Source organism: Sceloporus occidentalis, unplaced genomic scaffold, assembly GCF_023333645.1.
Source record: "Sceloporus occidentalis isolate IW3139 unplaced genomic scaffold, rSceOcc1.0.p SCAF_8, whole genome shotgun sequence".
Lineage (NCBI taxonomy): Eukaryota > Metazoa > Chordata > Lepidosauria > Squamata > Phrynosomatidae > Sceloporus > Sceloporus occidentalis.
Genome location: NW_028316988.1, coordinates 19,103,957 through 19,176,045, shown reverse-complemented (window position 1 = coordinate 19,176,045; position 72,089 = coordinate 19,103,957). Strand labels below are relative to the sequence as shown.

General features: G+C 43.8%; 1 protein-coding gene across 4 annotated transcripts; it reads right to left on the bottom strand.

Annotated features, from left to right (window-relative positions):
• Positions 1-14,220: 14,220 nt before the first annotated feature.
• Positions 14,221-71,395, bottom strand: LOC149308108 (noelin). 4 transcript variants are annotated; one of them, XM_089535097.1, is made up of 6 exons: positions 46,118-46,822; positions 34,106-34,255; positions 27,599-27,754; positions 24,571-24,790; positions 18,365-18,471; positions 14,221-15,842 (listed from the first exon to the last, which is right to left on the bottom strand). In XM_089535097.1, the coding sequence occupies exons 1-6, from the start codon at positions 46,265-46,267 to the stop codon at positions 15,168-15,170; spliced, it is 1,458 nt and encodes a 485-aa protein (XP_089391223.1). In that variant the 5' UTR covers positions 46,268-46,822; the 3' UTR covers positions 14,221-15,167. The 4 variants fall into 4 exon arrangements, with proteins under 4 accessions (XP_089391223.1, XP_089391225.1, XP_089391226.1 ...); XM_089535099.1 differs by lacking the exon at positions 46,118-46,822 and adding an exon at positions 44,096-44,394; XM_089535100.1 differs by lacking the exon at positions 46,118-46,822 and adding an exon at positions 43,559-43,583.
• Between the last annotated feature and the right edge of the window lie 694 nt (positions 71,396-72,089).

Below are 72,089 nucleotides of genomic sequence, written 5' to 3'. Positions count from 1 at the left end.
GCCGGATTCATAGTGAAAATGTCTGGAGTGGAGAAAGACTCGAGGTGTTAATGCAAATCCAATTAAGCCACGCCGAAATAGACAATGAATCTATTTTCCAATTAAGCGATAACACTGAGGGATGGGCATAAATTTGCAGAGTTGGGCAGCTCAGGAAAATGAGCTATAGGAGCTTGAGGCAAGTCGGATAGCGAGGAAGAAGGTTCGGGGATAAAGTTCAGCCATCTTCCAACGCTTTCCGGTTTAGCACAAAGGCAGTCCCTTAATGAGAAATGGTAGGAAATCCAAAAAGGCAAGTTAATTGGAATGTCATTTCACTGCTGTATAGCCAACCTGAGTAGTAGACAGCAAGGGCCCTGTTCTCTATGAACCTATCATACCACTTTCCAAAGTTACTCCAGTTGGTTGTCATCAAGTCATCTTCTGGCAGCGAGTTCCACAGTTTAACTTTGAAGCATTTCCTTTCATATACCTTGAATCTCCCGACCTCAAGCTGTGGTAGATAACCCCATTACTTTGTAGCATTATGAAAGTGAGTGTGGCCCACTGGTACCAGGCAGATGCCTTTTGTAAGTATCATGCCCAATGTTAACAGCCGCCTGGTGCCATTATAAGGATCCATTTCGGGTTCATAGGTCCTTCTGTGTAGTTTCACTTTAATCTGAGAACAGATAGGGAAAGTAAACTTTCTTTTCCCCAGGTTGCTTGTCCTGTTCTCATAGCTCTTAGGGTCACATGTGTGCATTCCAATTTCCTTTGCTTGGTTATGCCCTTGTTGTTGCTTGTTGTTGTGTGCCTTTGAGTTGTTTCTGATTTACGGAGATCCTAAGGTTTATGGGATTTTCTTGGCAGGATTTGCACGCAGGGGGTTTGCCATGGCCTTCCCCTGAGGTTGAGAGTGTGTGACTTGCAATTGTAAAATCAATGGATCACATGCGCACGGGAAACCCTTAAAGTGCTTTCCTACCTACTTGAGACAAACAAGTAATGAACTGGAAACCAAAGCTAAGCTCACTCACAAATAGAGACTCGCAGCAAGCGAGCCTGCCAATTTCTTGGCTGCCACACATTACATCTTTCATAATCAGAGGAGACATTGGACAATTTCCAGCAGTTTTTAATCATATTTCTCACCTTATCCTGGGAACTGGAGCTTAAGTAACATGTAAGGGAATGAAAGCACTTCAGTTTCCCAGTGGGATTTGATGGTTATGCAGCAGGGAAAGGATTTGGGGAGTGGGGGGGGGGGGGGGATGAAGAAATGGTAATGGGACCTTGAGACAGTTCACACACACACACACACACACACACACACACACACACACACACACTCACACTCACACATAGCTCTGTCAATCTGGCTATAAAATAGGATGGAACCTGTGAAATGCTGATTTACAAGAATATGTTAAATAAAGCACTCTTTTTATATGGAGGTGAAAGTTGTTCCTTGTTGGATAAACAGTGTTAACTAAAACACAGCTGCAGCAAAGAGACTGTGAGCAATGCTTTAAGGGAGAAAATTTGGAGGTCCTATCGGTATCTCTTGATTTTGCCTAAGTTGGTTGTATGGGTCCTTATCTGACTTGCTGCTCTCTCGCATAAAACTGAAGATGGTCTTCAGCTTCTACAGGTCCCTTCCTTCCTTCCTTCCTTCCTTCCTTCCTTCCTTCCTTCCTTCCTTCCTTCCTTCCTTCCTTTAAAATATTTATGTGCTATCCAAAAGACCTAAAACTCCACCAGAACGTCATACAACAGCTTAAGTAACACAACCATGTCCATGAAACTGCATTCACAGAGTCAGTGTCAAGTGAACTCCTAGCTTTGAACAGAGATCCAAAGGTGTCATATCTAAATATCTTAGTGTTCAGAAGTTATATATGGTTCTCTCTCTGGTCCAGAACCATTTTAGTTCTTTTTAAAAACAAGTTCCTTTTTAATGAAAAAAGGCCTCTCCTGGGTTTAAATTGGCTCAGCCCTTGCCTGAATATAGCTGAAATGTTCCATACATTCCGTAAAGATCACTTTGGGGTCATTTTGGAACAAAATAAACAATTCTGGAGCATTTTTAACCCCTGGGTGCATGAAGCCCATGGATTCCACTTTGGCAACCTCTGTTCTAGAACGGGGAATAAGGAATATTTGAATAAGAGCTTAAATATGTTCTGTCAATATATATATTAAATAGCATGCCATTGTTTCTGTCGTCCCAAGAAGTCAATTTCTCTGCTGCCCACTTCTCTGCTACGTCTCTAAATGACTTCCATGTGCTATTTTGTCACAAACATGATGTTTCCGGTGACCATTTTGGAGATCCTGAAATCTATAGCATTGAAAATAGCCCTGGAGGACAAGGCTGGGCCATCGCAATTTCACATTTCCCCACCGTGAAGACACTACAGATAATATGAATCCTTTTCAATAGTTTATGAACCCTGCTGTGAAGTGGCAATCCCACGGCAGTTTAATTTCTGCCTTTCTGCTGTTGGAAATGGACTGAGGTGGCACATTCACCCAGAGTGCTTTTTCCGTCACGATAAAACCAGATGAAAGCCTTGGCTGAACTTTATGATATAACAACCATTTTGCAGCATGGTTTTTCTTCTTCTTAAATTCCCCTCCCCAAACTTTTCCATCCCAAAGGTTTTTCACGCTCAGCATGTATTCTTTCCAGCTCTGTTCCTTCCAAGCATGCAACTACAATAAACAGCAGCAACAAAGTGCATAGAAATCAGTTCAGCTGATGCAAAAAAATGAATATATTTTAAAAAGAAGGTGTAAGAAGTCAGTGACCTTTTTGTGAGAGAAAGGATCACTGGTGGCACCTCTTCTGTCTCAGGCCTCATCTACAGACTGCAGTGCAGACATGGTTGAGCAGGAGTTTGAACCCTGGTCTCTAGAGCTGCCTTATGTGTGCAGAAAAATGAATTGAATAGTTTTGTAATGTCCATATTCACCTAGGGGCTGCTGTAATGTTACAACATACAGGCACCTCTTGTGCAATAGTGGAGTGACTGATGCGCCATAATCCAATGCTCTATGGGTTCTCCAATGCACATCCAGGACTGGGTGAAGAAGTGTTGGAGTATGACAGAAACACCTGATGTGCATCAGAGGTGCTCAATATGAATCAGAAGTGCACATCAGAACTGCTCAATGCACATTGGAGCATTTTTGCCAATGCCCAGATGCGCATCTCCACAATTCACCAACAGCTTTTTGTTTCATTTCTGCAAAGTAGCTAAGGAAGGACTTGTAAAGTTACAAACTGTGGGCTGCGAAGTAGGATCTCACCCATGGATTATAATAATTTTTTTTGCATAAAACCCACCACACAACACCCACCCACCCCCCAAAAAACAACCTACCTGTTTCTTTACCCAAATATTCCTCTGGACAGAAAAAATCAGGACATGGAAGAAACTTGTGCAGAACTATTACAGCTCTATTATCCTTCCCAACAGGGTCCCTCAACTGTCAGAAAACCCATGTTCATATTATGAATTTTCTCCTACCACAAAAAAAGTATCCCATTGAAAGCCATGTCCTCATTCTCATGCCACCATCATCTGGTGGTTTCCCAGCTTTCATATGGCTGTTTTCCCTATTTAAAAAGGTTGAAATGCCTCCCCTTATTTACCACCAGGAAGAACTTTCCACTAAAATAGGCTGGTATTTTTGGCTCCATTTCATTTGCCCTCAACTCCACCTGTCCTAGAATTCACTCCTAAGATTTTCTCTTTTGGCCCTTGGAACGAAAGGGGTTCCCATTTTGCTTACAGAGGTTGTACAGGAAGGAAAACTGAGTGAGATTTTCCTTTCTCCGCCACCTGCAGCTACACACTTCGCTCTTATCCATCCCTGGACCTCCCTGGCTTCTGGTGGCCTAATTCTACTTTCTGTGAAAATCCTTGTTAGCGGGGATTGTCAAGGGAAAGCCTTTCTGACTGTTTAGCTGTGAACTGTTAGACGTGAGGGTCATGACATGTCCAAGGCACAGCCAGCCGAAAGGCAAGAAACTTAATGAGGAGAAAAGGAGGTTCAGCTAAGAATCTTGACTCTGAAGTCCAAACAAGACATGCAGCAAGACAGGAACTAGAAGCCTTCACTTTCCTCGACTAGAGTACCACCCCAATTAATCCCTAGCTTTTTTTGGACAGAGATATGGCCCTGTCATTCTTCCCTTATCAACTCAGGAACTGGGAGGCTTCACTTAAAGCAAGGATGGGCAAAATGAAGCACAAGGTGGTTTTGATGGCCCTCAACATCTCCAGAGTGACTTTCTTTAAACCCCTAAAGAGGGTGCATTGCTGCTGTTGGAAGCCTCCAGATTCAATAATTTACCTTTTTAAGAGGTTGGTCAAGACTTCCCTGTGCTATTTAACATTTTTAAATACCCATTTTTGAGTACCAGAGGTGGACTTCTAGCCACTTGGGTTTTATTTTAGCAATCCATGGGGCCCCTCAGAGGATCCTGCCCCCAAATCTGCCTTACTTGCTCACCTGTGGCCTTCACCCAAGGTGGCCTATGTGGCACATCAGGTCTCCAAACCTGTTATTTGTAGCCTTAGGATTTGTACAGGTCCTCTAAGACTCTCCTAGTTATGGGGTTGGTGAGAGAAAAGGCCCTTTGCTGATCCCAAGAGCTTCGGGCAGATACACATTTGTACAAAAACACCATCTGAAGGCTTCCCATTCATTTAAAAAGAGTGGACTCAAAAGATGGAAATGGATCTCTAGGCTTAGATCAATGGTTCCCAAACTTTGGTCCTCAGGATATTTTGAACTTCAGCTCCCAGAATTCCTGATTGTTGACCATGCTGGCTGAGTTCTCTGGAAGTTGAAGTCCACAACACCTGGAGGACCACGGTTTGGGAGTCATTGATTTAGATCCTGCACCAGTACATGGATCATTTGGTTGCATCTCTGATACTAGGGCCAATAACTCACCTTGTAAGCAGCACAACCTTCCCAACACAGCGGCTCCCATGTTGCTGTGAAGTGAAGGGATGAGTGAAGGCATGTCCAGCTCTTTTTCTGGAGCTGGACTCACAACAGCCATCTTCAAAGACCTGGGGAGATGCTTGGAGACCCTTGCAGATGATTGTCTTTATTTGCCCCCTTTCCTTTAATGCCTAAACTTTATTCCTAAAAGCTCAACTGGAGTTTTAAACTACTGCAATGCTAGAAATGTGGGGGGACTGAAAGACTATTCCATTCTTAGTGAAGAAACAATGCCCTCAATTTGCTCTTCCCATAGCTGTACCCCTGAACCAGGACTTGGCAACTATTGGGGAGGAGAGAGCTGCAAGACTGGAATTTTGCATGAAGTATGATCTTTGACAATGTCAGTTCTCAATAATTATTCTGAACAGTTCACTTTAGGCTTGTTTAAGTCCTGCATTCACTGAAATACCATGACTTCCCAGCCTGGCTCCAGCCTTGAAAGACGGCAGCTGGATTTTGACTCTAATCCATATTGCAAATGAATAATCCATCCCCAATCAGTACATGTGTCCATGTATTTCTGTCCAAAACGTCAGATTAAAGACTTGGAGAATGTAATCCTCCAGGCAGGGTGGGGCCGGTTTGTATCGATGCCAGGCGCTTCATCGGTTTCCGTGCACTTAATAAACTAATAAATGTATACCAAAGACTTCTGCAATTGTTTCAAAACCATTCCTCAGCACTTTGGATCTGCAGGGAGTGATGCATCTTATTTTTCATCAGAGAATGTTTTTAATCTTCTGGGTTCCATTGAAACTACTCATCATTTTCTTTTTTAAAAAATGTATTAAAGTTGGTGACACTGCTAAAAAAGGGCTCCATATGTTTGCCAATGTTCAAAGCCCCTTGTAAAAGCGTCCAGCTATTCGCTGAACTTGTCGTGAAACATTACCCTCCACAGTTCTCCTCGTTTGGCCTTTGCTCAACTTGAATCATGTCGCCATGTGGCCAAATCTGAGTGGTGACCATAGAGCCACAGAACTGAGTTACTGAAACTTTATGGCCTCATGATGCCAGGCACATCAGTGACATTGTCCGCTACATCATCCCTGATTTAACAGATTATCACCCAGATGACTCCTCCAGAAGGGAGTGTGATGCAGCTAAACCAGAAAGGAAGAGCAGCAGAAAGTATCAAAGGAAACTGAACTTGTTCCTTGATAAGGAGTGGAAGAATGAGTCCTGGAAATATTGCTGTCTGTGCAAAAATAGCGCTTGTGAACGTTGTGCCAAACAAGTCCCAAACGGTACCTTTTCCAAGACTTTCTGAACAACTCTGTGAAATGGGGAGTAAAAAAGGGTTATGCTTGTCGAGCTCTGGTTGCGTAAACATGACTTGAGCACAATCACTGGGCGAAAGACAAAACGTTACAGAATATGGCAACCCATTCTTGAGGTCTTTTATACAGTTGTTTTTCAGGTTATTTTAAACTTATTTCTAACTTAAGACAACCCTAAAGTAGGGGTTTCTTGGCAAGATTTATTTACGGGGGGATTAGCATGGCCTTCCCCTGAAAGAGTGTGTCTAGCCCAAGGACACCCAGTGGTTTCATGTCTAAGCGGAAAATCGAACCCTGATCTCCAGAATTATACACTCAAACCAGGCTACACCTTGCTGGCTCAAATCTGATATAGGGTGGCATGTCAATAAATAAATGAAGCTGTTGGGGGCCAGGGCAAAGGGGTATTGGATTAATTTCTTTACATGTGTGTGATTTTGTATTCATGATTTATATGAGAGAGAGAGAGAGAGCGCCAATATATTTTATGCACCCTAAGCACTTAGGACGGATAAGATTTAAATCTCTCAAAATGAATAACTCATGTTAGTTGAATGCCAAAACATACTGATAAGGTATCCGTCTGGCATTTGAAATAATCCCCTTCATCTCGATCAATTACTATCCCATTTGTGAAAGCGTCACCCAACATATTCCAGTGACACACCAGCATTCAGAAGACATCCAAACACAGCTTAATGCAATACACACACCTTGTCGCCACTCTCCTTTAAGAGGATGGGAATTACTTGAACATCCATTCCTAACAGGAGACAGTCACACACTTGCATCCTAGTCTCTGAACCTGTAATAAAACGTCCGATTGTGTTCAGTTGGGCTGTTGTTGCTATTATTGCCATCAAGTAGTCTTTGACTTATGACAAGGAATAACCTTTCTCCCAGTACAGGACGCTAGGCAAGCAACGTGTAATGAACAATGCAAAATACGCAACTTCAATGCTTAATGCACAACTTCAACGTCCAATCTGCAATATATATCTGCAATATGCAATCTTGCTTTATGCACCTCTCTGCTTCCACCACTGTCAACAGAATATGTCAGTTGCACTATGGCAAATAATGCACCCCACATGCATGAGCATGTTACTAACAGGAATCCAGCCAATGAATGTTCATAGTAAGGAGAAACTGTGCTGTGGGGAAGACAGGCGCTTCCAGAAACTGGGCTACTCCTATGCAATCTGTAGTTAAATAAAAATTGAGGAAAATCCCACAGTTTCTAAATATAGACATTTTGGACAATTGCAAGAAAATGAAAAATATCGTGCCGCTTGTATCCATTTATCTTTGCCAGAGTACACCATGGGGATTTAGTAATTAAACTATACACACTCAGTTGCTATGGAGCCCATACCAGTCCCTGCATCCATCATCCAAGGAGGAGCAGAAAAATGGGTCACACATTTGACTCTATCTTTTTCTCCATTCCTTTTTTTTAAAACATAAGACTTATGAACTTACATGCCCCAATGGCCCCCCATTTACCGGAAACCGACCTGTTTTTCTGGCATCATTTATTTATTTATTTAGCACCATCGCTGAACATGGTGGTTTACAAGCAAAAGCCCAACCAAAAAACCCTAGATCCCTGCCTTCAGGTTTGCAATCTAATTAAGACACCAAACAAACATGGGAATGGTAGTGTGAGAGGAGATTAAGTCCAGCAGATACTACTTCTCTCCCTCTGAGGTTGGAATAGTAGCAGTTGGGATGGAGGGAGGGCTCTTCATCTGCTTCTGGGTCTGGGTGTGATGGAGCTGTGCTACCTTCTTCCTCTGAGGCCAGGGCAGTGGCAGTTGGGATGGATGGAGGGTGTTTCATGTGCTCCTGGACCAGGCATGGTGGAGCTGTACCTGCATCTTCTTCTCTTTCTCCAAGGCCAGGACAGTGGTATTTGGGATGAAGGGAGGGCCTTTCATCTGCTCCTGGACCAGGCATGATGGAACTGTACTTTCATCTTCTTCTCTCTCTCCAAGGCCAGGACAGTGGCATTTGGGACGAAGGGAGGGCCTTTCATCTGCTCCTGGATCAGGCATGGTGGAGCTGTACCTGGGTCTTCTCTTTCTCCAAGGCCAGGACAGTGGCATTTCGGATGAATGGAGAGCCTTCCACTGCTTCTGTGCCAGGCATGATGGACCTGTACCTTCATTTCTTGTCTTTCTCCAAGGCCAGGACAGTGGCATTTCGGATGAAGGGAGGGCCTTTTATCCGCTCCTGGGACAGGCATGGTGGAGCTCTTCCTGCCTCTTGTTCTCCCTCTGAGGCCAGAGCAATGGCAGCTGGGATGGAGGGAGGGCCTGTCATCTGCTTCTGAGTCTAGGCATGGTGGAGCTGTGCCTGCTTCTTCTTTTCTCCCTGTGAGGCCAGAGCAGATGAATGGAGGGCCTACAAAGGAGAGAAGAACAGCCAAGCACAGCACCATCATATCTCGGCCTCAGTGGCTAGTGGGAGACCCTCCTCTCTATATTACTTCTTCTGAGGGATAGAAGACCAGCAAGCCAGCTCCTTCATGCCTGGACCTCAGCAGGTGGTGAGAGGCTCTACCTCTGAATTAAAAAATGCCATTGCTCTGGCCTTTGAGGAAGAAGGGCAGCAACCAGCATTAGGTTAACTTAATCTGCTCTTCCATGGCCATCTCATTTTCCTTGTGTGCCTTTTCTTAGTTAGATTGCAAGCCTGAAGGCAGGGTATTTTCAAATTAATGATCTGTGACCTGCTTTGTAACCCCTTTGGGCTGGAAGGCAAGGCATAAATATTCTAAATAAATAAAAGAAATATGCTCATGCACATTCCTTTGTGTTGAATGCAAAGATGCACAACTCCTTTCCCCTTGATATGCTCAGATTTTGAACCTAGAATCATAGAATCATACAAAGTTGGAAGAGAACACAAGAGCCATCCAGTCCTGGATGGAGAGGCATGATTTTATGACTCTCAAGGGGTGCGCCCCTTTCTTTCCCACTTTTGGTCCGCTTGGATTGGACATTTAGCTGATTTGAAATCCACACATTGCCCGTGATCAGAAAAAAAAAGACTCTCCATTGGAAAGTAATTAAAGTGTGAGTCCATGGTGTTGCTATGGAAATTCTGACCAGCATCTGTTTGCCCTGTCAGCAACCAGCTGGTGGAGAAAATGGGTCACTTTTTTCTTTCCAGCTAGCTTTCCAAGTCTAAAGTGTGACCAGCCAATATGAAGTGTGACATTGTTATTGATGGTGCTGGTGGTTCAGGTCCTGGAAGAAAGGTCTGGACAGAGAAAATCCTTTATGAAGATCTGTGATGCATTATCTTGCAGGACTAGGATATGCCAAGATGTTGTTATCGGTCAGTGGGAACACAAAGAACACAGCAAACGGAAGAATTCTAAGCACCAGTTTTCAGTGTCTCGCTCTCCAAAATGCTAGGAATTTGGGGATTGTAGGAACATTTTATGGGGGGAGGGGAGAGAACTTTTATTTGTGGAGCCTGGAAAATATAGATAACATGATTATTTCACACTAGTGGTAGTGGTGGCTCTCATGGCTGTGGAGTGATGAATCCATTTTGGTGTTCACTAGAGTGTAAAGAAGCTATCCAGCCTGTGAACCCTGATGCGCAAATAAGTTAAGCACCCAAATAAGTTCAGCACCTCTTAAAGTCTGGACTAAAATCCAGCATCATTTTATTAGCCCTCAGATGCGGGAGCCATCATCCATCACTCCTTCATACGTCAGTCTTTTTCATTCTTTCGACTGTAATCTCCATCCCGAAGAATTCCCTTAGACGTCATGGCCATGGGTTTTTGAACATCTCTAACACCCCTTAAATTTTTCATAACAAACACAGGGTCCAGAAATCTGGCCAGATGCTGCACCCAGCGCACCGTGTAGTCGATGAATTGTGCCTGCACAGTATGAATACATGGACTCTTTGATGAGATGTTGGTGTGTTATCATAAGGTTGTTTTCCATCTCTGGTTTTGTTTTCTGAACTAGGTGCATTTCGCCTAACTCTTTGGTAGCGGCATTGCATGACAATAGCATGTCTTGGGGCCCATGCTTGCAAAGGGTCACATAGAGCTCCCAGACTTCTGGTTGCCCACCCCATCATAGTATGTTTAGAAAATGTGTCAATCTGGCCCCAGACATGGGAGCAGCCTTGACATCTCAGCCGTAGCAGTAAAAACAAGGTCGTAATCACCTTATTGATTCTGTCTCCAGTTGAAGGCATCTAATCCTCTGTGTATGTGTGTGTGTGTATTTGTGTTCCGGGGAGGGCTGCAGCACCAAGCTAGCAATTCAGTCTTTAGCTGCTTGGGGATTCACAATAGCGCACTGGAAGCTTATGTTGTTACAACATGTCAATCAGAAAACGCCTCCGTTAAGTAGACGAAGGAGCTTCGCTTGTCATTACTGCTGCATGGGGTCCCTCCTCCCTTTCCTGATTATCCTAAAAGAGAGCAATTTCCTTCCAATTCCTCATGCAACAGGACAAACATATGGTCCCAGAATCCAAATCCTGCTTTGCACAGGAAGGATTTCTTTCTCTGCTGAGCGGTGAGATCCATTTCAAGCAGATGGAGGGGGAGGGAGCACAGAGAGGGCATGCAAGATGGCTCCCGAAAAGCATAGTTTTGGGGTAAGGGACAGTGTTAGAATTCAGGTACAAAGATAACAATAATCCAGAGAGGAGTTCTAGTTATCCTCACATAACTCACTCAAGGAGACTGATCAGATAAAAAAGAAATTGTTCACAGAATGACCAAGGGGCTCTACAGAGCATCCCTTTACCCTTTATTGTCCGGTTCGGGACTGTGGCAACCTCACGCCACAGCCTCAATCCAGTCTGTGGAGGGCGCAAAAAGTGGCTCCATTTTGTACCTTCCAAAGGGTGCCATAGCTGCAGTGGCACAATTGTATGGCACTCCTTTGGTGCTGCGTCATCTGGACGCAGCACCAGAGGTGCTCTATGATACCATGCCATCTTGAGCAGCTCATGACATCATGGCACCCTGGGGGCAGAGTCAGGGCATGTGTTGTCAGGACGCTGTGCCCAACTCTGCCCACAGGCCAGCGTTTTGGGCTGGTCTGTATAGGGCCCAAGTTCCTATACTGAGGAGTTGGGAGTGTAATTTAATTGATTTATGGTGACTCTAAGGTGAACCTATCATGGGGATTTTCTTGGCAAGTTTCTGTAGAGGGGGCTTGCCATCACCATCCTCAGGCTGAGAGAGTATGACTTGCCCAAGGACACCCAGTGGATTTCCATGGCTGAGTAGGGATTCAAATTCTGATCTCCAGAGTCATAATCAAATGCTCAAACCACCACACTGGATCTCATACATGCGTAAATCATACTATGTACCATTGTGCAACAGAATATACTGCTGATAGTTGCAGAAGTGGAGTTACACAGACAGCATGTTCATCTGGGCCTCGTCTTTCCAAATTGTGCATTATGGGTTGTGGTTGCACATTTGCATTGTGGTTATGTGTCCTACCCTCTGCATTATGGTTGTGCATGCTATCCTTTGTGTTGTGGTTGTGCATATACTTTGCATAACAGCTGTGTACCTTAGACTATGCATTGTGGTTCTGTAGCCTGCAGAATCATAGTATCATAGAATCATAGAATCGTAGAGTTGGAAGATACCACAAGGGCCATCTAGTCCAACTCCCTGCCATGCAGGAACTCTCAATCAAAGCATCCCTGACAGATGGCCAATGTATTTTGCATTCTGGTTATGCACCCTATATTTTACATCGTGGTTATGCATCCTGTACTTTACATTGTGGGTGTATGTATGTTGCATTGTGCCTCATGCAATGGCAACATTGACCTGTGTTGCACAAACTTAATATTTTGCATGAGGGTTGTGTAGTGCTGCTGTGACATGTGTCCACATGCAAGTATTTATATTATGTTAAACAGGATGCTGGAATGAGGCCAAGGTTTTATATAGCAGTTGTACAATGCCACCTTGTCAGTCAACTGCAGTGTTGGACAACCATGTACACATGATGTGTAGTGCGCATGCATATCAATGCATAATGCATGAACTCACTTGTTACCATGTGCATAACTCCACAAGCATAATGGCTGTCTGAGCAGACTTGTACGTGTAGAAGCCAGTTTTAAGGGCTTCTGAAACAAGGCTGCATCTACACTGCTGAATTAATTCAATTTAAAACTGCTTTAACTGCCAAGGCTCAATGCTATGAAATTCTGGGATTTGTCATAACTCAACCGATATATGTCAGTACTGATGATATTTATATTGGGAGGATGGGAGGGAAAGTATTTACATGCTATGCATCAGAAATAAAAGCTAAGCTGGATAGAAAGGTCAAGATGCTTCACAGGAATTTACTGTGTGTTTATGAGTGTAATTTTTGTGTTATGTGCCTTCAAACTTTATTGTTGTTGTTGTTATTATATTTGCATCTGTTTTTTCACCCAGATGGGGACTCAAAGTATCTTGCAATTTAAAAGAACCTTACATTTAAAAACATACACGTGAATATTAAAATAGAATTAAACTATTCACGGTATTAAAATAATTCATCCCTCAATTGAAGAGACTAAAGTGTTTTTTTTAAAGACAGAAAGCTATTGAAACATTTCAGTTTTCTTAGCAAGGTTTATTTGGAAGAGGTTTGCCATTGCCTTCTTCTGAGGCTGAGAGAGTGTGACTTGCTCAGTTTCTTCCTCCCTCCCCTTTTTGCTGATCTGTTATACTGCTTACCAGACAGTAACAGTGAATTCTACAAGCTAACAACCATTGATCACCTAGGGTACTTCTCACTGGACTTCTCGCATAGCTGAACATGGTTCTCCATCAGACCACCTCGAAAGATTTATGGGAAGTCAACTGACAGATGCAAGTGGATTGAAATGCTTCCAAGTCGGAGGAACAGCTGGTGCGCTGGATGGGGATTGCTGTGTGCACTCTCATTATTATAATGCCATAACGATGCCTGGTAATTAAGGGCTGCCAGATTTTCTACTGGAAAACAGACCTTTGTTCTTCAGCAAAAAAAAAAAGGATTGGGGTTGGGGCATTTTGGACACCGACCAAGTCATCGCAAATTTCAACATGGCTCGAACTGGACTTCTTAAAATCCTAAGAGTTGAGAAGGGCCACACCACATCTTCCTGGGCTTCAAATAGCCTTTCGTTCTGTTATCTCAGACCCTACACTGGAGATAAGACTAGAAGAAGTTTGCAATTGTAGACCAAATTTGGCTCAAGGTCCAGGGGTCCCCCATCCCTGCATTACTCCCTACTAGTGCAAACGGATTGGAAAACACAACTATAACACTCCTGAAGGGTGTCCATCCAACCTCTGTTTAAAGACCTCCAAAAATGGAGTCCATACTTATCTGGGGAAGTCTACTCTACTGTCAATTAGTTCCTATAGTAATACATAGGTGGAATCTTTTTCTTGTAATTCAGATCCCTTGGTTCACATTTTAGTCTCTGGAGGAGAGGAAAAACAAGCATGCACATCTTCTGTCAGGAAGTTCTTCCTAATGTTTGGGCGGAAGCTCTTTTCCTGGAGCTTGAATCCATTGAATCCAGGGCAGCAGAAAACAAGGTTGCTCTATTCTCAATATGTCATCCTTTCAGATATTTTAAGATGGCTTTCATGTCACCGCTTAGACTTCTCTTCTCCAAACTAAACATATCCATCTCCCTAAGTCATGCCACACAAAGCTTGGTTTCCACACCTTTGATCATTTTGGCTGTCCTTCTTGGGACACATTCCAGCCTTGAAACCTTGTGGGTCACCTTAGACAAGTTACACTTTCTCAGCCTTGGAGGAAGGCACTCCTCGGAAGAAATCTTGTCAAGAAAAACCCTAAATCTGAGTCCGCTTGAAAGGTACATAACATGTAGAAGGTGAACGCTACATCAGTGTTTAAAGATATGAAACCTTCATTTATTAACCCAAATGACATCATTTCCATTTACAACATTCATTGCATAAACTTGGACATACAAAGTTTTTTTGTTTTTTCCACCTCTGATTAATAACAGACATACAATGTACAAGATATTGGCTGGATACATGTTTAAACAAATATTTGGGTACAACGACTTGTCCATAATACATACCTTTTTTTTCATTTATTTTTTCATTTTTGTATTTTATAGCTACTAAAGACACAGATCCATTAGCTACTTTAGGTCTCGGAACAATTAATCTAAAGGTGACATAAAACACAGAGAAAAGAGACGGGGAAGGGACTAGTAGCTAGCTGCAATGGAATACAATCTTCATCCATAACCCCTTCTTTTATTTTGGAAAACCAGACATGGCCCGTCAACTTCGTATTCCCAATACAGCCCACACATCCATCATTGCTGGCTGTGATGTAGGAAATGTCCATGCAACACACCAAAAAAGAGTGGCTGGGGTGGGTGAGAGAGAATTGTGTGTCCCTACCCATCCCAATGATAAATTCTCCAACAGTCATTGCCTTAACGTTGTACTTTATAACTACAGCTTTGCTATTGGAACATAAGGGGAGGAAAAACAAAATACCCCGCTCCCAACCCCTGAAAAAAAAACCCACAACAACAACCGAAAAGTGGTCTGTCAAGTGCAGTTCCAGCTGCAAATGAGTGCTCTGTTTTATTGGATTATTTCCCCCCCTGTTTTCAGTAATGCAAGTTGGAAATTTTGCTGGAGAGATGAGCGCCCACCTCGCTGGTTTGTCAGTCCTGATTCTCACTCGGTTATTTTGGCAGCTGCTCTGTTTCTGTATTTTCAAATCTATTTCCGCGTGACGTATCTGGGAATCCTTTCCGTTGTCTGCTGGGTTTCTCGCTTCGTCAAACAACATTCAGTTCTGTCGCCAGACCCCCCAAAACAGACTACAACTCGTCAGATCTGACAACATGGAAGAGGGTGACGTTGTAAAGTATTTGATGACCATTGTTCCACGCGTAGAGGGCTCTGTCTTTCGGGTTGTAGTCCAACATAGAAATGTGGGAGTATTTGTTTAAGAAGGGAATATCTATATATTCATAAGTGGAGGTGTTGGTCTGAAAAGCATAGGTCACCTTAGTCCCTCCAGAATAACCATTGGTGACGTATAAAGTGCCACAGATGATGAAGCCTTCCCCGGCGCTGCGTTTTGGGTAACTGGTGTTCCAAGTCTGGATGCTCTGCAAGGTATTGGGGTCCAACTTGCTGATAACAATGTTCCCCGCATTTTGGTTGGTGGCATAGACAGCCCACAAGCCATTCTCATCCACCATGAGGTCAATGTCCGAATGGCCACCCCAGGCGTAATGATAGACGTTGTTGTAGCCAGCATAATCCAAGCTGCGGGTTTTGAGGATGGTCTCAGTTTTCAAGTCAAACTTGATGATTATGTGGCTTTGGTATTTGTTGAAATAAATCGAGCCATTGTAGACCACTTGACCGGTTCCGGACCATGGGTGGGGGAGGCGGTGGGAGGTGAAGTTGTCCGTGTTCATAAAATCGGACATGGATTTGTACTCCCGGACAAAGCGGTTGTTGTGATAGCTGTCCATATACCAGACCTATAGGGAAGAAACAAAAGATATGCAAAAATCAGAAAACAAGCCATTCCCTGTGGTTTGTTCAGCAAATTGTGGTTTGTCAACATGGCAAAGCAAGGTTGAGCTTTGCAGCCTCTCATTAACAGCACCACTTTGCTTTCCCTAAACCACTTCAAATGAAGTGGGTTTCTACAGAATCAGTTCACACACCCAGCAGTCGGTTATCTATTCTAGAGTATGGTAATCCAAAGCAAAGCAATCTAGTGATGGTTCTAAAAGAGGATTAGACAAATTCACAGAGTCTGTTATTTATTTACAGATGACCTCCGGCTCTATTCAAGATCGTCCTTCTGGTCATCTGAAGAATGCATATAGACTCTGTTTAAATCAGGGTGGGCAACCTGTGGCCCTCCAGAGGTTGTTGGGCTGCAGTTCCCAGCATCCTTTATCTTTGGCTTTGCTGGTTCAGGCTAATGGGAGTTGCAGTCCAACAACATCTGGAGGGCCAGACGTTCCCATCTCTGGTTTCAAATGTGAGAGGAAAGAACACATAATGGTCAAAGTCATTCTTCTGTATTTGTACCGCTAGGTATGTCCCAGGCTGGGGCTTTGGTACCCTTAATATCTCCCTGCTCTCTCTTTGTCCTGCCACCAACAGAACTATGGAAAATAGATATAAATACAATATAAATTAAAAATGATAAGCTCCCCTCTTTCTTACCAAGCTGTTCGGCTGATTTTGGCGGCAAAAGTCTAGGCTGTGTTTCTGCTTGGGACTTAGGCTTTCATAAATGGCTTTATGGGTGCACAAAACTGAACTGAGTAGTTTTGCAATGTCTATATTCACCCAGTGGCTGTCATGATGTTGGAAAGTATGGAAAGCCATTGTGTAATGGTGGAAGAACTGATACATCATGGGTAACTGGGAACATTGGGGTACTACCTGATGTGGGTCCAGTCCTTGGCTGAGAGGTTCCAGAATACAACTGTAGTGTCTGTTGTGCATCAGAAGTGCTCAATGTTCAATGGAAGTGCCCACTGTGCATTGGAACATTCTTATAAGTGCCAAGTTGCACATCTTCTCAGTTCACTGACAAGGTTTCCATACATTTCTGCATTGTAGTTACAGAATGGTGTAGTAGTTTGAGCATTGGAAGACCAGGGTTCGAATCCCAGCTCGGCCATGAAAACCTTTGGTGACTTTGGGCAAATCCCACTCTCCAAGCCTCAGAAAATGGCGATGGCAAATCACCTCAGAAGAAACTTGCCAAAAAAGTCCTGTGATAGGGTCTCCTTGGGGGTCACCATAATTTGGAAATGATTTGAAGGCACACAACAACAACAAAGGGCCCAAACAGACAGGCCAAAAGAAAGCTGCTTTGGTCACTTTGGAGGTATGCTGTTTAAATGACACATGCATCTTAAGAGGCCAGAAGCTGCGCCAAAGCGGCACTCCAGTCCTTAGGACTGGAGCGTGGCTTTGGCACGACTTCTGGCCTCTTAGGATGCATCATTTAAATAGCATACCTCTGATGTGACCCGAAGCAGCTTTATTTTGGCCTGTTTGTTTGGGCTCAAAGTCACAAAATGTAAACTGTGATGTAGGATCTCTTTGAGGCTAATTTTCCTTTTTTCTTTGCCTTTTTTTCTTTTTAAGATACTTGTTTGCAGGAAGCAGACACAGCCGTTGAAAGAGTGTCCCAAATATTACTTTATGTATTACATTCTGCTCTTGCCCAATAAAAGAGTGAACATTGAAAGTTGACAGATCAGACGAGTCCGGTCTCTTGCGTAAACCAAGGCCGTGCGACTCTGTTGTGCAACACTGCTCAGCAAAATGATTTGATCTTTGGATATTACAAGGTACAATAGCAAGGGATGCGTCACTTCACAGATGCCTGCCAGTCTCCTTCCCCTTCTCCTCTGCCTTTTTGGAAAGGGAAAAGAAAACACCTCCCCTTCCTTTCAACAGTCTCCTGCCACCATGATCCTCCCTCCTCCTGCTCTCACTTTCTTGAGATTGGTTGCGGCAGCAACGGAGATGAAAAGAATTTCCCCTTTTGATTATCACTTTGGAATTGCGTTAGAGAAAAGACAAGGAAAGATTGCCTGGGTGGAAGGCAGCAAAATAAGGCAGCTTTGGTACTTTACATAAAGATGACTGCATAATGCCAGAGATCTCGCCTCTCTCTATAAGATAGAACTGTTGGATAAGACCAAAAAGATGGGTTCCTCTTTTTTTGGAGGGGGGCATGTAACAGAATTAAAAGAGCCTCTTCAAAGGAGGCATAGTGTCCGGGAAGCAAGTCTGCATCTCCAAAAGCAATAGTTTTGGGGTGAAATTCTTGAAGGATTTTGAGCAAAGGATTTTGATCAAAACAGAAAACTCTTGTGGAAGTCGCTAGCTACCATTGTCCATGACATTGTAGTTGCCCTAATAAAGGTATTAACCAATTCTGATCGGCTTTTTATTTCTTAGTAGGAAAAAAGGCAGCAACCACAGGAACCCAGCAATAGATACACTCTGGGTTCAGTGATCTTACCTTGTTTTCACCTTCCGGTGCCAATGGGTCCGTCATCCATGAGCCAAATCTTGATCCGGATGTCTTTACTGTGATTGGATCACTTATTGCTGTCAATTTCCCGCAGGCTGCAAAAGAGTGGGATGCAATGAAACCAAGGAAACCAAGTGATGGAGTGTGCCCTTCTTCCCAAACCAGAAATTACTATGATTTTAAAAATTTCTTTCAATCGTGTTTTTTTGTAGAGCATGTCGGAAAGCAGCAGCAACGGCCAGGGCCATTTGTTAGATTATTGGCACCCCTTGTGAATGGGATTGTTCATTTGCACTAATGGGAAATAGCTTTTGCACCCTTGACAATATTCAGATTAGCTACTTCTGTTGTTGTTGTTGAACTTGCTCTGTGTGTGTGTGTGTGTGTGTGTGTGTGACAGAGAGATAGAGATAAAGATATTTCAATCCTTTTTTCTGGGGGTGGGGGACTATGTGAACATTTCATGTATTTGAAGTGCCCTTAATGGAGAAGCCTGCAAAAATTTAAGAAGCATGCCCACAGGGATTAAGGAATTTATAATAAATGAGACATGTTTTAAGGCTGCTTTTCTTTGTTTTCTGCTCAGTTGGCACCAGTGTCACAAAATGCACAGTAAGACAGGTGGATGATGGATGAAGAGCAAAGAATACCCCATGGTCTAGCTTCCAGGCATACCCCTTTCATTTCAATATAAATCTGATATCAAAAGGGATGTCTGAGGCATGTCGCCGCGAGGGCATTCTTAATGTGGGGAAACTAGCCATGCTATTTAAGTTGATCCTGGACCATATTTGGGGATCAGGGAGGCTCAGCATGGGGGAAGGATTAGAGCATGTAGCCAAGGATAGATCGATCAAGATTGCAATCTGTCTAATCCCTTCATTGATAGGAGTGATGATAGCAATCGATCTTGTGTTTACAAATGAACAAAATCCAAGAACACTTCCCTTTGGAAGCAATACTCCTTTGTCCAGAGACATTTGCACTGATTCTCTGGCCATTCACAATGTCCCTTCCCATTCTTCTCTCCTGGAAAATAAACTTTAAGCCCAAATTCAGCCCTGGAACAGGTTTTGGCCTATCAGCATGCTTGCCTAGGCACCACTAATTTGGTCCATAACTTGCCTGTTAGGTCAGACAAACTCTCTGTCCATAACTTGCCTGACTCCTTGGCATTGCTGGCCATGCCACTATCCTTGCTGAGCCACTTCGAACTCATGGTGTCCCCCCATTTGGAGCTCTGCATTTGGAATTGGTACATCACCCTGAGCGTTCCCTGAAGTCACTGTCTGCTACCACCTTTCATTTCCTTAGTTCTTGAATGTATGCATGAGTGTCTTTGTGTGAGTGGTTTCACAATGTCCATGCTCATTTGGGGTCTCCTGTGATGTTACAACATATGGGCATCTATTGCACTATGATGCACCACGGCCCAATGCACAATAGGAGCAAATGCACATTGGGATGCTCTCTGATGTGCATCTGGACACCAGCTAATAAGTGCCAGAGCAGCTCAGGAGTGCCTGATGTGCATTAGAAATGCCCAGTAAGCATCACAAGTGCCTGATGGGCATTGGAGCCCTCTTTTTTTAGTGCCAAGTTGCACAGTTTTACATTCAGCAATAAAGTTTCATTGCTTTTCAGCAACATATTATATATTCATTCATGTAGTTCCAAAAACATGGACTGTGCTGTAGGATCTTGGCCAGTGGCAATGTTGTCATGATCAAGCACCCTGGGATTCACCTCTGGCATGACCTGGAGACCAAGGAGATTATCACATTACTAATAAATCCGATTTACCTCTTCCGAGTTACATTCGAATTTGGGATGCAGCCGGGTATTATCGCATGGATTTTGCCACCGTTGCTGCTTCCTGATTGCATTCAGGCAAAAATCTGGCTAAAATCCACCCTCAGCTGGCCGATTTGCAAAGCCAAGAATCTCTCCAAAGTGAAAAGTGGCTGGTTGAAGGCAGATTTTAGCTGGATTTTTGCCTGGATGCAGTCGGGAGGCAGCAACAGCAGCAAGATCCATGTGATAATATCCGGCTGCATCCCGAATTCGAATGTAACTCGGAAGAGGTAAATCGGGTTTATTAGTAATGCGATAAGCTCCCAAGTCAGCCCTGAAAGTCTTTCAATGGGTTGTATCCATTCAAAGAAAGGCTTAGTTGGCTTTGCATGCTGCATTCCTAAATGCGATAGACCTTGCTATTAGACTGTGTTAGTGTTCTTTGTTATTCCATAGCGACTTTTTATTTTAGCTTGTGCTTTCGTGGATATAAACCCGCTTCTTCCTGAAAGCCCATGCTAAAATGAAAACCAGTTAGTCTTAAAGGTGTTGCTATATTCTTTTATTCCACCTGCCCCTTCCCATTCTCCTTTTTTACACCGCAAGAGACTAACTTGGCTATTTATTTGAAAACATAGCATGCGATGTGGCCAGTGTTTCTTTCTTCCCTCCCTCTGTGGTTCTAATTAAAGCTAATTGATCTGAGCGCTGTCAGATGCTTCGGAGTCTTCTGCCCCCCTTAATGAGAGAACCAGCATCGTAATAATGCCCTTCAAAAAGGGAGCTCTTTTGAAAACAGCTGGATGGCTGGCAGTGCCAAGGAACAAACAAGGATGGTTGACAGCAGCCAGCCTGTTTGTCATGGAGATGAGGAGAAGTTGGCCGGACTCCACCACAGTTCAGGGAAGGTTAGGGGTTTCAGAGATTTGCATGCCAGGGATGGCCAGAGGCTTCCATGTCAGTGGCACAATTAATCCATTCTGGGTCTTAGTCTTGAATTGGGGCTAGGATATAATACTTTGCATAGCTCCTTTATAAACACATTGTGGATTCGCATTACTTTTCCTATTCAAGCCATTGGTCACCCTTGTGGTGCCCTCTGTAGAAAATGCCTTTGCTAGATTTCCATAGTGAATATTCTCCAGACATGCCCTGGACATCCATCCATCTATCTATCTATCTATCTATCTATCTATCTATCTATCTATCTTTGAGCTAGTATGGTGTGGTTTGAGCACTGGACTATCATCTATGATCCATCCATCTGAATACATATTTATCCTAACTCAGTTTTTTTTAGCCAGTTGTTATGGTATAAAGATTAAAGTTAGCACAAGCGGCCCTGAGAGACACAGTTCTGGAGAGAAGATAAATGGATGAATTTGGTATGTGTGTGTGTGTGTAACAGACAGATTTCAATCCCTTCTCCCATGCTTTTTTTTTTCTTTTGATGATTTATATGAAAATTTCATCTCATAGAAGTGTCTTTTATTGGAAAGCCTGCAAAATTTGGTGCTGGTCTCTGGCATTCAATTTGTCACTGTTATTGCTCAGACATGGAAACCCATGTCTGTCTTGGTGGAGGGTGTACCCTCCTTCTTTGGAAGGGTTTAAAGAGATGTTGGATGACCATCTTTTAGGAGTGCTTTTGCTGTAAATTTTTGCATGCCAGGAGGCTGGGCTAAGGTGGTTCTTGTAATCCCTTCCAACCCTAAGAATCTGTGATTGTATGATGTACTCTGACTGGAAGAAGCAATCCAGCAGAACATTACTTGGCACCTGCTCCTTCAAGAATAACTAGAAAAACTGCCAGGGATTGAATTTGGGATTTGTCTCTCATGTAGAATATGTTGATCCACTTCTTCTGAGCTATGAATGTCACTGCCATGTTTGGTTTTCTCCTTTAATTCTGTCGTGTTTGCTCAGTTGAAAGTGTTTCTTTCCATGAAGCTTAGGAACAACATTACTGCTTGCAGCTAAGCCCCATTGGGAACAATTGAGGGAGCTGAGTAAAGAAGACTCAGAAGTGGCATGATGGTCATCTCAAAGTATCTGAAGGACTCCACGTGGAAGATGAAGGTAAGCTTGTTTTTTGCTACTATAGAGCATAGGACTTAAACCAAGGGTTTTAAATTGAAAGGAAGGAGATTTCAACAAAACATTAGAAAGGACTCAGAGACATATCCATGTTAGTCTGGAGTATCCATGTGAAAAGGGATCTTGCAGCACCTTTGAGACTAACCGTGCAAAAGAAGTTGTAGGATGCATTTGAAGAAGTAGACCTAGTCTACAAAAGCTCATGCTACAACTTTGTTCTCACTTAATCTCAAAGGTGTTGCAATATTCCTTTGCATAAGGAAATATTGTTTGATAATGGAATGGACTTCCTTGGAAGTTTGGAAGCAGAGATTGGAAGGTCATCTCTTAGGGATATTTCAGCTGAGGATTTACTGCATCAACAGGGCTTTGGATAGGATGACTCTTGTGGGTCCCTTGTGTTCCCTTCCAACTCTGTGATTCCATCCATCCTTCCATCTACTCATCCATTTCTTTGTTTACATCCCACTTTTTTCCCTAGATCTGGGACTCGATGAAATCAAGGTACCACTTCTGGGCATCATTCAAAACTGTGAGCCATCAAAACCCAATGACCAAAGTGGCCACTTTGGAACATCTGAAGTGAGGTATTGAATACATGGGACAGCCAGCATGGTGTAGTGGTTTGAACATTGGACTACAACTCTGGAGATCAGGGTTCAATTCCTATTTGGCTATGGCCACCCACTAGATGAACTTGGGCGTGTCACACATCCCCAGAAAACCCCAAGATCAGTTTCAGCTTAAGGGTCACCATAAATCGTAAATGACTTGAAGGAACACAACAACAAATAGAATACACTGACATAGCAGTAAATGGTAGTGGATACCTGGGACTACCCATAAAAAGAATGTACCTGACTTGTGAATGTAAAATCACTGGTTGGTCCAACCTAGACCAGGCCCATGGAATCAGTGGGATCTATTTATGTGTTGACTCAACATTTCACCATTGATTCAATGGATCTACCCTAGTTGGAACCGATAGGATTTCTATTCAGTGGCCTGGGAATAACATATTACAAATGTTACATATCATCCATTCTTTCTCCAGGACTCAAGCCAATGTGTCGTGCTGCACTTTGAACAGTTGAACCAACTGTGTTACTTTCAGATGGGTCTCACTGGAGTAAAGACCTCCTTGCTCAAACTGTTTGCTTTAGAAACCTGAATCACATAGTACTTGGGCCTGTTTCTTTCCTGTCTTTCAGGCTAAGTAAATAAGAAAAGGGACCTCTGAGGTTGTGCAGAGTGTCTCTCAAGGAGTTCCCATTAGTGTTCCCAAATGTTTGTGTTTGGTGGAACTTCTTCCCTTCCTTCTCCCTCCCACCCTTTGTTGGTTAGCTCACCCATATTTGTGGGAACCCACCCACACCCACACCATGCAAAATACTATATCTTGAATTACTTTGAAGTGCTTCTCCATTTCAAAAGTGCCTTGTGTTCATCTGGCAAAGTGGGATGAGGTAAGGGAGTGTGAACACTCAGGAAACAACCAACCTGCAACCACTAAACTTCATCAAGATGCAGGGACAACGGGGATTTTTGTTTGGACTGGCTATGGTTTCTGGTCTAAGTGTGTATAGTGTTTCTGAAAAAGTGATGGAATATCTCCATCCGTATGGAAATGGCACCTTCTGGTCTGGCAATATTCCCCATAAACCCAGATATGTGGGACTTTGGTCTCGATCCAATTCTTCATCCCAACCAGAGAAGACATTTTGAATCACTGGGACTTACATAAGTGTTAACTTATTGAATTCCTAGATTTAATCTGTCTACTCTAGCTATAACAGGGTGGTCAGTGTGTGGCCCTCCAGATATTACTGAGCTGATGTTCTGATCTCCCCTCACTGTTGGTGCTGCCTTCTAGGAGCTGCTGGGAGTTGCAATCCAACAACAATTTGAGGGCTGCGTGATTCCCACCCCTGGATTTAGGCCTCAGCGAATGCAACTCTTTGTGGGCATTTTCACCTAGTCTTCCATCATATGCTCCAAGGTTGAAGCCCTGAGCTTGGAAAAGTTACCTCTTGGACAATAACTCTCAGAATGCCCATGCTGACTGGAGTGATCCTGAGAGTGGTCATCCATAAAAAGTAATTCTCCAAACCTTTGGTTGAACCCCAGGCATTGAAAGCAAGTGTTGGCTTTTGCCCTTGAGATGGGCTCAAACTGAGCTCTGGCGTTGTGGACTCCTGGACTTCAAGGAGGCACCTCTAGTGTCTTGTCATAGCAATGGAGTGAGAACGCACCACCTCGCCCCAGGGGTTGGTGCTTCTCCTTCCTCAGGTGTGCAAGCCTACCTAATTTTTGCATGCAAGCCCGCAGCCTCTCTTCAAGATTTGACACTCTGTTCTGTAGCTCTTCGTAGTCATAGGCGCCAATCTCCTCCTGGAGTTCGTTTAGAACTGACGTCAGATTCTGGACCTCCTCTTTAAACTGCAAAACCAATTTGGCATCGGCTTTGTACTCCTCCAGTACTGGGATCAAGGGCCTAAGCTCTTCCATTTTCGCTTTTATCGCCTGCAAGGTTAAAATAAGCTTGGTTTCAGTGCTTGGAGTGCAACATCTCTCACACCCCTGCCTGCCTTGCCTGCGTTCCTGGCTGCTATTTGTTTGGGGATGGGCCTTGTCTTCACCCACATCATAATGACCATCATTATTATTAATATTATTACTGCTTGTTGAAGGGGGAGGTTTTGTATTTTTTTTAAAAATGTGCAACGGATATATAAATATATCTATATTTATATCAAATGGTATAATATTAAACAGTCCGAAGAACACCATCTTATTTGGGAAAAAGGCCTTTATTTAGAATTTTTTTTTTCGTTTTTAGAATGCAACATCTTAAGGTTACATGCTTCGGTCACATACACAAATTCTTTGTTTTTTTTTCTTTTCCATAAATTAATCATAATAATAGTAATAATAATAATAATAATAATAATAACCAATGCATTGACAAGGAGTTCAAAAAACTAGTGATGAAATGCGTCTCTACAGTTATCATGCAAAGGAAGAGCTCTCGGTGGGGCGGTGCCGTGAAATGGTGCAAAAATTGAAAACGAGGAAAGAAAAGAAGGAAAAAGGTAAAAAAAGAAACGAGAAAACAAAGGAAAGAAACCAAAGGATGGTGGGGAAAGCTCTCTGCCCTCTGTTTTTGTTTTTCATGGTTACATGTGTGGGGGGGATGAACTGCTTCTTCAGCCAGTGCGACATTGTAAAAATTTCGTTTAAGTTAGCCCTGCAAGCAAGAAAATGAGACACTGTTGGAGAGCTAGCTCACTAACCTGTCTTAAGACAGACAACAGCTATCAATACATTTCTTAATTATTTTTTTTAAAAGAATGGGAAAGATATTAAAAATTATAGTTTAAAACGATAGACCCGGACTCTTCCGGTGGCATCTGCTTTGAAACAAGAGTGCAATCTGAACTCGCCAAGGTGGCGGAGGGCGACTGAGTTGAGACTAGGCTGGCTAAAACTGGGTCGAATGCAAATCCCTCTTAACCAAGATAATTTCAATTCAATCAATTCAATCACTCTTTATTGCTTTTGATCAATGGCCATTGCAAAGCAAGATAATTTGGAAATTACCTAGGACTCCTCTAAAGAAGAGTCAGCCTTTCCTTGGACTGATCGGATGTTTGCATAGCAGGGGGTTGGATTTGATGGCTCTTGAGGTCTCTTCCAACTCTATGATTCCATGATCTTTGCTCGTGTCACCCCTTCTTGACTCTCCCCACCCAGTTTTTCTTTCTCATTGACCTCAGGCAAAACAAAAGTCATGCCAGTAGATTCTTCTACTGTCTGGTCTCTGAGATCAGTCAACAGAAATGGATTATTAGGCAAGCACAGTCATTCATCCAGGAGGCCATTGTGCTTTTGGCCTAACCTGCTCCAACTGCCACATCTTTGAGTTAGGATTGCACTGCTTCTCAGAAGCCAATACAAGCTGCATCACAGTCTATTAATATTATTTCAGAACCCCTGTCCCCAATAGGTGTGACAAAGCTCATCTGTGTACAAGGGCCAGGAAAACCATATTAATGATTTGTTAAGAGAGAGGACACTGGGGAATCTGTGGTCTGTATTCTTATGCTCACAAGTACATCTGTGTATAAATATCCACCGGAATCCAGAAACTCACATGTGAATTTTTGAACAGAAAAAGGTCTCCACTTATATCATTTCAGTGGGGGAAACATCAGATATATTATCTCCTGTTTGGAAAATGCTGTTTTCTGTGCAAAAATAGTATGTCCTTCTTTGCACAGAATATGTCCTGAACTGCTAACAGTCTTCAAATATGGTGCAGTTTGCAAAGAATTTCTTGGCGGAAACAAGGAAAATGACTCATTGCCTCCTTTGAGAATGAAATTAGCAAAGAATTACATCCCTAGCTGGGAGCATGAAAGGGTTTTAATGCATTTTTTTCTTTGGCTCCTTGGAGTCTTCTTATTGAAGCAATCGTCTTTTATTTTTTGCAAACAAGGTTGTTTTTTGGCACAGAAACGCTAATGCTCTTTGGACAAGAGCCAATACTTTTGTGCAGGTTTCCATGTCAAAATGTTGCTGAGAGAGAGCAGTTTTTGTTGAGATTGCAAAAAGCTATAAGTAGTCTTCCCGAAGACCACCCTACAGGATCACCAGACTCCTTGAAATGAAAAGATAATCCCAATTTTTAAAATGGTTCTCAACCATTGGACTTCCCTATGGAGTGGACTTGGACTCCTAGAAGCCTTAGTCAGGGTTGCCAATGGTCCAGGAAACTGGGAGATGATGTTCAGCAACACCTGGAGGACCAAAACTTGAGAACCTTTGTACTATGGAACCACTGAAAGCTACAAAGGGTTGAGGGACATGGGCAGAGCCTTAGGAGACCATGCCCAGCATGCCCAGCATGCTGCTAGTCAATTACAATGTAAAGTATGCTTATAACCATGTAAGTGTTCCTTATTCATATTTATGGTAATGATATTGTTGTCACAACCATAAATGCTCCTGGAACGCACCTTAAAACCCAAAATGATGTCACTTTGGGTGCTACAGCACAACATGAACAGTTCCTTCTGCCTGTTCTTTGTCGCACCATCATTCCCTGGCAGGAGAGAGCTGGTCATGCCATCCTGTTGTGCCCCACTAACGTTCTGGGTATTGTAGTCTGAAAAGTGGAACATCTCAAAGCTTAGGTTTCGGGTTGACCCTCGCTTAAAGAAAGCTATGTTAAGAAAGAACTTGGTTCTTTCTTTTGATGGGCCAGGGACCAAGGTAGAATAGAAGATGAGAAGTCAGTAGAGTTATCAGCCCAGGGAGAAGCATCCTCACCTTGAACTGCCTTGCCAGATGTTGTTTGTGGCTCTCTTCCACCTGCTTGAACTTATTTTCCAGTCCTCTCATCTGGTTTTCCATTTTCTCGACGTACTGTAGATCCCGTTGGGTCCTCCGGTCCAACACCTCTATGGACTGGGACATGTTTTGTACCTGTTCAGAGAGTGAAGGGGGTTAGGGTAGGGATTGGGGAGACACAGAAAGAGAGGAAGGGAAAAAAGGACATAATATTAATAAAAAGAACCAAATGGGTGTAAAAACAGCATCAACAAAACAATTAGAAACATACATAATTCAACATAGGGGTAGCTGTGTCTTGTGATCTAATACATCATTAGGAATTCCAAAAGGGTGGAGAAATGGCTTTGGAGGCCACTTCTTTCATCATGGTTTTGGAAACAGTTAATCCCTAAGCAGCCTTAATGCCAATGAAAGTGGCGAGAGGCTGAGATCCTACATGAAGGTTGTGCAATGTAAATGTACTCATATGGAGTTATGCATCAGTTGTGCTGTGCATCCCTTGTGTTGAATGGCAAAGTTCCCCAACTGAACCAAAGCACTGCAGTGTGGAGCCAAACATGCAAGACAGTGCACAGTCCACCTCCACATGCAATGTGCAATGTTCTTCTAGGGGGGACATGCATTTGAATTCAATTTGCAAAGGTGCATAATGGACATTCATGCACAAGGGCAGTGCATGAGCAGCTCTACTTCTGCAACCTTGAACCGAACGCAGCTATACAAGATATGAACAGGATTCTTTTAAATTGTGAGATGCTTTGAGTCCCAGTTTTTTTGTGGGGGGAGCAGGGCAGATTGTTTAAAACATGTTGGCTAGAATGCATGATCGCAGTTACAAAAGTGTAACCTAGAATTATGCATTTATAAGTGCTTCATATTCAAGATCTCTGCATACTACATTGTGTAGAGAATATATAGGAATGTAACCCTTGCACCAATCCTGCCTTACTGAGCAATGAGGAGTGTGTTTTCTTGTCAACCGGGATTGAGCAAACTGATGTTTTCGGTCTACTCTCGAAAGCAATCCCTGATGTAAGGAAGAGTTGTCATATACAACTATCAGAAGAGCCTCAGCACTCACCCCTCTGAAACCTAAAGGTATAGAAAAGGTCGTTTACCCCCTTTTCTCAATCTGTAAGTGATTTTATTTAGATAACGTCTATTTGTTTCAGTTTAAAAACCTATCCCTATTAGTTTGTGTCTGTTTACCAGTGTAGATATCAGTTACTGTGTAGTTCCTGTGAATAAAAAAAGAAAGACTACTACAATAATGATCCAAATCAAGATCCCGGGAATGGATGTCATCATCATCATCATCATCATCTCATTTGAATCCCTTGAATCAGTCTTCTAATCACATCTGGACTTCCTTCACCAGGATATTCAATTGTTTTGGAATTTACTCCTCTAATTTGCTATTGTATCCCACACTGTGTGCTACATTTCATAGATATAGCTGGGTTAGAATCAGTACGTAGAGAGATCTGGTAGCACCTTTGCGACTACACTCGTCCCCCGGGATACGAACGCGCCGCGTTACGAATTTTTCGGGTTACGAAAAAAAAAACATTAATTAATTATTTCCGGGTTACGAAGGTTTCCCCGGCTTGCGAAAAAAGTTTTGGTGCTTTTCGGCGCTATTTCGCACCAAAACGCGGCTTTTCCCCATTAGCGCCTATGGGGATTCGGCTAACGAAAGACTTCCGGGTTACGAAAATGGCGCCGGAACGAATTAATTTCGTAACCCGGGGGACGCCTGTAACTCAAATGAAGACGTTGGCAGCATGTCTCTAAAAGTGGTCATTTTGGAGGTTATGGTGTAAGGAAGAATTGTGACAGAGATCCTGCTTCTGATCGTCACAAAGGAGATCAATGATGGGAGGAATGGAAAAGTTAGCCTCCTGTGTCCTGATCAGCAGAGGAACAGACCTGCATTGCTTGCAGTGGCTGCTGCCTGGTAAATCAGGATTGGGGGAAGAGGGCCAGCAGATGTTACTTAGCTATGTCACTTAGCTAGTTAGTTACTACCTTAGAAACCATGCAGCTACCGTAGTTACGTAGCTAAGTATCTGATCTAGACCACTGGCTCCTTCTTTTGGGAAAGTGGCTATCCACAACCAGCCAGAGTTTCTTTTGACTAAGAAGGATGTTTCTGCTCTGATATGAATTATCCCCTTGTCATTTGCAGATGACAGTCATTGATTGCCAGGGCACACGGCAGGAATGTCAGTGACAAAAGAGCATCGCCAGGCAAGCGTCACATCACAAACCCGCCTTGATGATTATGGCATTAATCGCTGGAACAGAAAGGCAGGTAGACAGGACCTGTATAAATGAACTGGTGATAAATAAAACACACTCTTAGTTTTCTGAGTAGAGCCTAGCAACCCCGAAATCACCAGATCCTATTTAGTCTTGGAGGTTAAGCAGGGTCAGGCCTGGTTATTACTTAGATGGGAGACCACCAAGGAATATCAGGTGCTGTGGGCTATATTTAAGAGGAAGGTCATAGCAAATCATTTCTGGGTATTCCTTGCCTAAGGGAAATCCTATGAAATTCACAGGGCCACCATAAGTCAACAGACAACTTGTGTGGTGTGTCTATTCCCAGTTGGCACTATTAGGACTATCATCCTCTGATCCAGTTAGGACATGATAGTTTGAATCCTGTTAGTCCCAACTAGAGTTGTCTAAGTCCCACAAAGAGTAGGCTGAGTCTCCTTATCCACAATTCCAAAATGTGAAATGTTCCAAAAAACTCTTCATGAGTGGCTGAGATAGGACCTATTTGCTTTCTGATGATTCAATGTATTCAAACCTTGTTCCATGCACACAATTGTTTAAAATATTCTATAATTCAAACAAAATATGAAACACAAACGAATTTCACGGTTAGACTTGGGCCCCATCTCCAAGATTATGTATCTGCAAATGTTCCAAAATCTGAAAAACCCCAAAAGCCCAAATACTTCTGGTCCTAAGGATTTCGGATGAGGGATTCTCAACCTGTATAGCATCCACAGGTATCTTTATGACAGATGGGAGGGCTGTGAACCTATAGTTTCTATATTACCAACTCTGAGAATCTCAAATGGGTCTCTGTCTCTTCTCTGTTGTGAGGACAAGGCAAAGCTGAAGCTCCAAGGAGATACTCAGATACTTTTTTCAAGCCAGTGAAGCTGAAGGGAAAAAAGATGTTTCCATATTCATCAGTTTCTGTCTGACACGCTTTCCAATTCCAGGGATAATGCCATCTTCACTGTTGCAAGAATCCAATTAATTAACGGATGGAGGAAGAGACACCATTTCGTATGAATTTTTGGATGCTTAGTAGACACTATTAAGCCACGAATCCCTTGATCCCAAGATTATATCACTCCTAATAAGTTTCTACTGATCTCTCTGGACTCTGGACCATTAAAAACAGATCACATGAGCCTTAGCACACCACATCTTCATCCTCATTTTTGGTTACTATTTCATGCAGGCGGCGGTACCATCTGGCTCAGACTTTTTAATGTCAGGGGAGAGTCAGGAGCATGCCCCCCCCATTTTAATTTCCTCTCTGTCCTGTCTTTGAAATGTTGAAGCCTTAAATTAATGAAAAGCAACACATTTCAAGGCATTTGGAGATATTAATAACTTTCCTTTCCAGTTGACGTATTTGGGGCAACCGTCTCGGTTTGATCTTTTTTGGGTTCTAATTAACAAGGATGCGTTCTGCTGCCCTGAACTTTCCAAAACATATCTTCTCCCGGTGCTTTTTGGCACCATCCTATTTTACCGATGAGTTGAAACAAATGAATTGAAACAAATTAATTCAAACTCTCTCTAGTTTCCGATATGTCTTTTCTGCAACTCTGAATGTCAAATGCTCCCTAGATATTTGGCAACATGTGACATTTGGTTACAACATGTACAATGTTATGTTTTTAGTAGCTGACGTCTAATGATGTTTAGTGTTCAGTCATTGATGGTTTGGATCTCCTAATTGATGCCTGCCAAACCAATCCAGAAGTGATTTTTTTTCCCCTCAAAAGAAACTGTCTTTCATATATGAGTGGGTGAGGAAGAAACCATGTTTTAACTCAGTTTCACATGCACAAGTAGGAAAGTAGAAAAATCATAGTTGACTTGGAACATTTGGGATCCTCTCCCCACATGTTGCTCTTCTTTATCAAGCATGTCAGCCTTGCAAATCAATTTACTCAATTTATTGACTAATGAAAACATTGTGGTATAGTGTTGAGCCACAGCTCTGGAGACCAGGGTTGAAACTGCATCTCAGCCATGGAAACCCACTGGGTGAACTTGGGCAAGTCGCACCCACTGACCCTCAGTGGAGGCAAAGGCAAATCCTCTTGGAACACATTTTGCCAGGTAAACCATGTGACATGGCACCTTAGGGTTACCCTAAGCGGGAAACTACTCAAAGGCACCCAGCAGCAACAACAACAGCAGCACATTAGAACTTGGAAGTGAGGAAAGCGAGATATATCTCTTTTCACGTGAGCAGAAGCTTCCATCAACTCATCTAATTAGAATTCATGAGCCCCTCAGAAACAACCAGAACTAAGTATAGGAGGCATCAGGACCAGAAATCGGATTGTTTTTAAAAGATGTATTTGTAATGGGCAGCCAGTGAAGTCCATGTCAAAGGAGGCAGTGAATCCACTCTGGCTTTTACTCTACACTTGAAAGGAAGTATTCAAGGTGCTAAAATGATTGAGATGCCAAGGATCAGGACGTTGAATTTTTTGTAAAGATAAGAATTATTTAAAGATAAGAATGAAGGAATGAATGAAGGTTGTTTACTGTCCTTGAGTCAACCTCAAATCATGGTGACCCTATGGATGAGACATCTCCAAGATGGAATGGTGACTGCAGTCAAGAAGTCAGAAGATTAGGAAAGAACTGGACAAGATCCTGAATTGTAAAGATATAACTCTGAACAATAAAATAAGGATTATCCAAACTGTTGTATTCTCCATCACCATGCAGGGATGCAATAGCTGGAAAGTGAAGAAAGTCCAGAAGAAGAAAATCAACTCCTTTGAGATGTGGTGCTGGAGAAGAGTGCTTAGGATACCATGGACAGCCAAAGAGACAAAGAAATGGGTCCTAAAACAGATCAAGCCTGAACTCTCCTTGGAAGCCAAGATGATCAAACTGAGGCTGTTGTACTTTGGCCACATCATGAGAAGGTATGAATCATTAGAAAAGACAAAGGCAGGTTACATACCGCCATTTGGGACGTCCTCAGGATGCCCCAGTTTAAAAAAGGCGTGTCTCTTCTAGACGCCCCTACTCCTGTTACGGACTCTGTCTGTAACAAATGGCAGCGGCCGTTCCACACGGCCGCCGCCATCTTGACGTAATGGACGCTCTGCGTCCACACGTCGCGCCCCGGAAATGACACCGCGGGGAGCAAGAAGGAGCGCGATTTTCGTGCTCCTTCTTGGCAGTGTCTGGGAACCGCGCCGTTTGGCTGCTGCGGTTCCCGGACGCTGCAACTGGCAGCGGCGCGAGACGGACCCTTCTGATACGGAACCTATGGTCACCACATGTGTGTTACTTGTGGGGGACTTGCAGCCTACTCAGTGTTGCTAAATTACTCTTGCCATTCCTTTCCTTTGGGCAAGCGCACTAAGTTTAATGGGAGCTGTTCTCCAGCTGTGTGACAGAACTGTATTTCAAAACAGGGGCTGTTAATTCTCGAATTCATGGAGGGGGAAAAAAGGTCACAATCTAATTCAACATTCTTTTTATCCGTTGCTTGTTGACTCATTGTACATCTTTTTAATCAATGCATTTAAGTAATTAAAATAAATGTGCATGCCATCAAAACCTCAAAATTAGTGCCTTTTTAATATACTGATGAGAGTGTCAAACAGCATACCATAATCTCGTATTGCCTAATACATTCAAATGGAGATGACCTTAATTTTTTTAGAAAAGGGCAAGTGCTTGATTTCAACTCCACCAACTAATATTTTAGTTGATTTACCTATCACTAAAGGTTGCACCATGAACATGCGCACTCCCAGGAGGAGGGGAAGGGTAGAAACACATCAAATGTTGTGTTAAAATAAATAAAATAAATAACTAAATCTGAACAACCCCATGCTATATGATTTGTGACTGCTCTGGACCAAATCCAGCCCTCCTGGAGGTCCAGTCTATCCTTCTGAGGGTCTCCAAGGGCCACATCCCCTTCCTCATCCTTGGTGGCTTCTCAGATTTTCTACGTCTTTCTTCTTCACTTTGGAAGGGTGAAACGCCACTCTGGGAGGAAGAGATAGACATGGAGATAGCCTGGCCCCACCCAATTTTCCTATGACCCCACCCATTCTTGAAATATGGTCCCCAAAAACTTCTCTGACATTTAATTGGGCCCTCAAGGAAATGGACGTTCCCCACCTTTTCACTGGAGCATCTTCTCCCCCCCCCCCTTCTTCCACAGCAGGTGAAACATCTACTCACCTTTTCTAATAGCTGCCGCAGTTGCTTTGTCCTGGCATCACGTGAACACATTGTCTGTTGAGGCGCCACCACTGTGCATATACACCTCCCCTCGCTGTCCTGGGCAGAACTGTACACCTGCCAGCTTTCCTCTGGGTTGGTTGGCAACACCTGGTTTAACAGATGGAAAATGGAATTGTATAAAAGGCAGCGGCACAGGAGCATGCATGAGGAGCTGAAGATGACGTTCATCCTTTGTCCAAGGGAAATCAGTAACATAGCATGACCCCATATCTGTGGGACCACAGTATCCATGGTTTCACTTACTCATGTCCCCCCACCCAAATATGTTGTCTCTAGCATTTTCTAGGCCCTCTAGTCCAACTCTATGGTATGCTTCTGCGAGACGTGGACCATAGAGTTGTGCTGGAGGACCTAGAAATGCTGAGAGAGATGCTCTCTCTAGGTATTTCTAGGTCCTCCAGAGTGATTGTATGGTATGCTTGGGCCAGAGCTTGACCATAAAGTCTCACTGGAGGACCCAGAAATGCTGAGAGAGGTGTTCTTTCTAGGCATTTCTAGGTCCTCCAGTGCGATTCAATCATACACTTCTGCCAGAGGTCGAATCATGACAGAGGACCAAAAATGCCCAGAGAGGTGTGAATTGTAAATCCCCCACAATAGAAGAGAATGAGGGGGGAAGAAGAAGGGAGATAAAATTGTATCTGAGCTGCAAAAGTTACATTTTGGGGGCAATGATTCCCAGAATCACTCAACAAGCGCATCAACTATGTGTTGACACCCATTGGAATGACATCCATTTCTCAAGCTGTGAACACCATCACCCTCGCCACACTTACTCAGAAGTTGTACTTGAAAACAGGAAATGTACAGAATAAAGATCATCATCATCATCATCATCATCATCTGAAAGTTTATTATAGTCAAAGATCAATAGTTTGCAAACAGCAGAACTACATACAATGCCATAATTCTAGGTAAAAGCACACAGCTCAAACAAGTTCAATATTATACAGGCATGTATGTATACATATGTATGGAAATCTCCAAATATAATATAGTATAGATAGGCAGATTTCCCCTGCATTGGGAGTAAGTTGGATGAGATTATCTTTATGGTTCCCTTCATGAATCTATGGAAGGCTGTCTTCATGAACCCTACACTATGAACCAAATTGCATATTCCCCTCGACATATGGAGCTGAAGAACTGGAAAAGAGCCACCATAAATGGGAAACCACTGGGACAGCCCAAGGCATCAAAACACAGATCTGAGCCAGCGCTCAGATGCCTGGCTGCTTTGGATTCCTTTCACCAGCCCTCCGTGAAATCTGCATTTCTTAGCAGCCCTCTGCTAATCTGAGCATGGGGAGAGGAAAGGAGGGCTTTCATGCCAAATCACATCGGTTAATGAGGGATATAGCCTTGAAGGTGGAATCCGCATCATCGCTTGGATCCCTATAATGCTGATGTGGGAAGGTGTATAGGGAAGGAGCTTAAGACGTTTCTTTGCCTGCGCTGTGAAGATCCCTTAGGATCTGTGACATTAATCTGCTGCACACATGCTTTGATCACAGGACATTTTGGGGAGACATATTATTTAATCACTGCCTGGATGGCGATGGCTTTTGAAACGCTGTTGAAATGCTTGATCTTTCAGCAGCTGGTAGAAAGGCAGCTTACTACAACGGCTGTCTACGTCGATGTCCAGGGTGACCTTGCAAGATGCTAGCAATGGCAAAAAGTCCTCCTTTCCTTACAACAGTTGGGTACATAGAGCCTTCAAATTAGCCTTGCTAACAAGAACATGACAATAATGTGACATTACTATGCCCCACTGACTGTCACTCTGTTTCTAGGCAACATTCAAAATATTGGCCATGTCCTACAAAGCCCTATTCAACTTCGGTCATATGGGGAGACTATAGCGGGCATCCTGTTAGTGGCATATGCAGATGTAAGTTAACCTTACACTTTAGTTGTCTGTTATTTGCCATCACGATAGCTTTGACTTATGGCAACCTTATGAATGAGTGCTTCAGCCACCAACAGCCCTACTAAGGTTTTGCAAATTCAGGACCATGGTTTTCTTAGCTGAAACAACCCACTTTTAAGGTGGTCTTCCTCTTTTCCTACAGCTTCCCACTGTACTAAACATTATTGTCTTTTCTAGCTGAGCCATGTCTTCTCATGATATGTCTAAAGTAAGATAGCCTTTTGAAATGTTGATAGTTTAATACCATCTTCCCCTTTCATATGCTTTAATTACAGTATTGAATAGTTAACTATAATTGTATCCATTTGTTTTAATTTAGAATCTGCCTCGAGTTCCAGGGTTTTGTTTTGGGTGAATATAAACAGAATAGACAAGAACAATATTGAGAAATGCTTAAATTCACCACCGTAGAAGTAAATGTTACACAGTCCATTACAAAATTGAATCAAGAAACCCATATTCAGATCAAATGGATAACTCCACCCCAGTTGCACAAATAGAGCCATGCATCAAGATACAAGAGTTTCAGAAACGGACAGAGAAAACCTTTTACGGCTTCTCCAAATTTTTCAGGGACACGGTGTTCTAAAAAGCAGCTCCTGGATCTATTTTTTGCTAATGACATAAATAATTAAACCGCCTTAAAAGCATCTTGATGGTCAGGCTGTTCTTTGAGAAGAGGAGGCAAAGGGAATGGGGAGGAGAGAACAAAAGGTACAAGCTGAAATGGTCTCCTCTGCACTGAGTCTCTACATTTCGGTAAGTCTGTGTGTGGGAATCGCAGCTCATGCTGGGCAGGTAGAAGATCTGACATCTGTTCCACCTTCTGATCTAAGCATTTTTGGGTTGCAAGGCTTAGAAAACCCTGTGTGAGATTTTGGAGAGCTGGTGCCAATCCACAGAGAAAGGAAGACAATTAAATGGGTCCTAGAGCAAATCAAACCTGAACTCTCCCTAGATGTCAAACTGACTAAACCAAGACTTTGGCCATATCATGAGAAGACATCACTCACTAAAAAAGACAACAATGTAAGGTAGAAGGCAGCAGGAAAATAGAGGATGGCTCCATTCCAGATGGAAAGACTCAATGAAGGAAGTCATGGCCCTGAGTCAGCAAGACCTGAGCAGAGCTGTTGATGATAAGGTGACTTAAGGCCTTAAGGATAAGGTGACTATGGCCTTCACCCTAAGTTGAAGTTGACTTGATGACAGTTAACAACCATATGGAGGAACTGGACATAATGTGGATGGTCAATGAGAGGTTACATGGGGGTGTATGCGTGTGGTTGTTGGGTGCTACAAAAGAAAAGGGCTATTGGAATACCCTTGGCCTAGTTCTTACCCCAAGACTACCAGAAGTATTTGACAGTGGAATAGACTGCCTCAGATGGTCAAGGACTCTCCACCTTTGGAGGTCTTTAAACAGAAGATGGGTGGCTTTCATTGTGGAGTCCTGCATGGCAGGAATGGCCCTTGAGGTCCTTTCCAGCTCTCTGCTTCTGTGATTCTTTGATATGGTTACTATTGGTAGTCCTCACTAGAGTGGAACCACTGAATCGGTGGGATTTAGGTAAGAGTTGACTTGCCATTTGACAACTCATTTAATGGGTCTACTCCAGTGGTTCCTAACCTTTGGTTCTCCAGATGTTTTGGACTACAGCTCCCATATTTCTTTATTGTTGGTCATGTTGGTTGGGGATTTTGGGATCTGAAGTCCAAAACAAATGGAGGAACAAAGTTTGGGAACCACCGGTCTACTCTATTTGTTACTACCAAGAGGATTCAGGCATTTGTCTTTTCCTGCTCAGTGTCCTGGGAACAATGCATTAAAAATTATGAGCCATCCATCATCCATTCCTTTCCCAGTAATGAAAGTATGACAAGATTACAATATTGTACTTAAATGGTTAGCAATATCCTACTTTCTATGTTGCATACTCTAATATTTTAATCACTTTCAAACATTCAAATTTGTGGCCTCCCAAAAAGGTAGAGGAGAAATATTACACCTTTTAAGAGCCAGGTTGTGTTGCTGTTTTCAGCTCTGTTGTGGGTATTGATACACTAATAAAGAACATGGGAGGACAATGTGTTTTGTACCACAGGATGGAAGCTGTGGCACACATTCAAATATGTGCATGTGTTTTTAAAGTAGTAATTAAAAGCAACCTATAGTTAAAGTATAGTTACTCTTAATTACTTATGTTTTAGTACATATTGTTGTTACTAGAACCAGGGTGGTGACATGGTTTGAGTGTTGGAGTAGGGCACCAAAGGACCAGGGTTCAAATCCCTGCTCAGCCAAGGAAACCCACTAGATGAGCTTGGACAGGTCACACTCTCAACTTTAGAGGAAGGCAATGGTAAATGTCCTCTGAATAAATCTTGCCCAGAAAACCGTCTGATTCAGCTTGAAAGCGTATAAGGACAACGCATTTGAGTTACAATTGAAAAACAGGGACGCAAAGAGTTATTTTTTCAAATGTAACTGCAACAATAACTGCTTACATTTGTGTCTCCTGGTTCAGCCCTAAGATGGTGTGTTATAGATTCAAGGCTCCCTTTGCTTTTTTGGAGACATGACTTCATAGATCCCTATTATGGCTCCTCATAAGCCACGGAGCCCATTGACAATCTCCATCAATCACCTTTCTCTTAGTCTAACCCTGTAGATTTATTAACATCCAAACAATGATGCCTTTATTGGGCCAACCAAAATGCACAATTCCATGTTGTAAGTTTTCGAAAACTTTGAAAGCTTGCAACATGTAAAGGTGCATTTTGGTTGTCCCCATAAAGGTATCATTGCTTGGATGCTATTGGATTCGCTATATGGCTAACATGGCTACCCCGAGATGTACTGTTGATTTATGTTGAAGATAAACCAGGTTGGTAGCAAAGGATAACTTGATGACCTTTCCAGCCCTACTTCTCTATGATCCCATTACTCTAGGATACACATTATAAGGTTATGGAATCCAGGGACATTGGACAGTCCAAAAGCACACTATAAATGCACACAATTGTTATCTTCTTTTTGAAGTAGCTCCTTGTCCTGGACATAAGGTTCAGTCTTGTTGTAAAACCTCAGAACATTGCAATTGTCCAAGGTGCAATTAGATTTCTTAAAAATGTAAATATAGCCACTTAATAAGACTGACTTCCAATCTGTGCTGTTTTATCCCTCCAAACACTTTTGTCAGAGCTCAAGAATTTGTAGACAGTGCTTACGCAGAGAGTTGATCCCATGTGGGTCTCAAGAAAGGATAACAGAGCTACATCAAGAGGTGGCCTTAAGAGTGCCCCTCCAGCTGTGGATCAGAGGCAGAACTGGCAATAACAATAATGGAGAACGGGGCATTTTCTGGCCTAAATCATGTTGACAAACCCACTGAATCAATTGAACTTATATATGGGTTAACATCATTCATCAGTTGATTCAGTGGGACGACTCTAAAAACCAGAAGGATTCTAGTCTCTTTGTTTTCATACTTTTTGTCCAGGGATATCTTTCTGTGTTTGCTGTTCACCTTTTAATGCTGAGATGGTGCAAGAACAGCTTGTGGGTCACATGTGGGACAAAGCGTCATTGTGTGCCCCTCAAAACTCCCCAGGATGCCCCTGAAATTTCCCGGAACTGATTTTTTTCCTCAATGGGAGAGTGTTTCCAGAATAGGGTGACCAAAATGGTGAAAGGTCTGGAAACCATGCCCTATGAGGAATGGCTTAGGGGGCTTGGGGGTATGTTTAGATTGGGGGATAAAAGGTTAAAAGGTGACATGATAGCCATGTTTAAATATTTGACAAGACGTCATATGGAAGAAGGTGCAAGCTTGTTTTCAGCTTCTCCAGAGACTAGAACATGGAGGAATGGGTTCAAACTACAGTAAAGGAGGTTCCACCTAAACAATAGGAAGAACTTCCTGATAGTAAGAGCTGTTCAGCATTAGAATATACTGCCTCAAAGTGTGGCAGAGTCCCCTTCTTTGGAGATTTTTAATCAGAGGCTGGATGGCATCTGTCAGGAGGGCCTTGACCATGTCTTCCTGCATGGCCAAATGGGGTGGACTGGATGACCTTTGGGGTCTCTTTGATTCCAGGAGTTAAAATTCAAGCAAAAACAACCCCAAACCATTGTAAGTTATCTTAAAATGCAATAGTTTAGGAAGTCTTTCTGAGATTCCCCCAATGCCCTAACTGTTAGTCACAAATAAATTGGAAATGATATGGCATCTAGTTTACAGAAGATGTACACTGCAGCCTGTTGAAGGATATGGAGTAAAAACTGTCCCCACCCATATGCAGTTAACCAACTCTGCTAAACAACTGCATCCTTGGATTACCAATGGTGAATAACCTACCAAGTGATCTGCTGATCACATCATAGACAACTGGACACAAAATCTCACCCAAAAAAACAGGTGAGATTTAAGAGCTGCACATTATATTGGATCCACTGTGTCACCTGGGGAAGGTTACATTTTAAAGGAGACTGGTTAACTGGAGTTCATTACTCTGACCATCCAACAAGCCATTACTTGTTAGTGTTGCTACAGTCCAGAAAGTAAGCTCACTGAGTTACTCAGTGAATCAAGTTACTGTTACTATTATGCAATTGGGGGAAAACAAAACAGACAAATGCCCTCTGGCGCCCCCAAGTGGCCAGTTCAGAAATTGGAAATTTAGTGAAAATGGTCAACACATTACAATGGAACAAGCAGACGACCCATTCCTATTCCACTGAAAAGCAGTCAACTACAACCATGGCTCTTCCAGGCAAAAAAGTAACTCTGTTCCAGATCATTAGTAAATAGTTACCCTAGCAATTCATGATAAAAGGAGTTACTGCTGAGCTTTGCCAACAACCAAAGTGAGTTGTCTTGGGCAAAAGGAAAACACCAAATCAGACAATGGAAAAGCCTCAAAGGTGCCCATCTTTGCTAGCTGGTAAGACTATACATTGCATCAATATTCTTTTTCTCTCATTCACAAATGCAGTTGTTGACTAGTGGTTGCAGCATCAGCACCTTCCCTGCATGAATGGGGCTTCATGGGTCCACCTTTGTGCTTTCTTCTAAGGGAATTATCACCCGCTGTTGCTCCATCTCAGCCTTTCCCTTTCTTTCTCATACACTCCCTCCATGAAAACACACCACAGGAGCAACGTAAAGGGTGTCTGCAAATGCAGATGGTCAAAGAGCTGTCAAGGACAGAGAGGACTGTGAAGAGAATGCCATTAGCATCGATCCATTTTCCCTGGGCCTAAAACCTTCTATCAAGACCTCAAGATTCCATCTTCCCACTTTCCCCGTCCCCTTCCATTCCCATGCACAACGTTTTGCCACCTTCTTTCATGGTTATATCTACCCACTTTGAGGGAGCATAAAAGATCGGCTTTATCTGTTCACGTGGAAAAAGCAAGCAAGCAAGAGGATGGTCTCCAAATCAGAGCTTTAAAAGACCACAAGGGCCACCCAGTTCAACCTCCTTCTGCCATGCAGGAATACACCATCAAAGCACTTCCAACAGAAGGCCATCCAGATTCCCTTTAAAGAACTCCAAAGAAGGAGACTCCATCACTCTCCAAGGCAGAATCTTTCTCTGTCAAATAGCTCTTACTGTCAGGACGTTCCTGGTAATGTTGAGGTGGAATCCCTTTTCCTGTAGTTTGAATCCATTGCTTCATGTCCTACTCTCTGGAGCATCAGAAAACAAGCTTACTTCAAATTCAGTGTGACATCCCATGGCTATCATGTCACTCCTTAACCTTCTGTTTCCCAGACTAAACATACACAGCTCTCTAAGATGCTTCTCATAAGGCATGATGGTTTCCAGACCTTTCACCATTTTGGTTGTTCTCTGGACACAACATCCCCCTTGAACTGCGGTGTCCAGAAGTGGACACAGTATTCCAGGTGAGGTCTGTCCAAAGCAGAATAAAGTGGCACTATTACTTCCCTCGATCTAGACACCACACTCCTATTGATGCAGCCTAGCATCACAGTGGCTTTTTTTTTTAGCTGCTGCAACAGTATATCTGAAAGAGTTCCAGGAGTCTTGGTAAACCACAAGCTAAATGTGAGTCAACAGTTGACTCATGCTCAGCTTGTGGTTTACTAAGGCTCCTAGATCCCTTTCGCAAGTATGTTGCCAAGCCAGATGTCCCCCATCCTATATCTGTGAATTTCATTGTTATCTCCTAAGTGTAGTAGCTTGCATTTCTCCCTGACGAAATACATTTAGTTAGTTCTGGCCCCAGCTCTCTAGCAAAATGAATCAGGATAGAGAGGGTTTGAGAGTGCTCTTTCTCTCAATGTCTGTATGAGAGAGACATTGTGTATGTGTGTGATTTAAAAGCATCACACTTCATGCAAGTTTGCTCTCAATACCGATCGGATTTAGTGAATCACTAAAATATATATTGACCAGAGTGATGAAAAAGATTGCAGTGATAACAGGCAGACAACCCATCCTTAGTAGTTAATTATAACCATGGTTTAATATATATATAGGTTTAACAAATATCCATCATCATCATCATCATCATCATCATCATCATCATCATTTTAAGTGAACTATTAGGTTCTTGTTGTTCACCACTGTTATGTCTCCTACTGAAGAGTCCCAACTAGAGAATGAATCCATTGCTAGATGGTGAATCAACACACAGCCAAATCCCATTAATTCACCAATTCTGCTCTAATTTGGATGATCATCTTTTTCAAACTAAGAGGCTTAAATTCATCAGTGAGTCCAAAATATCGTCAGATCTTTTGCCAAGGGCAAAACCCCTCTGCGTCTGTCCAAGATACCTGACCAGATCTCTCTCCGAACCAACCAGCCCATGTTCCTTTCTGAAAACTTAGCCAATATGAAGAAACAAATTGAGGAGACACATGTAGGCAGGGCAAAAAGGAATGTGGTTAGGGCAGGAGACCTTTCCAGGGAGGTTAAAAGAATGAAATGAGAGGCCCAGTAAGGTCAAATTGGGGCACTCATGTGCCCCCTCTTGAATGACTGTCTGGATTAATCCCCAATCTGTCTCAACCCCCATCTTTCTGCACCTAAGATGTCTTCTGTAAAGGAGCCAACAGTCTCAAGTGCTGACCCAACATATTCCTGGATTTGTTCCATTTCATCAGCTTTAATCCCATTAGAGGATCTGGTTTAATAGGAAAACACATGACTTTTACTTCTTGCCAATTTATGGCTGCTTTCTAGACCATTTTCTTCTTTATCTAAAGCAATACGTACAAAGATTGCCCCAGTCAGCAGTCAGGATGGATGGATAGATAGATGGGTAGACCAACAGAGAGACAGACAGGTTCACACCATATAGCAAAATCCTACAAGATAGCTGATTTGAACCATGTTACCTTAGAACTCCTGCTCTACTGTGTTCAACAGGGATTAACCTCTCATGCTAACAGGACTGCAGCCTTCATTCCTATACATACCGCTTCGCATTTGGAAACTGTCAGGAGGGGAGAAAGGGAAGGTATCACTGATAGAGGACATGCTTGTTCTCTTTCCTCTGTGTCTTAATGCTCCATTGGAGTGAGGGTGATGATGGAATAAAGAGTCCCAATGCCCACTTTGATTCTGATTCTCTCAGGCTCAAGGAGACTCACACTTCATACTTGGACACTGGAGAAGATGAGAGAGGGAGAAAGAAGGAAGGAAGGAAGGAGGAAGGGAGATTTAGGAGCGAGAGAGGCATGAAGAAGTGGGGTCTTGGAAGCTATTCAGGCTCTGTCCTGGTTAGGACTTGGATGGGAGAATACCAACGAACGCCAGGAGCTGTAGACTAAATATTTCTGAGGAAGGAACTGGCAAAACCACCTGAGTATCCTTTGCCTAAGAAAACCCCAAGGGATCCATGGGGTCGCTGTACGTTGACAGGCGACTTGAAGGCCCAGACAGAAAGCCAAATTGCTTCTCTGAACTCCAGCAGACCTATTGAATCAATGGGACTTTAGTAAGTGCTGACTTACCATTCAGTGGCTGATTGGATGAGTCTCCTTTACTTGAGGTTAAGGGAAAGCTTTGAGCAGCTCTCTCCTCAACACAACTAGCAGCCTGGTTCTGCAAATGCTCAACCAACAATCAATCATCAGTCAATATCCATCATTGCTCAAAAAGCAATCCCCAAGGAAAGGCACAGGTTGGTGAACTTAGTCCATGCTCTCATTCTACAATGTTTCCCTCCTCTTTCCCCTGTGTGCTTCTCCTTCCCTCCATCTCTTCTCAGCCCCCACTGAACTGGTCCATGCTTCACCAGCGCAGGCAGGTTAGTCAATGAAAACTCCAGAGAAACCTAGACTGAACTGCAGCTAGGGGTGTGTCTCCTTTCTCTCTTGCTGCCTTTAAAAGATGATATGTCTGTGGCATGTTTGCATATATCAAGCCATCACTCCATGCTGCAGTCCTTGAGCGATGGGCAGAGCAGACTGTTGCGCACTGGATTTACAGTGATGGATGTTTGCAGAGGAGCAAGCATGGGCTAGGCTCCTTCGCCCCACCCAACCCTGGGCCAGCCAGCTAGCTAACCCCTTCTTCAAACTGCTGGATGGAGAAAGACACCCCCTTTTTATAAAACTCCCAATCGTCCAGCCTGGCCAGGAGCCCAAAGCTAGGGGAGTCTCCAAAACCAAGGAAGGAAAGAAGGGTGTGTGAATGAAGCACTGAAGGCACCTTGCCAGTCTAGTAAGTGACCCAGAGGCACCCAGGTGTTTGGAGCAGAAGGGGTGCTTTCACCCCCAATGCCCCTCCTCTCCATCAGGAGGCGGGGCAGAGAAGGTGTGCTTAGACCTTGCAAAATCTTAGCCCATGACTTTTAAGCTGTGGTCCACAGGTTCTCTCAGATCCTGGGGAGCTTAGCCTAGTATCCGTCAGGAGCCTCAAGAACCAGCCACTCTCCCCCCTCCACCTTGATTTCTTTCTTTTGACTTCAGTTATTAGCCTCCTAGGATCTTTCGGGTGCCCCAAGAACCAGCCACATACACCTTTGATTTCCTTCCTATAAGATCTTAGCCTTGGGTCCTTCAGGAGCCCTAAGAAGCAGCCACACTCCCACCCTCTGATTTCTTTTCCGTTTGAGAGCTTAGCCCAGGGTCCTTTTTGACCAAGAAACGGTCACATCCCCCCTTGATTTCCTTCCCATGACCTGAGATCTTAGCCTAGGGTCCTTCAAGAGCCTCAAGAACAAGTCTCACATCCCACTCTCTGATTTCCTTCCCTTTGGAAATCTTAGCCTAGGGTCCTTCAGAAGCCCCCCCCCCAACACCCACACCCCCTGGTCTTTTCCTTCCCTTGACTTGAGATCTCAGTAAGGTCCTTCAAGAGCCCCAAGAACCAGCCACATCCCCTTGTTGATTTCCTTCCCATGACTTGCCTCCCTGTCTCTCTTTCCAGGGAAAGCCTCCATAGCTTTGGTCCGACCCCCCCCCCCCATCTCCTTTGCAAGGTCTTCACCCCCTTGGGTTCCTCAACCAAGGGAAGGGGACCCTTTGCTGGGTCTGGGAGTGAAGGTCAAGACCCTTTTTCCTCTCCCACCTGAACACCTCCCCCTCCTTCCCCTCCCTGGTCCAAGCCTCGCCCCCTTCCCATCCATCCATCCATCCATCGGAGAGTGATGGAGTCTCCTTCTTTGGAGGTCTTGAAACAGAGGCTGGATGGCCATTGGTTGAGGATGCTTTGACTGTGAGTTCCTGCATGGCAGACTGGGGTTGGACTGGATGTCCCTTGGGGTCTCTTCCAACTCTGGGATTCTAGGATCTCCCCTCATCCTCCATCCATCCATCCATCCATCCATCCATCCATGTGAGAGTGGTGGAGTCTCTTTCTTTAGAGGTCTTTAAGCAGAGGCTGGATGGCCATCTGTTGGAGATGCTTTGAGTGTGAGATCCTGCATGGCAGACTGGGGTTGGGCTGGATGTCCCTTGGGGATCTCTTCCAAATCTGGGATTCTAGGATCTCCCCACCACCCCCTCCCTCCATCCATGCCAGGCACTCACTCCAGTGCTGCGGTCCAAGGTGCCTCCAGAGGCGGCGGTGAGCTTGGTGGTGTTGAGTCCCACCAGGGAAGGCAAGGTCTGGGACATCCAGTTGGTGATCATGGCCATGGTGCTGAGGACCACCCCGATCTTCAGCAAGGGCACCGACATGACGGAGGCGCCAGGGGGTCCCAGGCGAGCTCCCCTTGCCTTCTCCTCCTCCTCCTCTTCTTCTTCCTCTTCCTCCTCCTCCTCCTCCGCTCCTCAGGCGCTCCCACCGCCGCCTCCTCCTTCATTCTGAGCCGGGCTCCCTGCGCCTGAGGGCCGGGCTGCGCGGCGCCTCGTCCCCATCCTTCGGGGCCCCGGCGATGGCAGGCAGCCCTTGCCCCATCCTAGCCTGGCTGGGCGATCTCCGCTTCCCGGTGGTGCTGAAAGGACAGCTGCCTGAGCCCTGGCTCCAAGCAGCAGGGCTGGGATCGCAAGGGAAGGAAAGCACCCAGGCAAGAGCCAAGACTTTCCAAAGTGGGGGAAGGTTGCCTTCCTTTTAAAAAATGTCCTCCCCTTCCTCTCTCCAAAAAACATACAAACACAGACCCTTCTTTCCTAGGCTGGAGGCGAGGCAATACACCTTGTTGCGCCAGGAGCGGACTGAGAAAGGAGGCGGGTGGCCTCGGATCCAAGGAGGAGGGAAGGAGGAGCCCTTCCCTGCGCCCAGAAAGCGCATTCTGATGTCAAAACGGGAGGCTGGGTGGCTGGCTTACTCCAACTCCCTCCTCCCTCTTTTTCTCTCTCTCTCTTCCTTTCCCTCCCTTTCTCTATCCCTCCTTTCCCTCCTTAAGCTTCTCTCTGCTGCCCTCTGGTGGAGGAATCTGAGACGAAGGAAAGAAGGCTTTTTTTTTTGGTTGGTTCTGTGTGCCATCAAGTCGCTTTGGAGACCCCAAGGTAGTGTGACTGGGTGAGTTGGGTGCATTCAAGTCCTTTCTGAATGATGGCCACTCTAAGGTGAGAGCGTGTGTCTTGTGTGTCTTTAAGTCCTTTCTGACTGATGGCCACCAGTGAGTGTGTGTCCTGGGTTCCTTCAAGTCGCTTCTGGCTGATGGCCACCCTAAGGGGTATGTGCGCATGTGTGTCATGTGCCTTCATGTTGTGAGGGTGTGGGTGTGTTATGGGTCTTCAAATAGTTTCCAATAGCTTGAAGGCACAGAACACATGCCAAGCGATGGTGACCCTAAGGTGGGTGTGCATGTGTCTAGTGTGCCTTCAAGTTGCTTTGGACTGATGGAGACTCTAAGGTAGGTGTGAGTGGGTGTGTTGGTTGCCTTCAAGTCCTTTCTGACTGATGGCCACCCTAAGGTGAGTGTGTGTGTCTTGTGTGTCTTGAAGTCCTTTTCGACTGATGGCCACTTTAAGGCCAGTGGGTGTGTGTCCTGGGTTCCTTCAAGTCACTTCTGACTGATGGCCGCCCTAAGGGGTATGTGTGCATGGTGTATCATGTGCCTGCAAGTTGTTTCCAGTGACCTGAAGGCACAGAACACATGCCAAATGATGGTAACTCTACGGTGATTGTGTATGTGTCTTTTGTGCCTTCAAGTTGCTTTGGACTGATGGAGACCCCAAGGTAGGGGTGTGTGTGTGTGTGTGTGTGTGTGTGTGCCTTCAAGTCCTTTCTGAATGATGGGGAACCTAAGGCGATTGTGTATGTGTCTTATGTGTCTACAAATCATTTCAGACTGATGGAGATCCTAAGGCAAATATGTGTAAGTGTGTGTGTGTATTTGGTGTCTGCAAGCCATTTCTGACTGTAAGCCACCCTAAGGTGAGTATGTGTGCATACTGTGTGCCTTCAAGTTGCTTCTGACTGATGGACACTCTAAGGCAAATGGGTGTGTGTCTTCAAATCACTTCTGACTGATGGCGACCCTAAGGCACGTGTGTGTGTATGTGCGTGTGTTGGATGTCTTCAAATTGTTTCCCACAGATGGTTATCCTAAAGGGTGTGTCTGTGTCTGTGCTGTGTGCCTTCAAGTCATTTCAGACTGAGGGCCACCCTAAGGCGTATATGTGTGCGTGTGTCTTCCTCTCTGTGTGTATGTTGTGTGCCTTCAAGTAGTTTCTGACTAATGGCTACCCTAAGGCATATGTGTGTGTGTGTTAGGTGCCTTCAAGTCATTTCAGACCGATGGCCACCTTAAGGTGTGTGTGTGTTGGGTGTCTTCAAGTGGCTTCCAACTTATGGCAACCCTGAAGGAAACCTGAGAGCCAGCATGGTGTAGTGGTTTGAATTTTGGACTATGATTCTGGAGACTAGGATTTGAATGCCATGAAACCCTCTGGGTGATCTTGGGTAAGTCACACTCTCTCACCCTCTCTAAAGAAACCTGATAGATTCACCCTTAGGGTCACCATAAGTCAGAAACCACTTGAAGGCACACACAACAACACATAACAAAGGTAAACCTATCAATTTTTTTTTTTTTTGCAAGATTTGTTCAGTGTTTGGCATTGCCTTCCTCTGAGATTGAGAAGGTGTGACTTTTCCAAAGCCACCCAGCAAGTTTCCATATCCAAGCAGGGATTGGAACCCTGGTCTCCTAGAGTCCTTGTCCAGCACTCAAACCACTACACCATACTGACTTTCTAGTACATTACTACTTTCATCAAATATTTTCCCCCTTTCCCTTTCCCCCTTAAACTGGCTTCTTTAACTGCAAAAAAGGTCAACCTTCTGCATTCCCAAATGGTTAGAGCCTTGCAGAAGAAAATGCAAATTGTCCTTAGTCCTCAAATTTGCTGTACGCTTAAAAAAGAGGAGATAAATGGTCTCCTCTGGGACTTCCATTTCAAGAAGTGATGGGCCAGATCTTCCACTTCATTTGCACCACATATACAAAGGTTTACATCTTAACCCTGCTGGGGCATGTTCACAATCCCCCTGTGATGTTCGGATCTTGAAGTGAAGCCAGCGGCCATGTTCAGACTAACCCATGGCTACTGTTATGATATTAATACGTGGGGGAATTAATGATTCCATTCAGTTAACTTTTAGCATGACTGGATGATGTTGCTGGTTCGAGACTCGAAGATGCTTACAACCGTTAAAAGAGCCCTCGCTTTAAAATAGGCCAAATACAAACGTTAAAATATATCATCACACTATCCATCAAATGAAAACCGGTTAAAAATGCAACTATTAAAAATGACAGCATGATCCCAGTCTCTGCAGGGCATACATTCCCACGCTTACTGCACATAGCAAATATTTCCACCAGAGGTTAACCATAGAGTTATACTAGAGAACCTTAAAATGCTAGAGAGGTGGTCTCTCTAAGCATCTGGATGTCATCCAGTCCAGCTTTATTGTCTTGAACACTGGGAGGACTTCCAGATGTCTAGATAGACCCTTTCCCCCTGGACTCAGGTAAGTAAAATGCTTGTTACCGGTTCCACAGATATGGGGGTCGTACTATACACAAAACATAGACTCACATACCTATGGCATTTACATGTTTCGCACATACCTATGGCACATATATCTGTACCTGGCTTCCACTCCACCAAAAGCATCTGAGGAAGTAGACTGAAATCTACGAAAGCTCATGCTGCCAAAGTCTTTCAGTTAGTCTCAAAGGTGCTACAAGATCTCTCTACGTACTGATTCTACAGACTAACATGACTATATCTTTGAATTCAACCACCACAGACAGACAGTACATCACAATTCTGCAGTACCTAGTCTCCTTTCCCCATGTTCCCACCAGATGTACCTGTGAGAAAGCCCTCCTCAATTGTAAAAGATAAAGACTGCAATCCTTAGACAGAGTCAAGTGGAAGGAAGTCCCATTGAACAGAGTGGGGCTTGCTTTTGAGCAGGTTGTACAAAACTAGACCACATGAAGAAGACTACAGAGAACATATAAGGGTGACGGGGACTACTAGTCCATGGGTATGTGAATCCACTCTGGCTTTAAAGGAACTTTCCACAGTGCTGAATTTATTTTGAGAAGGACAGGGCTCAGCATTTTGGAAAGTCATGTTATAGTTGCGGCTAAAACACAGAGCGGATCAAACCTTCTGCTGATATGGAGGCTACCACCCCCAATAGTATGGAAGGACTGGACTGTCTCTTTTCACGCCGCTGATCGGCAAAGAGAAAATCCATGCTCGCCCTCCACAGAAACAGCTGTTGATATGATTTTTGCCGGGTCTAAATATCATCAGTAACAACAACAACTACAGTTACCAGCATCCCACTTTGCAGACAAAGCCATGCAAAGCAGGGATCAGTGTCTCCTTGTCAGACAATTGCATGCTTTCCCCAGAGACGTTGGAAGCAAATGCAAGGTTCTAGTGCCACCTTCTAGCCAAGGCTGGCATTGCAGACTGAGAGGTGTGTTAGAAGGAGCAAAAGAGAATGCATTTACCCTTCCAAGGTCTGAAACTCAAGTCAATTTGCCATCCTTTAAGGCTAAAATATCCTGAAGGCAACGGATCCTGATTTTGGAAGCAAAGCTGGGTCAGGCCTGGGGAGTCCTTGGATGGGGGACTGCCAAGGAATCTCATGTTCATACTCAGCCAGGGAAGCCATGGTCCTGAGTTTGCAAGACCTGAGCAAGGCAGCTGATAACTGGGAGGGTGGAGGAATAACAAAAGGAGGGCATTGCTGCCTATTAAGAATTTCCTCCCCCTAAATTCACCTTCTCCCAAATTCTCCTTCTCCAAATTTAAGCACTGCAGTCATTTAAAACTTGAGATGAGTGTTTAGAAATACAGTTTAGGCATGCAAAGAGAAGCAGCAGGTTAAACATTTCCAAAAGAATGCAACCGCAGCAAACAGAAAACAAAATAGGTTTGTGGGGTTTTTTTGGGCGGTGTGGCCATGTTCTAGAAGAGTATATTCCTGATGTTTCACCTGCATCTGTGGCTGGCATCTTCAGATAATGCATTTTTAAATTCAATGTAAAGATTTGCTGCTTTCCCTTATGACTCCTGCCGCTGTGCAAATACAATGGATAGTTTTGGAAAAGGCGCTACTGGAAAAGGCTTTCCGGTTGCATGGACTCCTGACTAGGAGCAACCCGTTTAGAAGATGAAGCTATACTGCCTCTTTTTAATCACAGATCCTACTTTTAATCTCCATTAGAGAAATATTTGATTTCAACGTTTTGTAACTGCCTGATAATATACGATGCTATTTAATGGCTGGCATGTAAGACACTCTAATTTACTATGCGCTTCTACTCACGTCTACCCAGAAGCAAGCTTCAGCAGCATTTAGCCCTGAAGACAACACACAACAGTGTTGTTGCCTTTCAAACATATGTAAGAGGATTTCTGTGTCTTCATTATCCCTTCCAGAGGAGAGCAACTAAACCAATGGATTCAAATTACAGGAGATCCTGACTAAACATTAGAAAGTGCGAAATGGTAAAAGTGAGATTTGACCATGGAATGGGCTCCTATAGACTATACTACTCCTATAGACTACTTTGCTGAAGGGTTTAAAGAAGAAGTTGGATGGTCACCTAACAGTAAAGCTCTAGCTATAGAGTCCACCACTAGTAGGGGGTTGGACTAGATCTGTAGTTCCCAACCTTTGGGCCTCCATTTGTTTTGGACTTCAGATCCCAGAAGCCCCAGCCCAGCTTAGCCAACAGTCAGGAATTATGGAAGCTGAAGTCCAAAAAGTCTGGAGGACCAAAGGTTGGGAACCACTGGACTAGATGAATAATGGATAGGTGTCCCTTCCAACTCTATGATTCCATGATTATATTGCACCATCCTCTCTTTATATCTGTTGTCATCTGATTGGCTGTGTAGTTTTGTGTCTCCTATTTTCTGCATGGTCTCTGTCTGGAGGAGGTTGCCCTCACTCTGAATTGTCTTCATGGACTCTCATTGATCAGTCTGGCTATGCAGCCTTGTGGGATCCATTACCTACATGCACTCTCCATCTGGCTTTGCCCTCACTCTCAGTTGCCTTCATATACACTCAATCTGATTGGTTGAGCAGAACGGCAACTTCATGTTGTTTGCTGTATGGCTGTTGCTGTTGTTGTGTGCCTCCAAGTCATTTTTGACATGGTGACTCCAAAGCTATCATAGGATTTTCATGGCAAGTTTCTTCAGAAGATGCCACTCCATCCTCTAAGGCTGAGAGAGTGTGACTTGCCCAAGGTCACCCATTCCTGACATTTGGCCAGTGGGTTTCTATGCTACAGCAAGAAACTGAACCCTGATTTCCAGAGTCATAGTCCAACACCCAAACCACTACACCACACACTAGGTTGTCCATATACAACTGAGGAAGGAATAAGAAAGCAAAAACGCTCCCCGCCAAAAGGAAGGGCAATTTCAAAGAAGTGGTGTGAATATTGATAAAAGCATATGGCTAGATGCAGATTTTTAAGAACACATTGGCTGGAATTCTTTTAGTTTCTTAACCATACACAGTTTCCTTTTGAGGAGAAAATGGACATTTTTGTCTTATGTACAATAGCTGTATTAAATTCAAGACTGCAGAAACAGAATGGTATATGCAGTACTATTGTGCATGGCTACATATTGCACATGGATGGGCATGGAGGGAGCAAGCTTGTTTTCTGCTACTCCAGAGACTAGGACTCGGAGCAATGGATGCAAGCTGCAGGAAAAGAGATTCCACCTCAACATTAGGAGGAACTTCCTGACAGTTAGGGCTGTTCGACAGTGGAACAAACTCCCTCGAAGTGTAGTGGAGTCTCCTTCCTTGGAGGTCTTCAAGCAGAGGCTGGATGGCCATCTGTCGAGGATGCTTTGATTTGGATTTCCTGCATGGCAGAATGGGGTTGGACTGGGTGGCCCTTGCGGTCTCTTCCAACTCTATGATTCTATGATTCATATGTGTCCACATGGGGCACAGGAGCACTGAGCATGAATGTGTATTGCACATATAGTTACACATGGCTATTTGGTGGTGCATTCACTTGTGCATTCTTGCCCCTCACTAATGAGGCAACATTGTGCAACCATTGCATTATTTTGTTGGCATACAGTTATGCTCATTTCCTCAGTGCATGATCAAGGCAACAGATCAACGGTTCTGCTCCTCTCAAATTGCTCTCTGTGTTCCAAAAAGGAAACTGGGGCAGGCTTCAAGCTCTCCATTCCCACCATGCGCTCGTGACAACCACGCACGAAACCTCAAAACTGCTGTGATGTTTCCCAAACTTCATGGCCCATCTAGCAATTCTGATCTGCCTTCTCACTTGGCAGATGTCTAGGCTTTGCGTGGATGGTGTTGTCTCTGAACAGCTGGCCCTACATCCGCGATGGAACAAGCCACATATGGCTAGATCAGTGTGGGCTGAACAATGAAGGCCAGGCAAGAAAGCAGAGCTGACAGAAAAGTCTTCATTTATTTTTCTTCCTTTTAAAACAAGAAATGGCTGTTCATTTTAAATCGGAACAGGTGGCACTTTGTTTGGATTTATGAAATGCAATTAAAAGACACCTGTTTTAGTCACATCTATGGGATGTAGATAAGGCCTAAATATCCTAAAGGAGATCATGTCTCGTTGTGGAAGCCTAGCAGGGGCAGCCCTGGTTAGTACTTGGACGGGAGACCACCAACAAATACTGGGTGCTGTAGAATATATTTCAGAAGAAGCAACTGGCAAAACCACCTCTGAGTATCCCTTGCCTAAGAAAATGCGATGAAAATATATGGGTTGCCATAAGCCAACAAGTGTCATGAAGACACATGCATATAATGGGGCTGAACATAACCCCCCTTCTTCAATAGAAAGAACAATCTATTCTTCCCACAGCTTTTTGTCACTCTCCACTCTCCAAAATCAGGAAAGGAAAAAGAAAGGAAGAAAACATGACCTCAAGAGATACACTTTTCTGTATTATTGGCTTTGAGAACAAGCTAAAACCAGGCATTCTTGAGCGATAACTGAACCGCTGCAGGTTTTACAGAACCATCACAAAAAATCCAATTGCTCATTTTTCTAAAAGGAAAAGCTTGAGGACAGATAAAGAAGTGCACTATTGCTGGAAAGGATGCAGCCAGGAACAGAAATAAGGTTAGCCAAGGTGTGTAATATCTACATACAACTCCGCTTGTGTAACTTGGAACTGAGCGAGGTTGTTTCATATTGGACACCAATGTCCAGTCACTGAAAATCGTAGAATCATAAAGTTGGAAGAGACCCCAAGGGCCATCGAATCCAACCTCTTTCTGTCATGCAGAAATACACAACCAAAGCCATCCAGCTTCTGATGAGGTGGAATCTCTTTTCCTGTAGTTTCCATCCATTGCTCCATGTCCTAGTCTCTGGAGCAGCAAATTTGGCAAGCATGCCCCCTATTTCATCATCCAACTTTGGTTGGGGAAAAAGACTGGAGTCCTGGTGGTATTTTATGTATGCATCAGTTCCCCTACAGAGGCAGGTGTCACATTGAAGTTTAAGGTTGTGGAAGCAAAGCTACACATTTATTTATGCATATTATACATGGATGCTCATGCATTTTGATCCACATGGGATGTCTTGGTTCAGTAGTGCAATTAGGAGAATTATTTGTGCATTAGGTATTAGTTCCCATCTGATCTTGGAAACTAACCAGGATCAGAGCTGGTTAGTACTTGGATGGGAGACCACCAATGAATACCTGCTTTATTTCAGAGGAAGGCTACGGCCACCCACCTTTGAATATTCGTCCCTTGAGAAAACCCTATGAAATTCATGGAGTCATCATAAGTTGGCAGGTGACATGAAGGCGCATAGACTCACCGACAAAAATGCAAATAAGGGATGCAGAAAGGATTTTGAAGAGCATATTGTAAATAATATCGAGGCCAACCTTAAAAATGACTGGAAACCCATTCCAAAAAGTAAACATGACAGAAAATGTGACTGGGCCATAGGATGACAATGGGATTAAAGGCATACTAAAAGTGGGTAAACTGAATGAATTTCTCGCCTCTATCTCCACTGGAGTCGAGGGGAAGTGAAACCTCAAGCCTGAACTTATATTATGAGGCAGGGAGTTTGAGGAACTGAAGCAAACAATAGTGGCAGGATTTGAGGTTTTACCCATCTGGCAGTTCTTAAAGGGCTCAGCTTTGTGATATTGCTGATCTTCTAAGAATAATATTTAACATGTCCCTAAGATCATCAATATTAAAACCAGAAGAAGACTAAAGCCTGGGGAAGGCGGATAGGAAGGAACTAGATAAGATGCTCAGGTCCAGAGATATATCACTAAATAACAAAGTCAGCATAATCTAACAATCCTATCTATGTATGGATGTGAAAGCTGGACATGAAGCATGCAGAGAGGGAAAAAATACCTTAACTGGAAATAAGGTACTGGAGGAGAAATCTAGAGTAGACAGCATGGCATAGTAGTTTGGTGTTGGACTATGACTTTTCTGAGAGACCACATTTAAATCTTGGCTTGGCCATGAAACTCACTGGGTGATGTTGGGCAAGTTACATATTCTCAGCCTCCAGAGAAGGCAATGACAAACCTCCTCTGAACAAATCTTGCCATGAAAAACCCTATGATAGATTCCCCTTAAGGTCACCAAAAGTCAAAGCAACTTGAAGGTGCACAACAACAATGCACTAAATCTGGACTAAATCAGATTGTTTCCCTCAACCACAGATGCACTAAACAATCCAGTTTGATACTGCTTTAATGGCCTTGTTTCCATGCTATGGAACTATGGGGTTTGTAGTTTTGTGAGACCATTATCCTCCTCTGTCAGAGATCAAGAAACTGCAATTCACAGAATTTCATAGCATTGAGTCACCGCCTATTTTATTCCCCTCCAGGGTTGCCACAGAAGCAAAGCCTCACAGAAATGGGTAGGATCCTAGTGGATCCTGGGGATCCATTCCTGCATAAGTGAAACCAATCTCTTCGGCATTCGTGGCCCTGGTTTGGATCTTCTTGTTCAGCTGTCAATGCATCTTATCTCTGCAAGTGTCCAATTCAGTTAGATGGCAATTAGTTTTGCATTACTTTGCGCAGGGACCTTAATCCCGATTACAAGGACAGATAAACCAGTAATAAATATGACCCAGGGCTGAACATGATCGGTCTCTTTTTATTGGTGAAAGCTGAAGTTAGTGAAATGCGACATAAATTGGCTGATGAGATGAGGCAGCTGCTTCTAGACACAGACTGGCATTTTGCCATCTGACTCTCTGTCCATTGACCACAGTGCTTCACACCAGAAGTTCATGTTCACCACGAGAAGAAATGCCTACAGAGATGTCTGTAGGCAACACAAGAGCAGAGGGGGCTTGGAAGTAACACTTTGGAAGCAATGCATTACGTGCAATTAATTCCCTTTTCCAACGACAAGGGTATCAAACTATAGCTGAGATTTTGCATTGGGAGATATATGGCAAAGTAATGCCCAGGCAGACCTATGATCTTTTTAATACTGTAATAGTTTAATACCATTTTAAATGGTCAATTTTGGAGGTTTTAATTGTACTGTGTTTTTTAAACTGTAAGCCACTTTGGGCCCCAGTCTTCTGAGCAGGATAGAAATACTACTACTCCTCCTCCTCCTCCTACTACTACTACAACACTCATCCCTCCATATTTGTGGCTTTGATATTTGCAGATTTGATTATTCACAGATTTGATTAATATGTCCTCTCTAGGAATATCTCGGTCCTCCAACGCAACTCTATGGTCAACTTTAGCTAAATGTTGCACTGAAAGACCTAGAGATTCCTAGACAGAATACTCTACTAGGCATTTGTAGCTCCTCCAGTGCAGTTCTATGGTCAGTGTCTGTCAGACGTTGACCACAGATTTGCACTGGAGGGCCTAGAGATTCCTAGAGATTCCTAACCCTAGCGAACATGGAGGGACAAGTGTACTACTACTATTAATAATAACATGTTTCCTCCTCCACTTTTGCAGACCTCCAGCCAGTCTTTAAGCTGCTGGCACATTACAAAATTAATGCTGTTTGACACCACTTTAACTGTTATGGCTCAATGTTATTGGATCCCAGGATTTGTAGTTTGTTGTGGCACCAGAGCTTACTGACGGAGTAGGTTAAAGAGCTCACAAAACTGCAAATCCCAGAATTCCAGAGCATTCAGCCATGGCAATTAAAGCAGCATCAAACTGCACTGATTTTGCAGTGTGGATACAACTTATGTCAGGTTATAGGGATGTAGCCAGGCAATACTTTTCTAATGGCATTGGCTCTCTCCCATCCATGAAATGGACTCACAGTGAAAAGGCGAGTCTCGCAAAGGTTTGGGTCATTGCGTAGAGAAGTAGTGAATTCCTCCTTTTGCGATGACTGAAAAAGCTCATTAGTAGATATCAATAACAGGGTGCCAGCCAAACTTACACCACTACTTTAACCAACAATAGCCAAGTGACAATCCTGCTACCATGCAGTTGTGCCTTTGTCATTGAATTAATGCATTAATATGAAGAACTAAACTAATTATGCATTATATGACCCTGCTTCTCTACATTGAACAGAATTTGATTATCCACTCGCTTTGGTACTTTCTGAATGGGCCAAAATGTTTTTGCCACAATCAATCAATCAATCAATCAATCATAAGTCAATCTCATCCAAATATATATATGCATTGTGCATTTTTACATACAAAAATATGTGCATTTTTTTACAAAAGCTAAAACTTTGGCTGAGATCCCGTATGCTCAGATGTAGCTACAGCAATGAACCTCTATCTTCTTAAGTACTTGCGCCAATGAATATGTGTGTTCCTTCAAGTCGCCTGTCGACTTATGGTGACCACATGAATTTCATAGGATTTTCTTAGGCAAGGAACACTCAGAGGTGGTTTTGCCAGCTCCTTTCTCTGAAAAACAGCCTACAGCACCTGATATTAGTTGGTGGTCTCCTATACAAATACTAAGCTGGGATGACCATACTTAGCTTCCAAGATCAGGCCGGATCTGGTGCCTTTGGGGTATTTCGGCTACACTAGGGATTTTATTAGTACCAATTCACCCTGGTATTAAAATCCCATTGGTCCAGAACTGAAATTTGACACAAATTAAGCCCATATGTATCTGGAAAAACACACACACTTTGGTTACAGTGTGTATATAATAAGTGTGTGTGCATGAATGTGGGCATGAGAGAGAGAGAGAAACAGCAACGACTTTAGGCTTGGAAAAAAAGATGGAGGAGGAGGAGGAATAAATCCTTTGCAGGAAAGCATCAAAGCATTGCTCTTAGATGACATATAAAAATGAATAGCAAATATTTTCTTTTCCTGTCCTGTCTATATAGTTTTAAAATTCTACCATTAGAAGCTTCTGTGTATTTAGGTTTTATGTAGCATGCAGTTATTTTAATGCATGGGTGGGAACTGACTGGCCTTCCAGATGTTGCTGAACAACACTTTCCAGCATTCTTTCTCATTGGTGATTCTGGCTGGGGCTGCTGGGAGTTGTAGTCCAAAACAATCTGGAGGGTCACTGTTTTAATGTGTCGCTGAAGGGAAGCAACAAAGAAATCTGGATTCATCTCCTCTTCCCATTTTTGGAAAATATAAAATCCAGCTCTTATTCAGAACCGTTTCGTACCCTTAGGCAAAAAACCCCCACAGGTTCCTTGGTTGGTGGGAAACAGACAGGAGTCATATAGTTTTTTATATTAACCAAGCTGGAGATAATTTTGGACTGCGTCTTGGGGAATGAAAGTCAATAGAAGCCAAATTGGGTAGCAGTTTCTTTATTACTACAGTACAACAGAAAGTACGACCTTCCCAGGAGTCTGAGATATCCGAAGACTCCATGAAAAAAGAGGAGGGAGAAAACCCACAAAGACCTTCAGGAGGAAAAGGTAAACTAAAACTCACACGCTTTCTTCAAGCGAGACAACTTCTAGCTATAGAAGTTCCTTTCACCACTGGCAAGGTTCCCCCCCCCCCCCCCCATTTTGGGTGGAAAAAAGAATGAAAATAGGTCGCATTAAATCACATTTCCAGCGATGAAGTTTTCTAACCAAAGACACACAGCCTCTGTAGTTTTAATTGGTCCACCCATGACTCAAACTCATTCTCCGAGGGACCAAACACGCTTCCAAAAGGAATCAATAGCAACCCGCTATTTTAATGGTACCCTTAAATATTTAATGGCATTTTTTGCTTGAAGGAATTGGTATGTTTGCGTGATGGATAAGGCTATTATGGCACGAATCCTATTAGTAGCCCCAGCTAGAGTAGATCCATTATATCAACTGTTGCATCGTAAATAAATACAGAGGGAAGTCTCATGGATTCAGTTTGTCTAGTTTACTTGAGACCAAGACTACGTCTGTACTGCTATGGCTCCATGCTGTAGCATTCTGGGATTTGCAGCTTAGTGAGGCATTTATCCTTCTCTGTTAGAGAGGTCTGGTGCCACAACAAATTACAAATCCCAGGATTCCATAGAATGGAGCCATGGCATCTCAAACTATGTCAAACTGCATTATTTCTGCAGTGCAGATGCAGCTTTAGAATCTTAGAGATGGAAGGAACCGCAATGGGCATCAAGTCAATGAATAGACAATTTGGACACCTTCTAATGTTAACACTTGTAGGGGAAAAACATTTAATAGCACTTGTTATATCTTATCAGAACTGTACCACAGTAACAGAAACATGTCACAGTGCTTTGAAACGATGTTAATTGTTCGGGTTGTATTCAGGAATTCTGGGATTTGCAGTTTGGTGAGGGGTTTAGGACTTGCTTTCAGAAAGCTCTAGATCACTTCTCTGACCTACTAACCCAAAGGTAGCCTGAGAAGATGGGTTGACATTCTGGATCCTAGTTCCTAGTGAGTCTTGACTACAGTTCAACCATTTAAATAAACTGGATTTACTTGTGTGTTGACACACAACAGTTCCTTCAATGGCTCCAGCCTGGGACTAACTGACAGAAGATCAGCCTGAGTGTTTCTACACTACATGGTTTCATACCACTTTGGCCGCATCTACGCGGCAGAATTAATGCAGTTTGACACCGCTTTAACTGCCATGGCTCCATGCTACAGAATTCTGGGATTTGTCACTTTAGAGCTACTTAACCTTCTCTCTCAGAGAGCTCTGGTGCCATGAAAAACTACAAATCCCAGGATTCCATGGGATGGGGCCATGATAGTTAAAGCAGTGTCGAAATGCATTAATTCTGCAGTATGGCAGCAGCCTTGAACTGGCAGGGATCCATCTTATGGAAACCTGGGCTAGGCTCTTGTTCTCTGGTGAGGCATGCAGAAACCTCTGGAAAAGAGTCATGTCTTGCCTTACATCCGAATAAATAAACTGGAATTCATGGAAACGTGGCATCCTTTCCTTGTACTACAATTCCCAAGGGACCCTGAAAAGAGGGGTGAAGATAAATGGATACAGTCACACTCTCTCAGCTTTAGGGGAAGGCAATGGCAAAACTCCCTTGCCAAATCTTGCCACCAAAATCCTGTGTTGGATTTGCCTTAGGATCGCCATAAGCCGGAAATGACTTGAAGGAACGCAACGACAACAAATTCCAGGAACTGTCATTCAGGAAAGGGCATCACACTTCCTTGCAGTGTAGTTTCATATATTTATTTGTAATGAATGTCACCACTACAACTGCCTTTTATTTCTGTATTTTGTGAGCTCATTGAGCTTGCCTCTTGAGGGTATATATCATTTTTCAATTAACATTTTGCAGATGAAAATCAGGACACGTACTGCCAAACAACATCAGATGGAGATCAAGATGGCAAAAGTTATCAGTGAGGGAGAACAGCCATACTAGGAGATGCTGCAGCAGTTTGCTTTAGCCTGAGCCTCTTGGGAAGGAAAAGATTCATCCTCTCCTCTTCCACTATTGAGATAATACAGCGCAAACTTTTTTGCACTTTGAATTCAGTGTGCAGCAATGAAAGTAAGCTGAGGACAAAGAGCTCTTCTTGGGCAACCTTGGGAAGAGTTTTCTGGCAGAGAATACTTAGTCCTTCACCAAACTGCAAATACCAGGATTCTTGAAGACAGCCCTAACAATGTTTCCAACTACTTTAACATGTTTCTGTTGCTGCACTACAGTTTTGATAAGACATAACTGTTGCTTCTGACTTACGGTGACCCTATCATGGGTTTTCTTGGCAAGATATGATCAGAGGAGGTTGCCATTGCCTTCCCATGAAGTTGAGAGTATATGTGGGTTTCATGACTGAGCTGAGAATCAAACCCTGGTTTCGACAGTTGTGGTCCAATACTCAAACCACTACACCATGCTGTATCTCTAAGAGATAACACACGCTATATTCAATGTTTGCTCCTTCATGAAGAGGAAGCTGCATCAAGGGGAACCAAGGGGTCCAACTCTATTAGAATTTTGCATTAGAATTAACATTCGAATTTTAATGTCCAAGAGGGGAAGGAAAACAGGACACTTTAAAAACAACGGAGAAAGTGGGATGGCAGAGGATTAATCAGGAGTGTCCTTGCCAGTTCAGGACAGATGGAGGGTATGTTATTGGAGTTTAGAGCTGAAAAGATAGAACAATAATGTTCTCAAGCCAGCCAGGAGGTAAGGCTTCAGTTTTTCGTGAGATGCTGAGAAGGAATCATTGGTATTCGGAGAGACCATTGGTTCCTATCTCAAGAGGCCATCCCCCCCTCCTCTTTCTTATGAAACAGGCTACAGCTGAAGAGCCCATGTATGGAAGAAAGATGCTTCCCACTCAGTTGAACAGCCTGTTCCATCTGCTCCCAACGTCGAATAAATATTGCTGCACCGAGCCACGTTTCTGGAGCTGTCACAAACAAAGACAAAGCTCTCCCCCTCGGCTGACAAACATGTTCGCTGCCTTCAAAGGTCAGTGATGATGCAGCCTTCCCTTGGCTGGTTCTCAGAGGAAGGAGGTGGCACCAGTGAAAAGCTATCCGAAGCCAATGGATGTGGAAATGTGAATGTGGCATTGAAATGAAACCAAATGCAGGAGGCAAGGCATTCAGGTGGAGCCAGTGATGAAGCCATGGCCAAGGACAACACATGCCAGCTGAGCATGAGGAATGGAAAGCCAGAGCTCCTGCAGAGACCAGGGATCAGAATGTGTTGAGGAAAGGATGGAAAATAGAAATAAAGGCTCCTTCAATTTCTGAGTCTTTGCAAGGCACGGAGGGTGGAAGGTATGGGAACCAAGGAAAGGTGAGCAATGGAGAACAGTAGAAGTGCTTTTTAGAACTTCGGTTGGAGAATCATGCCTCAGGTTTCATTTGGAGAACATGTTCTCCAGTATACAGTCACAGCCAAGCTGGAATAAAGTTACTTTGGAGAACTACAACTCACAGAATCCTACAGTGATCATGCTGGCTGGGTGATTCTGTGAACTGCAGTCCTCCAAAATAACTCCCCCACCCAAACTCTGGGTCAGAAGCATGAGCCAAGATGCTAGAGAAGCTGCAGCCTGGAGTGGAGAAGACACTTAAGCTGACCGACAAATTCAGATAAACAGTATATGTACATCCAGTCTGGACAATTCAGAATGATTGATGGACAGTTTTACTTCTTTAGAAGAAGACAGAAGGACCTACTTGAGATCCAAAGTGCCAAATTCAGTGTCAGACAACATCTCAGGGCCAGATTCTAGAGCTGGGTGGGTAGTGGAAGAGCCAATGTGGGGTAGTGGTTTGAGTGGAGTTCGAATCTCTGCTCGGACACCAAAATCCACCTTGGTAAAGTCGCATTCTCAGCCTCAGAGAAAGGCAATGGCAAACCCCTGAAGAAACTTGCCAAGAAAACCCCATGATAGGGTCACCATAAGTCAGAAATGACTTAGAGGTACAAAACAAGAATAACAACAAAACCCCAGGGAAGGCAGTTTTCCTTAGTCAAGAAAACTCTGTGATAGGCAACCTTAGGGCTGCCATAATAAAAAAAAAATGACTTGAAGGCACACAATGCATAGACACACATCCAAAATACCACCATATTTTGCTCAAACTTCTTCTTGACACCAACCAAGGTTAAAGCATTGCCACCTTTCAGACTGGGGCAGGGGAAGATATATAGGAATCCTGGAAACCACCCAGTGATCAAGTCATGGTGACCATCTGGTAAAGCACAGAGGAACAGAAGCCACATGCAACTCCTGAAATTGAGGTTGCACACCTCTTAAATGCCTTTGAGAGTGGAGAGATGGAACTTCATGCCCGTCAATTGACGCACCTTCTGAGGTGTGTCAATTGACAGACCTTGCAAGGCACAGAAACCTACAGACTGTGGGCCATCTATGGCTTTCTCAACCTCTCCATGTGGAGCACTAAGTCAGATCCTACCAAGAGAAATAGGACATGAGTACGAAAATGGCTCCCAGCTCAGCTGCTGCTTTGAGAAGTCTACCTCAAGACAGTGACTCTTTTTTTCTCTCTGTGCGTGTCTTTGTGTTAATGGGGTGCACATTTATGTTTGCATGAATGTGTAAAAGTTGTGTGTGTGTGTGCGTGTGTAAGAGAGAGGTGTTTAACATTTATTTGTGTGTGGACAGAATGGAGGGAGTATATGTCACAATGGGGGGGGGGGGTCCCATTTACTTAGGTTTGTTGCAATTATTACTAATTTTGTTTGCTTATTGGATTTCTATCAGGACGTTCTCCCAGGACTCAAGGTGACTCAGAACAAGATGAATAGCAGATACAAAAAAGAAGGAAAAGTCATTCTAAAGTAAAAAGCAGACAAAATGACTTCATGCTGAAGTGCAGTTAAACAAACAGTAGTAGGGAAAAGTCGCCGAGTTTTTAAAATAACACAGTTTTAAAAAAATGAAGCATCCGTCTTTTATAGGACACTTTTATAATTGTTGTTGCTGACTTATGGCGACCCTAAGGCAAACCTATCATGGGGTTTTCTTGGCAAGATTTGTTCAGAGGGGGCTTATCATTGCCTTCCCCTGAGGCTGAGAGAGTATGACTTGCCCAAGGTCACCCAGTGGGTTTCATGGCCAAGCTGGGAATCGAACCCTGGCCTCCAGGGTCTTAGTCCAGCACTCAAGCCAATAACTGAGCCAATAACAGCCATTAGCAGTTTATTCTAGTTGGAACTATGCAGCCTTTGGATTTCTGGAAGAAATATTGCCTAATCTTCCCTTGGTGGAGAGCCGCATAGCCTTGGAAAAGGCCACTGTGAAAGCCCTCCCACATGTCACCACTAAATGTACTTGTGAAGATGTCAGAACGAGGAAAATTGCACCTCTGGAAGGTCTCAGAACCTAGGTGAGCTCATATGGGAAAATATAGCAAACTACAATAATTTAGGGGCACAGTCCCACCCTGAAAAAGTGGAAAAACAATCAATATAGACTCATTTTTCTAGGCATCTGGAGGTCCATCAGCATGACTCTGTGGTCAACATCCACTGAATGTTGACTACAGAATCACACTGGAGGACCTATAGACGCTTAAAGAGAACATTATTTTCCTTATGGGCAAATAATGAAATCTACAAACACTTGACTCGCAAATGTGGAGGGATGACTTGTATAGGTTTTGTAGGCCATAGTTCATTGTTGAACTCACATAGAATAAATATGAAAACACTTCCCATTTCTACACTAAAGGAGATACTACAGTGTGGCCATTCAAGAGGCCTACAAGGAGACCACCAAGAACAAATGCAGGAAACCAAGACTACTCCCATGAGAATCCCTTTAAAATTGTTTTACATCCCACTTTCTGCCACATATCTTCAGATTAAAGAGGATCAGATCTTGTGGAGTGGCACTGATGGACTCATGGATCCCTCACTCCACAGCTGGTGACATCCATGAGAGTAGAATGGTGAATCTCATCTAGGTTTGATTTAAGACTTGAAAAGAACTATCAAAGCTGCTTGAATATTTTGGGGTGGTGGCGGCGATGGTTGTTTAGCATCATGGATAGTTCCTTTCATGCTATCCCCAACCAATAGTGAATTCATCATCAGCAGATGGTGTGGACCAGAAGTAGCCTGGGATCACTTTCTGTCACCTTTTGGACTGTTTTGGGGAGGGTGATGTACAAAGCCCTACAACAGCCTTGAACATAACAACATTTTGACCATTTTTAGTGATCATAGAATTGGAAGAGACCATAAGGGCCATCCAGTCCAAATCCCTGCCATGCAGGAACTCTCAATCAAAGCATTCCCGACAGATGGCCATCCAGCCCCTGCTTAAAGACTTCCAAGGAAGGAGACTCCACCACTCTCCAAGGAAGACATTCTTCTGATGATTTCTTTTCAGGGAGTTCAAAGGTCTTTGGGATGTTATTGAGGATCCTAGGGTCACATTGCAACTTCTCAAAGGCTGCATGAACCCAGAGGTATAAGCTATCTCTCTGTGTGTATATGAGGAATGACAACATTATCCCAAATAAGAATTCTGCCCCCCCCATGAAATTTTCCATCAGTCCCCAGATTTCTAGCATTAAAGATACATTGAATAATCATTCACACCAGGAACACCTCCATTTATTCAAAGATATAGCCGTGTCAGTCTGGAACATCAGTATGGGAAGGCATCTTGAAGCACGTTTGGGACTGACTGAAAGAGAGAAGTTGGTAGCATGAGCTTTTGAGTCTACTTCCTCTGATTTCATAGATTGCAGTCTATGAAAACCCATGTCACCAACTTCTCTCTTCTATTTATTGTGTTTGCATTCCCTTGGTAACATTGCCTGCCCTTTTTTTCTTTGTGTGCCTAAACTGTATTTCTAAGTGCTCAAATGAAGTTTTAAGTTACTGAAGTACAGCCTGTTGTAGTGGTTTGAGCATTGGACTATGACTCTGGAGACCAGGGTTGAAATCCTGGCATGGCCATGAAACCCACTGGGTGACCTAGGCCAAGCCACACTCTCTTAGCCTCAGAGGAGGGCAATGGGAAACACCATCTGCAGAAACTTGCCAAGAAACCCCTTTAGGTTCGCCATAAGTTGGAGATGAAGGCACACAACAACAACAACAACAACAATAACAACAACAGCAATAAAATACTTTAAATTTGAGACTCAAATAACATTTCATAGGGGGCATAATTTTTGATTGGTTGAAGCACCTCCTTATGCCTCCCATCCATAGCCTCACCCCTGTGTCAGGATTCAATGGTGTTCCCCATCATGATCCACCTAAATCAGTAATTATCTTTGGGTCGACCTGCTTGGGCAAAGAACATGGAGAAATGTGGCCATGTTCTAGAAGAGCTTATTCCTGATGTTTCACTTGCATCTGTGGCTGGTATCTTTGCCTTTGAAAATGCCAACCACAGATGCAGGTGCAACATCAGGAATAAACTCTTCTAGAACATGGCCCCATAGCCCAAAAAAACCATCTATCAGATATGCTTTGACTGAGAGTTCCTGCATGGCAGGGGGTTGGGCTGGATGGCCCTTGTGGTCTCTTCCAATTCTAGGATGCTATGATCCTGAAATCATAATGATGCAGATGGTTTATCTGATGAAAATTGTAAAAATCATCCACATCTTCATCCTCATTATGATCATCATCTCATTAAATCAATTATTTCATGGCCTATGCCTCTCCATTTCTGGGCAGAGTGTACACTCACATATGAACCTGGCCATGTTTTGAGATCTTGTGGGGAATCCCTGCTGCCTGTCCCATAACTCTCACAGGTATATTTATTGGAACATGGGACACAGGGCCTTCTTTGTGGCTGTTCCTGGGCTCTGGAATTCTCTGATAGATAGATAGATAGATAGATAGATAGATAGATAGATAGATAGATCATGTTTAATATAATGGGGCCACTCTGCTGGGCACTAGCAATAAGGTTCAGGAGAATGAGTGATGATTTGTTGAATGATATCGCAATACACAGGAAAATCCTATGAATGTAATGTGTCTACTATGTATGCGTTTTCAAGTTACCTGTTTACTTATGGCGACCCCATGAATTTTATAGGGTTTCCTTAGGCAAGGAATCCTCAGATGTAGTTTTACCATATATTTCCTTAGAAATATAACCTACAGCACCCGTTATTTGTTGGTGGTCTCCCATCCAAGTACTAATCAGGACTGACGTTGCTTATCTTTCAGGATCAGATAGGATCTGGTGCCTTTAGGGTCTTCTGTAGCTGAGACTAATGATAAGATTCAACCCACAGCTCAATACAAACCATTCAGCAATTCCTAACTCAGTGGCCTGCATCTTACTGTTCATCCCAGAGTAAGCTCATTGTATTCATGGGATCTATCTAGGTGTTGATTCATCATGCAACATGTTGATTCAATGGGCTTAGTTCTCTGCTCAGTCATGAAAAAACACTGGGTGACCTTGGGCAAGTCACACTCTCTCAGCTTCATGGCAATGGCAAACCTACTAAAAAAATGCCAAGAAAAACATATGTAGGGTTGCCTTAGGATTGCCATAAACTGGAAACAACTCGAAGGCACACAACAACAACAAGCTGGCTTGGATCCTGTACAAAGAAAACAGAAGACTATATATTGGATGGATGGATGGATGGATGGATGGATGGATGGATGGATGGATAGCCAGTGTGGCATAGTGTTTTAAGTGTTAGACTAGGGGTGCACCCACACTTTAAATAATGCAATTTGACACCATTTAAAGTCCATGACTCCATCCTACAGAATCTTGGGGCTTGTAGTTTTGCAAGGCGCCAGTGCTCTTTGACAGAGAAAGGTAAAGACCTAGTAAAACTATAAATCCCAGGATTCTCTAGGATGGAACTACAGCACTTAAAAGTGGTGTCAGATCTCATTTTTTCTACAGTATGGTCAGAGATTTCCAAACTTAGGTCTTCTAAGTATTTTGGACTTCAGCTCCCAGAAGCCCCAGCCAGCTTGTCTAAGAGTCAGGAATTCTGGGAGCTGAAATCCATATCATCTGGAGGACCAAAGTTTGGGAGTCACTGGTGTGGATGCACCCTGGGAAAGGTGGTTTTAAATCCCTGCTTGGCCATGGAAACCTATTGGAGGGCCTTTGGGAAGGCAAACTCTTTCAGCCAGAGAGGAAGGCAATATCTTGCCAATAAAACACCCTTAGGGTTGCCATAAATCAGAAATAATCTGAAGGGACGCAACAACAAAAATCCCATTAATTCAATGGATTTATTCTAGTTAGGACTGATAATAGGATTATTGTTAGGATTAGTGAGTTAGGAATCCCTTTTGAAATTCACCTCCCACCCTGTGGTTTCCAACAAGGCTTAGCTCTCTTTCTACCTTCCTCTCCCTTTTCCAATCCTATGTGCCGAGAGAAAGCAAGGTGGAGACTCTTGCCTTGATGGACACCATCCCTTGGGGGTCCATTTCATGGTGGGTGGGGAGGAGGATAGGCATCTCTGGATCATAGAAAAAGACATGCCCTGCAGTTTGAGGGGCAGCAGGAGAAAGGATATCAGTCAGTCTGAAATTGGAAGTCCCCTACTGGGAAAAGACCCTGGCAAGAGAGTGCTCAGCACATGGGGATGAAAAACCCATGGAGAGATCAAGGGAAAGAGTGCATATACTGCACAGCGTGGAGAGACCGAGTCCAAAAAGGCACCAGAAAAGGCAGCGGGGGTCACATTATTGCAATTATTATCAGCTCATTAATAGCCAAAGGAACATGCGCTCTGTGTGGCAGTTTCCGGACAAGGCTTGGACGTTTCACCCCTGCTTTGTCCAGTCCTGGTGCATGCGCAGCTCTTCCCGATGGGCACGGTTCTCCTTCCTCTTGCCACACAAACATACAGACACACATGATTTCGCATCGCTGTCAGAGACAAGGTTGCTGCGATCCGTCCAGTCTGGTCCAAAGGACCCCCGGTATAAAATCTCTAGACACCTTTCAGCCTCTTAATAATAACAGTAATGATAAGAATGAAGATCGGAATAATACCACAGGCAGAGACATATACACACACAGTCTTCTGTATTATTCGCAGGCCTGTGCTCTAAGCACTTTCAAAGAGATGCTTTTTCCGGCACATTTCAGATTCAAAAGGAAGCAGGAGAAAGAAAACAAAAGGGAAAGAATAAGAGAATGAGATCTTTGTTAACACAGAAGAGGGAGTTGGGAAGGACATAAAGCATCAGCTCCTGGTGCTTTTAAGAGAAGGTCCTTTTCTTCTTCTCTTTTTGTTCCTCTGTAGATGATAAATGTTGGGACACACACAGAGACACACACATGTCCATTTCTTATGTCATTTGAATGGTGAAATGGGAGAACACTCTTCAAAATAAGGTCCCCCCCCCCATCCAAATCAATTCAGATGAAAGAGTCATTTAATGTATGGGATTGGGAAGAGTTACCTCCTGCAAATGTGAAAAAGTGAGTGGGTCCCAGATGCCCAGCACATGGCACAGAAGGATACATAAAGCATTCTATTTCGGCAAAGGCACTCAACTGACACCCTAATATTCCCTTTTGGGGTACAGTAAAGATAAGGTCATATGACAGGTTACAGGAGAGGTGGAAACAAAGGAAGGAAGTTAGGAAGAAAAGAATAAAAAAACGAAAGAGAAGGAAGGAAGGAAGGTAAAAAGGAAGGCAAGAAAAAATGAAAGAGAGTAGGGAACAAAGAATGAAAAGAAGAAGGAGGAGGAAGGAAGGTAAAAAGGAAGGCAAGAAGGAATAAAGGAGTGTAGCAAGAAAAGAATGAATAAAAGAAAGAAAAGTAAGGAAGGTAAAAAGGAAAGTGAGAAGGAGTGGAGGAGGGTAGGAAGAAAAGAAATTAAAAGAAAGAAAAGGAAGGAAGGTAAAAAGGAAGGTGATAAGGAATGGAGGAGGGTAAGAAGAAAAGAATGAATAAAAGAAAGAAAGGGAAGGAAGGTAAAAAGAAAGGTGGGAAGGAATGGAATAGGGTAAGAAGAAAATAATGAGAAAGAGAAAGGAGAGCAAGGTATGGAGGATGGAGGGAAGAAAGAAAGGCAAAAAGGAAGGTAGAAGGAATGAAGAAAGGTAGAAACAAAAGCATGAAACAAAAAGAAAGGGAGGAGGAGGGCAAGAAAGAAGGAATGCAGGAAATAAGACAAAAGCCAGAAAGAAGAGAGAGAACAAACAAAAAGGACGCAGGGAGGAAAGAATGCAAGCCAAAAAGTAAGGGAGGAAGGACAAAGAAGTAAGAATCAAAGAATGTAGGGAAGAAAGGGATGAAAAAAAGTAAGCGAGGAACAAAGGAAGGCAATGGAGGGAAAGGAGGAGGGAGAGAGAGAAGGGAACGAAGGGGAAAAGAGGGGGGAGTAGGTAGGAAGGAAGATAGATTTTGGCCATTCTCATATTTAAAGGTCATCCATCCTGAGGTGCATCTTCTCCTCCAGGGTCCCTCACTGAGGAAGAGAGTTGAGGCCAGCTTTGCCAAGGACTTCCCCTCCAAGCCATGCCTCCACCCCATCATGGACCACCCCTCCCAACCTGGGGAGGCCCAGGAAACTCCCAGATCCCATCTCGGCACCTTGGAGAACCTCCAAGAACGGATGGTAGGAGAAAGCTATCAGAGGGCCTTGTGTTGTCTCCATACTTCCTTGGGGCAGGACTTCAACTTTTAATTGAAGTTGGAAGGAGGGGTGGGATCTCCAGCAGGTTGAGAGCTATGGGAGGTTGGCTTGAGAGGTACCTTAGGACACCCACAAAAGGATGACTCTTTCCTTGGAGTGACCCTACTCTGAACCTCCCCCAGGTCCACCAACCAAGGTATCTCCATCCACCGATGACCTTTGGATGGAAGGAGGGAGTAGGAGTAGGAGGAATGGAGACCTTGGGAGAGCAGAAGGCAACCCAAGGGGGGTTTCTGGGAAGCTAAGCAAGGGCCGGCCTGGTCTTCCAAGGGATGGGAGATGCCTTCAAGAGGACGTCTTCAGCAGGAGATAGGCTTGGAGGGCTCCCTCCTCCCGCTGCCTGGGCTTTCTGGGAAGGAGGGCTTGGGGGTGGCTAGGGAAGGGCCCGGGGGGCGATGGCACCTACTTGGGTGAGCTCTGTGCCCATCAGCAGCAGGAAGAGGAGGCTGAGGAGCTTGCTGGCGGGTCGCATGGCTGGGGCGCTCAGCCACTGGCATAGAAGGCGGGGGTCCTCCAGCAGCGGCAGCGGCGGCACTGGATCCTCTGCTCCCTCGCCCTGCCTTCAGCACCACCAGCAGCAGCCCCAGCAGCAGCAGCAGCAGCAGCAGCAGGGCCTCCGCAGGAGAGGGCCTGGGCTTCCTTCAGCAGCAGCAGCCCCCCGGGCAGCCACAGCCCAGCGCCACCGAGGCTCCTCCGCTGGGCATCTTCGCCGCCTGGATCCCCTGCCTCTCTCGCTCTCTTGCTCTCGCTCTCTGGCAGGCTGGCTCTTTTCTCCCCTCCCTCCCTCTTTTCTATGCCTCTCCCCTCCCTCCCTCCCTCCCTCCTCCCTCCTCAAGCTCTTTCTTTCTTCCCCTCTCTCCTCCCTCTTCCTTCCTTCCTCACTCTCTTTCTTCGCCTCCCTCCTCTCCTTCCTTCCTTCCTTCCTTCCTTCCTTCCCCTTCCTCCTGATCCTTCCTTCCTTCCTCTCCCGCCCTCCCTTCTTTTCTTCACCTTCCTCCTGATCCTCCCAACCTCCTTCCCTCCTTCTTGCCCTCCCTCCTCACGCTTCTTCCCTCCCTTCTTTCACCTTCCTTCCTTCCTTCCTTCCTTCCCTGCCCTCCCTCTTCCCCCTCTTCCCTCCCTTCTTTCACCTTCTTTCCTTCCTTCCTTCCTCCTTTCCTTCCTTGCCCTCCCTCTTCCCCCTTCTTCCCTGCCTTCCTTCAAGTTTCTTAATCTTCTTTTCTCCTCCTCACCCTCCCTCCCTCCCTCCCTCCCTCCCTCCCTCCCTCCCTCCCTCCCTCCCTCCCTTTCTTCCTTCTTCCCCCTCTTCCTTATTTCCTCAGTATCTTCCTTCCTTCCCTTCCTCTTCCTTACTTTCTGCCTTCCTCAATGTCTTTCTTCCTCCCTCCTCACCCTCTTTCGCTCCCTCCCTTCCTCAGTCCCTTCTTCTCTCTCCTTCCTCACTCTTCTACTTCCTTTCTTG

Bases quoted from the DNA above. Each gene is read 5' to 3' on its own strand.
- LOC149308108 (XM_089535097.1), bottom strand. From the start codon at position 46,267: ATGTCGGTGCCCTTGCTGAAGATCGGGGTGGTCCTCAGCACCATGGCC. The intron at 18,472-24,570 runs GTAGGCTTGCAC...ACTCTTTTGCAG, and splicing joins GGCTTGCATGCAAAAATTAG to CCTGCGGGAAATTGACAGCA. The intron at 15,843-18,364 runs GTAAGATCACTG...TCTTCCCTATAG, and splicing joins CACCGGAAGGTGAAAACAAG to GTCTGGTATATGGACAGCTA.